Raw genomic sequence first — 58,916 nt, 5'->3', positions numbered from 1 at the left:
CTTCCAGACACTCACATCCAACAGCCACTGCAGTCTTGCTTGGGAGGCCTAATCTGTTTCTCTTGCCACAGTGAATGTTCTGAAAGGTTGTAATAGATGATTTTTCCCATATGAACTTACAATGTACTCAATGTACTCAGAAGAAAATTACAATTTAAACAGTTTTGTTTCATTTTAGCTTATTTTTATTTTGTGTGTAGATGTACATGTGTGTCATGGCACTAAAGTAGAGGCCAGAGGACACCTGGCAGGAGTGAGGTCTCTCCTTCCCCTGTGTGTCTTAAGGATTGAACTTAGGTCATCAGGCTTGGTCATGATGACTGAGCCTCATGGCTGGCCTGAAAATTTTGGAATTTATTAGAATCACACCTCTGGAAGCCCCTCCTTGATCTTCTAGGTTCTAATGATTTTTTTTTTTCCTGGTTTTTTTGAGACAGGGTTTTTCTGTGTAGCCTTGGCTGTCCTGGAACTTGCTCTGTAGATCAGGCTGGCCTCGAACTCAGAGACCCGCCTGCCTCTGCCTCCCAGAACGCTGGGACTTAAGTCCTGTACTGCCACTGCCCATTCTAATGATTGTGCTTTCTTTTGTTATTCAGCCTTTACCTCAATATCCCCTTTAGTTTAAATTAATTCCTTTACGGTAAAACCTCTCTTGAGAATCCTAGTATAGTTTCTGTTTCCCTACTAAGGTCTGTTCACACTATTATACGAATGATGAAAAACTACTAAGAAAAAGAAACAAAATATATGAGGTGGCTACAAGCTAGAAGGCATTTTATTATTGTTTTATTTTATGTGCATTGGTGTTTTGCTTTCATGTATGTGAGGTTGTCGGATCCTCTGGAACTGGAGTTCCAGGCGGTTATGAGCTGCTGTGTGGATGCTGGGAATTGAACCCAGGTCCTCTGGAAGAGCAGCCCAAGCTCTTAACCATTGAGCCATCTCTCCAGACCCTAAAAGGCATTTTATAAAGTGTCAATAACACAAAGCTAACAGTGGAGCTGGGCAGATGGCTCAGTGGTAAGAGCACTGGGTTGGATGGAGTTTGGCTCCCTCCCAGCAGTTAGGCCAGGGGCTCACAGCTGCCTGGGACGCCAGCTCAGGGGCTCAGATGCCCTCTTCTGGCCTCCGTGCACACTGCAGCACACTCACGCTCACACACGAGATAAACCCTCACGACTATCACAGAACTGGACAAAGATTTCAGCTCAACCAAACAAGCTGGCGGAGCCTACACAGACACAGACACAGATGTGAGAGGCAGCACTGTGAAGGGAGTCATGGCTGCACCTAGAATAATTCTGTAAACAGAACTAGACCCCACTTCACACCTCACACAACACCAAGACCCAAGATCATCTCATAAGGTCTAGGGAGGGCCTCCTGCTGCATTTCACCCAAATGTGAGAAAAGTAAATCTAAAACAAAACAAAACAAAAAAACCCAACTTTTTAAATGTAAACATTACAGTAAATAATAGACCCAAAAAGATTCGTTAAAGAAACAGAATAAAGGGGGAAAGTTAACACAACATTTTATTCTGAATTAACTTCCTGCAGGTGTAAATCCCAGCTTTGAAGATCAAGACCATACTGCCAGGCTTAGCCGCATGCGCTTAGATATAGAAGCTGTTTGAGGCCAGTCTGGTCTACACAGTGAGTTCTGGAATAGCCAGATTTACACAGTGAGACCATGTCTAAAACAAAACAAAACAAAACAAAACAAACAAACAAACAAAAAAACAACCCAGCATCACCAACAAAAACAAAACTCTTGAGTTCCAGGTCAGGAAACATGGAAAACTAAACAAAAAGAAAAAAAAAAACACTATGAATAAAGGCACATTAAGCAAAATAGAATGAAATACCATATTCTTAAAGAAGGATTAACCAATAAAGGATTAGTGTGCAGAGTGCAAAGTATACATATATGCACACAGACCACACATATACATGTCTTAAAGCTCAATAGGAAAATAGATACACTATGATTTGAATACCTTTGTTCCTTCCAAAATTCAGTTGCTATCAGTTTGTCAGTATTAAGAAATGTTTTGATTTGTTTTCTTTAGGTAGAATCAGGCCCAGGCTGGCCTCAAAGCTGCCATCCTCCTGCCTGAATGTCGAGATTCTGGGTGTGTGCCATGATGTCCAGCTCTAGAGTCTTTGAAGGAACTGCACAGCACTGGCTAGCTTGCCTTCCATGCTCTCCTGCGTGAGGATGCAGTAGAGGCCTCCACTAGACCTCAGGAGATTATCTTGGCTGCTAGAGCTAAGAGAACTACATTTCTGTTCTTTATAAGTTAGTTTACGGTATCGTTATTAGCAGTACAAATGGATTAGGGATGGGAAGAAGAGCTGGGCATGGTGGCGCACGCCTTTGATCCCAGCACTCAGGAAGCAGAGGCAGGTGGATCTCTGTGAGTTTGAGGCCAGCCTGGTCTACAAAGTGAGTTTCAGGACAACCAGAGCTGTTACACAGAAAAACTCTTGTCTAGAAAAACCAACCCAAACAACCAACAAAACCACCACCTCCACCACCACCTCCACCACCACCACCCCCTTTACAAAGAATGGGACGAAGAAACAAAGGTGACCAAGAAACATGTAACTTTTAACCTCCCTAAGTAAGCCATACAAATATAAATGATGACATCTCATTCTCTCTGGACTAATGAAAGTTGTAGTTTGTCAGGACCTGTAGCAGTCATTTACAAACAGTGATCCTAGGGGTAGGACTGGGAACTCTGTGAACTTAAGGCTGATAGTGGCATGTCTGGCTCCATTATGCGTGAAGGCGCACCATTTCTTACACAGGAATGTCACTGGGTCTTCCCCTGCCTCATAGTCAATGTCAGATGCAGCCTCCAGCCTCGTCCTGTCGGGCTATGATGAGTGGCACTCTTTGGATCAAGGAGCTGAGGTTTTGTGCCTATTACTGCAACAGGACTGGCCTGACTAACCACTGGTGGCTGAGCAGAACAAGGGCTCTCAAGTGCTGCAGGGGCCTATGTTGGAACAATTCTGGAGGGAAACCTGACACACTGATGACACACATGTCCATCAACCAACATATGCACAGAAAGAACGCTCAGAGGTTCTTACTGGAATGTTAAGGGAAAAAGACTGAAGCCGAGCATCAGCAATCCCAGCACTCCAGAGGCTGAGCCTGAAGATCATAAGGGAGAAGGCAATCTGGGTTGTGCAGCAAGCTTGAGGCCAGCCTGGCCACATAACGCCTTAAAATAATAAAACCAAAACAAGAGGCTGAAACATAATGCCAACATATCCTGACAAGAAACACATGAATGCACTTTAGGAGATTCATAAACTAGAATACTGTTGAGTATCTGTAAATAAGTTTCAGGTACCTGATCAAAATATATTTCTCTAAAAGGTATACTTTAGGATTATCTAAAACCTACATAAGGATGTCTACAATCTCAGGTCATTACATGAAGTTTGCACACTACATTGTGTTGTGGGTGCAAAATGCAGAGATACATAATGACATGCATTGGCACAGTAAGATAGAATTTAATGAAATATTCACTTCTGGGAAAGGAAGAGGTAAAAGATGGTCAGCGATACAAAGGGTGTGTGCAGAACATTTTATTTTTAGTAAAATGTATAATTTTGTTCTGTTGGGTACCAGGTGGCAGGTACTAGATGCTGTACTCTCCTATGCAATATCCTGTCTGTCCCACCTCTGAAACAGCAGCTATCGACACACTGCTTAAATCTGCCTTTGTGTGCCACTCACCTGGGTAGGAAGAATGAGGACAGCAGGTCAGAAAAGCACACAGGTCAGTGTGCAGAGTTTAGCAAGCTAGGTAATCTGCAATTTTTGTGTTTTGCTAAGTTAATACAAATATTTGCTGAAAGTAGAAATACTTAGTTTTTTAAGTGTTCCACTGATCTGTCTGCTCTGACTTATTTTAAGCATTTTTATCCTTTATGTTTTCAGAACAGTTAGAGACTAAATGCTTACAGAAGCTGCAGAATAAACACATGTACAAACTCAAAGATCTCATAATGGATAATCCCGCCTTCTAAAATGCCTAACATTTAAAATTCATCTTCCTTGTTCCATTTCTCTTTTCCTTCTAGACTTCTCTGTGTTTTAGCAATTTTTCTCTCATCAGCTCTCTTTCCACGGTTTTGATTCCTTCTACAGGCAGTTCACATGTGCAGTTATACAAAGCTAACACTGAACACTGAATGCATCCGTAACTTAACCCACGGTGCCTTATGAAGCTCCGGCTCAGAGTCCATGATTTCCTGACTCTTATGCTCCTCAGCACGTTTGTGGTGGAGAGCAAGTGTTGGCCATTTAGAGTGCATCATGCCGAATACCAGTGCACTTTTAACCCCCACACAGGAGCCACTTGGTGACCTTTAAAATACAGCACTGCCACCCTGGCTCCAGAGCCACTGTAAGATTTCTCTTACCTATTTACTCCTGATATAAAATAATTCTGGCAGGCAACTACACTTCTTACTGAAGAGTTAATTTTGATAATTGAGAAGATGTATTAATCATAGGTAAGAGCAGAGTTTCAAACAACTTCACTCAAAATTAACATGCAAAGTGCCGTGTTTCACGTTCCTTACACATACAGATCAGTTCCAGCAAAGCTGCACACTGCTGGCCTGTATGAATGTCCTGGGGACAGAACAACTCAGACAACAAGAGATATAGGCAGACTGGGGAGGTCAAAGTCATGCTGTCTAACTGGGCGAACAGCAGGGCCAAATCTTCCTGTGGACTGTTTTTCTGAGTGCTTAGTATGTGTCAGGAAGTATATCCAAGCATGCAACATGTAGGTACCGACGGTCACTGTCCCCGAATATGCTGGCAAAATCCTTTTGTGTGTGCCACTGCCTTTAGACAAGCTGCCATCTGTGAATCCACTTATCCACACATAAGTAGCTAAGGATACTGTCCTGTGCATGATGTGGAGCATGTATGTGCTTGCTCACACACACACACACACCCATATTCATTTTGTCTACTTTGACTTTTCAAAGACAACTTAATGAATGTGTCTGTGACTGTCAGGGCCTTCTGTGAGGACTGCCCCAGCCCTCCTCTGCTTCTGAGAACTGGATCTTATTGTGAGTGATGAGTCCTCTTAAGACTTTGTCTTTCAGCACTGTTACTACAGTTATGCTTGTGAATGCATGTGAGCATTTGATGTCTTTGACCTTCCTAGATGAGCTAAGTTTTCATCTGTTTTCCCTTTGGATCTTTCCCACACGCACCTGGCAGAGATCAATGGCACCATCTCTGGTTCTGCTCATTCTTCATTTTCTCTCTGTGCTACTATTTTACCTACAAGTGGATTATGTGTTGCACAGGTGTGTGTGGCATGTGTGTGGCACCAAGGCTCCATCACCCTTGTTTTTCAAGACTAAGTCTCTCACTGGAAGACTAGATCGACTTGCTATCGAGTCCCAGGGATTTGCCTTTCTCTGCCTCCCCAGTTGCTGAGATTACAAACACAAGACATCAAACCTGTTTTTTAATATGGATTCTGGGGATTAAACTCTGGCCTTCTTGTTTGTACCCCAGACACCTACCGAGCCATCTCTAAAACCCTGTAATATTTTTATACAGAAAAAGCAGAGAAAAAAGTCAAATACAAGGATGGAAAATAACGGCACGAGACTCGCTTTGGTGGCCTAGCCAGACGGCTGAGTGGGTTATGCTTTCACTCAGCACCACAAAGACCCACCTTTATATCCGCAGCACTCAGGTAAAGGTGTGAGAATGGCTGTGTGTAACCATTATGCTTCGGCTTTCTGGCTGGCGGCCCAGCAGAGAACTGGCGAGCTCCAGGTGAGAGACACTGTCTCAAAAGAATAAGATGGGGCTGGAGAGATGGCTCATAGGTTAAGAGCACTGGCTGCTCTTCCAGAGGTCCTGAGTTCAATTCCCAGCAACCACATGGTGGCTCACAAACATCTATAATGAGATCTGGTGCCCTCTTCTTGTGTTCAGGCCTGCATGCAGGCAGAATACTGTATAAATAATAAATAAATAGATCTTAAAAAAAAAAAGAGTAAGCTGGGGAATGGCGGCCGAGCAAACTCCAAGACAAGCGCTTTGGCGAGATGGCGAGGCGCCTCCACTTTCGTTGGCCCTCCCTCCAAAGTGCTGCAGCGCCTCTTCATTGCTCAGGCACCCACGTTCCGCACGCCATCGAGAGCTCAAGTGGCCATGCCTCCAGCTTCTTTAAAACATCACTGTTTGCACTTTTAAGCTGACTAGGTTCAACAGAACGCACTTGGTGCCAATCTGTGGGGAGCTCAAATGGTCTACCCTGCTGACAGACAGATCCATCACGAGGTGACGAGAACCCAGCAGGTGCACATGACCACGCCGCTGTGCAACAGTCTGGACCTCAGAGACAAGCAGCAGGCGAACTCCAGAGGAAAACAGCTTGGGTCATCTCCTCTAAGTGCTGTGTGGTTTGGGACACTAAGGTGGTCAGGAAGACAGGCTCTGTTCTTGCAGGCCGCTCATTTTATAGTGGGAGACACTGCAAGCCAACAAGTACCCACTACTTCAGAGTGACAATGCCAGATACCTACAGAACCTACAGAAACGAAGCATGATGAGATCAAAGTGCGTTTTATATTGGCAGTGGAAAGGAATCCCACGAGGAAGTGACAGGCAATCCAAAATGTGGTTAGAAAGAGCCTTGTGGACAATGGGAAGAGCTCATGTGAAGTGAAAATGTGTTTGCTTATTGGGAGGAGCAGGTAGCTGGAACGTGGTCCCTAAGATGTTGGTGCAGTAGGAACTTGGAGAGCTAAGCTATGAGGCTGGGCTTACCCTGGGACTGACTGCGGGGTGGACCGAAGTAAAGCAGAGCGGCATTTCTGAATTAAAGTACAAATACAAAGTTACTCATATTCTGTCACTAGAGATGCTCTGTATGTAACAGATTACAGGAAGCTAGAATGTCAGCCAGGGACGTCAAAGCATTTATAAAAGATATGACGGTGGGGATGGTGACATGGAGAGAAACAGATTCAGGTGATCCTTTTAAAAATTATTTACTCATTTAAATTTTTGTGTGCATTTGGTGTTTGGCCTGCATGCATGTCTGTGTGAGGGAGTCAGACCCACCGGCCCTGGAGTTACAGACAGGTGTAAGCAGGCCCTCTGGAAGAGCAGCCGGTGCTCTGAGCCACCACGCCTTCTCTCCAGCCCAAGCACACACACTGCCAAAGAAAAACATGAACTGCACTTGCTAAAGCACAACAGGAAGACACAACTGAGGACACAGTCACAGCTGCAGGGACAAATGCGATGGAACACCGCAAAGGAGAAACTGGGCTCAACTCTGAATACGGCATGACAAGCAGGAAGCTGTAAGCCAAGAGCAGTGTGAGGTCAGTAAATGGACAGCTAAGAGCAAGTATTTGGGGAAGGATGAATCTGGCTAAAGTGATGGTGCCGGAGTCTTGCTGCAGATAAGCCAGGTGGTCGGTCAGACATCACCTGCAGAACAAGGACCCTGATCACCTGTGGATTATAACCAGATACACACACCTTAGAAACTCAAAATTATACAAAGAGGTACAATGAAGTTTCACCTTAAACAATTTGCAGCTACCTTCCAAATAAATGTGAATGCAACAATACATAATATTTACGGCTTGTTATAAGACAGAAAGTACTGTACTAATTATCTACACCTATTAATTTACTCATTCCCACTAATTCTATAGTGGGATTAGTTCCAGGATTAGTTTCCCCTACAGACCGATTTTCGGGAGATTAGGAGAGCTAACCCATTAGAACTGGACTGGCTAGGTAAACCAATGCTCTGCCCTAGGAGATGCATAATATTTGCTCAAGGGTAGCTACAGATTAGCTAAAGAATTATTGTCAAGTTTGGAGACAAAAGGCTTTTTAATGCTTATTTAAATTTACCATCAGAAAAAAAAAAGACAGTTTCAGCCTCAGCTTCTAAAAACAACAACAACAAAAAACCTCACAATTCCTGACTGAACATTCCAAAGAAAGGTAACACATATGATGACGAGATTGTGCAGCTAGCACCGTTGCGTGATCGCTTTTGCTGCGGCATTTCCACTCACTTCTGCGTTAGTGGGGATCAAAGCCAGGCTCTCGTGCATGTGAGCAAGGGTCATATTACTGAGTGACCCCCCAGATCCTCTGTGGTCTTTCAACCCTTAGATGTTTTGCTGAATGTTCTGAGACGCACCTTGTGGGGAAGCTGGAAGGACAGCCGGGGAAGTCAAAGCATTCAGAGCGCTTCTGTGACAGACGTGAAGGGTGGGGGCATGGCCGTCTGGTAGAGCTTTCTGGAGTGATGAGGTGGGCCACTGCACAACAATCTGAAAACCTAAGACCTTCTCCTTGTAACACAGCTGATTTTCCAGGGAAACATAGAGCTCTCCAGACTTCTCACACAGAATGAGTCAGATCACGGCACTTTCTCACAGTTTTTGTCATTGTCATTTATTTCAATTAAAGAAGTATGAACTCAGAATTAATGTAAGAAAAACCTTCAAGTACTTGGCGGAAGAAATCCTGTCCATGTATCACAGATAGATAGAAAATAAAAAAAGCACATTCTGTATAGAATCAGATTGTAATAAAGTCTGGTTAACATCAATCAGCTCCCTCAGGGGAGAAGCAATGCACACTTTATCATCTGTAAAAATCAAAACAGCATATTCCCTTCTAATTACAGTGATCACAGCCTGCTTATACATACAAACACAAATCCTTTTACCCAGCAATCCTGGAGCCAACTATACAGCCGGCAACTAATGGGACTCACATCACGTACTAACAAACACTTTCTTGAAAATAAATATAGGATAAGTTATTTCCACAGTATCAGACAACTGAAAAGCAGATATACACTAGACTAAAATTTCCAAATAAATATTAAAACATAATTATTAAATAATTATGAGCTTCATATAGCAACTAAAAGATACACTAAAAATTGTAATTTCTTTTTGTGTGAACTATTTGAATTTTTCTTTTCAAACTGATGTTCTGTTATATATTATCAAGACCTCTGAATAATTTGAAGATGTGAATCACAAAGCATCAGCTGCTGGGCATGGTGACACACACCTGTAATTCCAGCACTCAGGGAGACAGAAGCAGGCAGATCTCTGTGAGTTAGAGGCCAGCCTGGTCTACAAAGTGAGTCCAGAACAGCCAAGGCTCCACAGAGAAATCCTGTCTCAAAAAAACAAACAAACAAAAAATAGTGTGCATATTATGGTCTTCAGAGACCTATAAGTAATTTTCAAACACATGATTTAGTACATGCTTACAGTCTAGAACAAAATTTCCCTGAGTATGCTGTCTACCTGGTTAGAAAAATTAAAACATGGTCTATAAAATAGTTTTGTTTCTTGAATGTATGAAATTTCCAGCCATCTGATCTATCTGGGAATCTTAATACATCTCTAATTAACTAGCAATCATAAATTCTGAGAGACTGTTGAATAGATTCAGTGAATGGATTGATCTGAGAACCATGCAAATGACTGTGTCATAGAACTGAAATGATTCACTCCCTAAAACCATCACCGGCTGTACTAGGAAATGCAGAATGCCACTGCCTTCATAGAGGAGAGAGGCAATGACCAGTAATGCAGGCTCAGATGGCTTACAGACCAGCACGTATAACTGAAAGAAACAGAAGCTGGATTACCATTGTACTTTCCATATGACAAGACTGAAAAGATTAATCCTTCTGGCCCAACGTGATATTACAATAACCTCACCTTGAAACTCTATTAATTCAGCTTCAAGATACGTCACTCCTTAATGTTTATACAAACTAAATTTAGCATCACTGGACAGTTTATCCTATGAAATTCATTTCTCAATGTTATGCAAAAGACTTAACAGTCCCCAAACATCCAATGATCAGTGTACATGCACAGTACCACTACCGATCGTGCATCCTTAATCTCTTTAAGGCGTCCTCCCTTCCAAATAAACAAAAGGTAACAACTGTCAGGACTCATAACTAGGTAAAGTTTGCAATTATTTTCTACATAGCCTAGACATAAGATATTTATGTGAGAAAGTTTATATTTACAATTGGATTTTAACAACACCTAACTGTCTATCTGTCTCAGCATGATTTATGTGGTTTGCAGGGATAACTAGTAAGACCCTAGAAGCCATTGCTTTGAAGATCTTCAGGAAAGAGGAATTTCGGATGTGCAGGAGCGTGCCTTCTCTGTTTATATTTAGGGTGCTCTATGCAGGACGCCCTTGACCAAAGCGACTTTTAGACCTAGGTTTTTTAAACAGAAAACAAAGTCAGACTTGCTTCTAGAACGGGTTCCTGCTGCTACCTCACACTGTCTGCCTGACAGCATCTACACAGAGTGAAACTTTGTGTTGCTTTCATGGATCTTTTATGGATCTTCTAAAACCCCAGAGTGAGGTGCAGTTTGGAATTCACATTAAGAAAAAAATTTTTTGAGAGAGAACGTAGTATGTATACTGCATAGTACAGCTCAGGACCAGTCCATAATGAAACACATTAACGTTTCTTCAGGGAAACAACGAACATTCAGAGAGGAGACTAAAGACTACAGCTATAATCACAGCAGTTCAAGATGGACTTACCATATGTGTTTGACAAGGCTTCTGACTTCTGAGCTTTTATAGATTTCAGAATTACAGACTGAGCATATTAGCATCGCTAATACTAGTGTTTACATCTTAGGAACTTAAGTTCTAACAGAAAATCTGTGTGGAAATGGCTCCAGACTTAATTTTATTAAGACAAGTACATGCTATTATACTCGGGAGGCTTTCGGGTAAAGAGTAAGGCCTTCCTTCGCCTTCTTGTAAAAAGGCTGAACTAGGGAGTCTGTCAACTACTTGGGCAGATTGAGGGCTTAGGAGAGAAGACTCTCTGGAAACGATGCAGAGCTGAAAATGCAGATGAACAGCGCTCCGTCTGGGCCCGCCCCCGCCTGACTGTACACCCTCTATCTGCAGCACAGCCTGCCCTATTTCCACAGTGAAAGACAGAGCAGACAGGGGAGACGGGGCGGCGAAGAGAGAGACGGAGCAAACAAGCAACAGGGAAGACTCGGGAGTTTCCATAATACGAACACACGACCTACAGAGCTTGGTCATTTTGCACGGTACCTATCAGTACTAGCACATTATTATTTGTAGTAGTAGTAGCATTTGGTGTTAGAGACCAAATATACGGCCTTGCGTGCGCTAGGAAAGGTTCTTACCTCTAGGCTGCATAGAGCAACCCCTGCTGTATTCATTTTTATCAGTGGACTCAAATGCAGTTGGCCAAATAAACAGAAAACTTAAAAAAATACTAAATTTTTTATGTTCATGAAAGTTTGTGTTCATGACCGTTTAAAAATATTTTCAAGTTAAGATCAATTTTGACATCAATTTTGATGAAATAAAAACTGAACTCATGCTGCATGCTTTTAGGGTTCACATGATTTACTCTGAAAAGCTAGAGGCATCTTGCTTGCTTCTTGCTCATTTACCTCACGGTTTTGTCTGAGCTGTTTTGCCGGGCACTGACAGGCACTGAGGCTTTGATCTGTGCTTCAATCCTAGAATAAATACCACCTGCAAACTGTAAAATAAGGAAGCAAAATTAAATTACCTTCAAAGAAATAAAGTCTGACCCATAACACAACATATTTCCAGTTTTCGAAAGTAATTTTATTTTTGATCTGAAAAGCTCTGGCTCCATTTTAGTACAGAGTTCCGGGTACAGCCATTGTAAGAGCCTTCAACAATGAAGACACAGACCAGTCTGGTCACCCCTACAGAGACGCCCTGAAGCCCACTTGAAGCCAGTCCATCTACCACCTCCACCCACCACTGACCTGCTGCCCTGTCGGTACAGTTAGTTCAGCATTTCCACAACAGAACGCAAGCGGAGCCGTACACTATGTGGCATTTTCAATCTCTCTCTTTTCGAGACAGGGTTTCTCTGTGTAGCCTTGGCTGTCTTGGACTCATTTTGCAGACCAGGCTGGCCTCGAACTGACAGAGATTTGCCTGCCTCTGCCTCCCCGAGTACTGGGATGACAAGCCTGCACCACCACACTTTTCTTAACTTAGTATAATGGACAACTTATCCATGCAGAGATTTGTATGTACACATGAGGACTTATTCTGTGTGTGTTTGTGCTCCCGTGGAGAATAGAGGAAGGTATTAGTACTGTCTCTACCATTTTCTGCCTTGTTCCTCTGAGGCAGGGTGTCTCACTGAGCCTGGAACTCAAGTTTATTTCAGCTAGGATGCAGCCAGCAAGCCATTTAGTCTCCTCTCCCCTAGGTGCTAGGTTCCAGGTATGCACAGGAGCACAGCTGGGGCTAGAATCTGAGCTCCGATTCTCATGCTGCTCTTAGCCACTGTATAATTTCTCTGGCCTCTATTCTTTATTTTAAATATTTGTAGTTTATTGTGAACCCCCCAAAGCTTGTCCAACCTCACCCTCCTGAGCACTGAGACTAGAGTGTGGACCATACACCTTGTTTTGAGTTAAGCATCCTCTGTCTTAACTCTAGCCCTTTTAAACTGAGGTAATCTCAGAATTTTCCTTGTCATATTTACCAGGAAAAGGACATCATTTTGGAGTCTTTAGTTTTTCACAATTATGAATAATGTAACTATTTATGTATGGCATTTATGAAAACTGCCAAGCAATTTCCATTCCTTTGGCACTGCTACAAGCTGTCTAGAAGAATTCCATTTGTTTCACACCCTCACAAGCACTTAAACAAACATTTCCCAACTTTCAGAAGCAGAACCTCACTGGGATGTTAGTTTGCGTTTCTCCAGGGACTGATGGCGCTTTATTCTGTTCATGTTTACTTGCTACCTGCTTCCCTTCTTCAAGATGTTTGGCTAGGCCTTCGCCTGGTTTATTTACTCGTTATTATTTTAAATTATTTTATTATTTTGTGTGTATACGTGCTTTGCCTGCATACCTGTGGATCAGATCCCCTGGGGATGGAGTAGTTACAGAGGGTCATGAGCAGCCATGTGGGTGCTGGGAACTGAACATGGGTCCTTTGCAAGAGCAGCCAGTGCTTGTAAATGCTATGGCATCTCTCCAGCTTCTGCTATTTTACTCCGAGACATGGTTTTACATGTCACCCTGACTGGCTTGGATCTTACTATGTAGGTCAGGGGCCCTGGAACTCTCAGAGATCTGCCTGCCTCTGCCTGCTGAATGCTGGGATTAAAGGCGTGCACCACCATGCCTGGCTTAGCTATTTATTTTTATTGAATTATTTTATTATTGAGTTATTGAGCTTTTTAAAGATAATTTAATTACAACATTCTCCCTTCCTTTTCCGGAAATTCTTTATCAAACAAATGTTTGAGACATGGTATATTGCTTTATATGAATTGTGTTTTAATCCTCTCTTTTTCTTTTTTGAGACAGGGTGTCACTATATAGCTCTGGCTAATCCATCACCTAGTGGTTTTAAAGAAGAACTTTAAGTTTTGGTGAATTCTGATTAATTTTTCTTTTGTGGATTATGCTTTAGTGTTAAAGCTAAGAAAATACAAATCTTAAACAATTAATTTAGTGGTGTGCGTGTGTATGTGTGCATATATGTCCAAAAGTTTACAGGCTTTTCAGATAAGAAAGTTTTATCTAACTGAGGATCAGTTTGTTTTTCTTTGTAAAGTTTATAGGTAGTAAATTTTTTTAAGCTTTGTTTATTATGTATACAATGTTCTGCCTGCATGTACACCTGCATGCCAGAAGAGGGCACCAGATCTCATCATAGGTGGTTGTGAGCCACCATGGTTGCTGGGAATTGAACTCAGGACCTCTGGAAGAGCAGACGGCGCTCTTAACTCTGAGCTATCTCTCTAGCCCCATAAATTTTTCTCTTGTGTTGTCCCACGCACTTCATTCCACTTTTGATGTTGGGGATTGAATCCAGGGCCCTGGGCCTTCTAGGCATGCACTCCATCAATGAGCTACATTCCAAAGAAAAGGTGAAAATATTCAGACCAGGGATAGGGCAGGAGTTACAGTGCACTTACGACTCTCCTAACAGATAGCGCTGTCACTGACCCTACGCCTTCCAGGGGTACAGGTACGTACAGCCTGACCCCCAGAGGTCAGCATTCTGTCTTAGAGTAACATCTAGGTAATACACACAGAGGCGACCATATCCAGCCAGCACTTTCTCCACCTGGCTAATAGTGCACAGCTAACCTACTCCTGGTGTGACATTCTGTTTTAAAGATAATATGCTTTATCACATGCGATACAGAGAACATATGGACCATAGATAATGGGAGATGACAGAAAATTTGTATGTGACATTTGGTTAACCGGCACTGAATATAAAAATATCTAAGACACTCCTTTAGCATCATTTTAAAAACATTTAAAAGGGGCTGGAGAGAAGGCTCAGAGGTTAAGAGCACTGGTTGCTCTTCCAAAGGTCCTGAGTTGAATTCCCAGCAACCACATGGTGGCTCACAACCATCCCTAGTGAGATCTGGGGCTCTTTTCTGGAATGTAGGCACACATCCAGGCAGAGTACTGTATAAGTAATAAATAAAATATATCTTTAAAAAAAAAAAATATTTTTCATGCTAACAATAAAACAAGGAGGGAACACTTTACAAAAATATGGTATAATAGTTGTGGTAGTTTGAATGAAAGAGCCTCCAACAGGCTCACAGGGAGAGGCACTATTAGGAGGCTGGCTTTGTTGGAGGAAGTGCATTATTGGGAGTGGGCTTTGAGTTTTCAGATGCTCAAGCCAGGCCCAGTGCCATTCCTCCTGCTGCCTGCTGATCCAGATGTAGAACTCTCAGCTCCTTCCCTAGCACCACGTTTGCCTGATGGCACCATACTTCCCACCATTATGATAATGAACTAAACCTCTAAACTGCCAGCTCCAATTAAATGTTTTTCTTTATAAGATCTGCCATGGTCATGGTATCTCTACACAACTATAGAAACCCTACCCAAGACAATAGTTAATTATTTTTCATGATGAAATAAAAGTAGGAAGAAATTTTTATATAAATATAGCACACTTGTAAATAATTCTTACTTCCTTTGATTCCTTTGACTTGACTCGGTCCAGATCACCCAATCTCATTTTAATTAGATGCCCTGTAATTTCAGTCATCCGTCGCTGATCTGAAGATAAAAAACAGAACATTACTTTTCATGAGAATAACACAGTTTTCATTTTTTAAGAAAGACTGTAATCAACAAAGGTTTCTAAGAATACCACTTGCTGTTTTTCCCAGGTCCACACTCTCATACATCTGTGAAGAATTTAAGGTAGCATGTAGCAAATGGCTAACATATGGACAACTGTTCTGCCTCTCAGATTGCTGGGTGTGGTGTGAGTATGTCTCCCAAAGAACCACGTGCTGTAAGTCTGATCCCTACTATGGTAATATTGAGTGTGCTAGAACCTCAGAGCTGGGGCCTGGTGAAAAGTGGCTAGCTCACTAGAGCCACCAGTCCTAGAAGAGACCAACGTAGTTATGGTGTGACCCTGCTTAATTCCTGTAAGGTCAGGTTGTTACAAAAAGAACCTCTTTTGTTTCCCTTTTTGCCATGTGACTGTTTCCTCCTATAGTGCTCCTGATGATGCCATCCGCCACGTGAGGATTGCAGGTTTTCACCAGGGCTGAAACAATTACTGGTACTGAAAAAGTGTAAGCTAAATAGATTTCTTTCTTTATAAAATACTCATCTTTGAGTATTTTGTTGTAAGAGCACAAGTTAAGACACAACCTAAAACATACGTAGTAATTTTTACAGTATGTACATACATAAGAACAAGTCTAAGCTTAAAGTCACAGATGCGTGAACAACATAACCCACTGGATGGCCATTACTAAATGAAATTCTGACTGGTGCCAAAGAGAATGTGCACATGTGGGGCCTTATTTTGGAACCTTCAAAACTATTCAACATGGGACTGGAAAGATGGCTCAGAGGTTAAGAGCACTGGCTGCTCTTAAGGAGGTCCTGAGTTCAATTTCCAGCAACCACATGGCGCCTCACAACCATCTATAATGAGATCTGGTGCCCTCTTTTCTGTCATGCAGATGTACATGCAAATAGAGCACTCATATGTAAAATAAAGAAATAAATCTTTAAAAAAACTATTCAACATACTTTATAAAAAAATAATTCATGGGGCTGGAGAGATGGTTTAGTGGTTAAGAGCACAAACTCTTTTCGAAGAGGGCCCAAGTTTGGTTCCCAGCACCCATACATATCAAGCAGCTTAGAGCTGCCTGTACCTCCAGCCCCAGGATATCTGACAGTCTCTTCTGACTTCCAATGGCACCTGCGCATAACACCCACAAATACACATAATAATAAAATCATTGTTATTTATACCTAACGTGTATGTTACTCAGATAATAAAATTTACCATCTTCTCTTTGTGCATCTTGGTTGAATCTCAAGGATCTTGTGGCATCCCACTTATTCTTCTGCATACTCACACTATTGGATAAATTGAACAAAAACAAGCATTGATGCTTCTTTAAGAGCGGACTTCCAATACAGACCCTGTGTCAAAACCAAAAAACCAAGCAAACAAAAACAAAGAATGGATTTTCAATTGGACAAGGAACAAATACTCACACAAAAGGAGAAACATCTCTAGAAGTTGACTGAAAAAAAGAGAAGATAACATTAATATCTAATTAGAGCATATTTATTGAGTAGTGTTCTAATTAATCATAAAACAATTTACATTTGTTGGAGTTCAAGACACTATACCAAGAACATCTAAAACTGTTATTTCATTTAAATCTTGCAGCAACAGCTAGGAGTGGTGGTGCCTGCTCTAATCTCAGCAGAGGCAGGCAGGGCTCCAAGAGTTGAAGGCCAGCTGGGTCAATATAGTGAGTTTTAGGCCAACCAGGGTGATATAGTAAGTCCCTGTTTAAATAAATAGACAAACAAACAAATAAATAAATAAACCCTTGCAGCAAAAGGTCTATACTAATGAAATAAACATATTATGACCTTCATAGTAACACAGAGAAGAAACTTCATTAAAGAGAAAAAAATACTTTGCATGTCTATCTGTTGAACTCATGCTACGCTTAAAATGCAATCTTGAAAAACACATTCATACATCTGTAGTAATCCAATGTAACTGGATCATATCTTTTTAAAAAATTTTATGTGCACTGGTGTTTTGCTTGCATGTATGTCTGAGTGAGGGTGTTAGATCCTCTGGAACTGGAGTTATAGACAATTGTGAACTGCCATGTAGATCTTATCTTAGAAGTGGCCTTTCACACACTTTTGGAACTCAGGGACTCTCTTCAGTCACTACAGCTACTACTGTTCTGTCAATCTTGGCACTTTATCTCTTCTATGGCACAGAAAAATAAAAGTGGATTTTATAGGTTAGAAAATAGAATTTACTTCAATTTCAAAAGTGTATTTACGTTTTACAAATGTGTACTACTGGTTAGCACATATAATAAGAAGTGTCTCTAGGAGTCCTTCTGCATCAAGTTCCCTTCCTCAGGAGCAGTTAATCTTACCAATTGCTTGTGCATCTCTACAAGGAAGGTTTATGCACATGGAAGGGAATCCATGCACCTTTCCCATCTCTTTACACAAAGGATGGTGTGTTGTGCCTATGCATTCCTTTCCCAATGCTCCTGTGCCTTCTAAGCCTCGTTCACTTACATTGCTAGCATCCCACTCTACTGTTTCATTACTCTATTTGAATTTATCTTGGCTATACTTGCTAGTTTACCTCTTATATGAACTTTAGAACTGTATTAGATCTTCCAGTTACCTTCTCCAATGCCTTTTCTTTCTTTTGAGAACAGGGTGAAGAAAGCTGCTTTTTTGGTTGCTTAGAAAACTTCTTTGGCTTCTCCCTTTTCCCTGATAAACAAAGGACAATACTGGGAACATGGGCCGCACACACTGCCAATGTTACTGCTACTTCTAAATAACACTTAGCCAACAATGCTATTTTTTCAGAAGAAAAGAGAGCAATAATGTCTAGGAAGTCAGACAGAAGCTGCTTTATAGGGTTCATTGTAATCATTCTTCTTTGTACCTGGTAAAACTCTTTGGGGAAAAAATGAGGGCATAATGAAACCTGCTGCTTTGTATGCTCACTTAAAATGCCAGGGAAGACTACATACTTATTTTTCCCATTCTAATTTTACAGTGGAATCTTTCTTTCTTTTTTCTTTTTTAAGATTTATTTATTATGTACACAGTATTCTGCCTGCCTATGTGCCTGCAGGCCAGAAGAGGGCACCAGATCTCATTATAGATGGTTGTGAGCCACCATGTGGTTGCTGGGAATTGAACTCAGGACCTTTGGAAGAACAGCCAGTGCTCTTAACCTCTGAGCCATCTCTCCAGTCCCAGAATAATTTCCTAACTGTGGCACTTTTACACAATGGAATACTACTCAACAATTAAAAACAAGGAAATCAAGGAGCATGGGAGGAAATGAGGGAGAGAGGGTAAGATTGGGAGGGGATGAGGGAGTGGGCTACAGCTGAGATACAAAATGAATAAACTATAATTAATATAAAAAATAAATATTTAATTTAAAAACAACAACAAGGAAATCATGAAATTTGCAGGCAAATAGTGGGAACTAGAAAAGGTCATCCTGAGTAAGCTATCCCAAAAAGACACACATGGTATATACTCACTTATAAGTAGACATTAGACATAATATGGGATAATCATACTAAAATCTGTACACCTAAAGAAGCTAAGCATGAAGGAGGACCCTGGGTAAGATGTTCAATCTTCATTCAGAAAGGCAAATGGGATAGACATCGGAAAAAGGTGAAAACAAGGAACAAGACAGGAGCCTACCGCAGAGGGCCTCTGAAAGACTCTACCCAGCTGGGTATCAAAGCTGATGCTGAGACTCATAGCCAAACTTTGGGCACTGTTCAGGGAATCTTTTGAAAGAAGGGGAAGATAGAAAGACCTGGAACAGTCAGGAGTTCCACAAAAAGAACAACAGAACCAAAAAAATCTGGGCCTAGGGGGTCTTTCCTGAGACTGACACTCCAACCAAGGACCATTCATGGAGATAACCTAGAACCCCTGCACAGATGTAGCCCATGGCAGCTCAGTGTCCAAATGGGTTCCCTAATAAGGGGAGCAGGGGCTCTCTCTGACCTGAACTAAGTGGCTGGCTCTTTGATCACCTCCTGCTAAGAGGGGAGCAGCCTGACCAGGCCACAGAGGAACACTATGAAAGACAGTCCTGATGGGATCTGATAGGCTAGGGTCAGATGGAAGGGGAGGAGGACCTCCACGATCAGTGGACTGGGGAAGGGGCATGGGAGGAAATGAGGGAGGGAGGGAAGGCGGGATTGGGAGGGAATGAAGGTGGGGCTACAGCTGGGATACAAAGTGAATAGACTGTAATAAATAAAAAATTATATTAAAAAATAAAAAAGGATTTGATAAACTACAATATTCATTCACTACAAAAACCTAGCAATACAGAAATAGAAATTATCTTTTCAACTGAGAAAAGCATTCACAGTTACCACTAATTAGTGTTAAAATTAAGTGGCTAAAGACAGAAGGTTATAAGCCACCTGATGTGGGAACTGGGAATCAAACTCCGGGCTTCGGCAAGAGCAGCAAGCTTTCTTAACTGCTCAAGCGCCTCTCCCTCCTCTGAGAGAAGACAATGTATACAGAGCACCAGGGTTTACTTACTCTCTCTGCGTTGGTGTGAACATGTGTGCCCCCTGGCACACAGGCACATGTGGAGGCCAGAGGGACAGCTTGTGGAGTTAGCTCTCTCTATCATGTGGGCCCCAGGTACTGGCTTGGCAGCAAGCACTTTTGCCTGATAAACTATCAAGCCAGCCTGGGTTAGGAATTAATGGAGCTTTCTCTTTCTTTTTCTCAGTGTAACCTTACATGTAGACATAGAAAGCCAATCACCCATGCTTGCATTAAACTATTCAGAATATAATTCTCCGCAAATAGTGAAGGTTGATTTCAATTAGGAGCCATTACTTTGTTTCTTGGACACTTCCTCTTCATCACCGACTTCATCTTCAGTGACTTCAGACCCAGTGGTGTACTCTTCCTCTTCTGAGAACAGTGACTGCTGCTTCTAAGTGTGGAGGAAGACTCATCTATTATAAATTCCACATAACCGCCATAACCGCCTTCCCAAGGACACATTTACCTAGTTAATTTCGAGTGAATCAAGTAAGAACTAATAAAATGGGGCTAGAAAGATGGCTCAGCAGTAATGAGCGTTAACTACTCTCCTGAAGCTGGATTTCAGCACCCACATCAGGTGCCTCACAAACGTTGAGCGTCACAGTATCCAATAACTCTGGCCTCTGTGGGGCACTCACATGTATGTGTATGCACACAGAAACACACATAGAATTTAAAATAAATATTTTTTTTAAATGGGCTAATGAAATACTAGCTATAGTGATGTCAGCACTTGGGAGCCCAAAGCAGGAGTATGGTAAGTTTGAACCTAGCCTGTTCTATACATGGGGACCATGTCTCAGAAAAACAAAATGAACAAACATACACAATCATACATGCTAGTGATCCCAGAACTTAGAAGGTAGAGGCAGGAGGATCAGGAGCTCAGAGTCACCCTCAGTTACACACAGAATTTCAGGCCAGCCTGGGCAACATGAAATTATCTGAGAAGCCAAAACACAAAAAAAAATGCCTAACAAAAAAAAAAAAAAAAAAAGACTTACTAGACTTCATAGTATCATAAATGTGACCTAGTCACACTTTTTATTTTTTATTGGTGTGTGGACACATGTGCAGAGGTGAGAAGAAAAACTGCAGGGGTTGGTTATGTCCTTCCACCTCATGGTCCGGGGGATTAACTCAGGTCATCGGGTGTGGTGGCAGGCATCCTTAACTATGTTCATCTCACAAGCCCAAATGTGTTTTAAAGGTGACTTTAAAAAGTCTCTAAACTGGGCATGGTGGCCATGCCTTTAATCCCAGCACTCAAGGAAGCAGGTCAACAGCTTCGAGTTCCAGGCAGCTGGGCCCACATTGTGAGCCGAGGACAGTCCAGGACAGAGAAACCCTGCTTGGAAAGAAATCAAACAGGAACAACAAAAACAAACAAACGAAGTCTTTAAAGCAGGGCCTGGAGGGTGGCTCAGTGGTTAAGAACATTTACTGCTCTTGCAAAGGACTATAGTTTCTGTTTCCCAGACTTGGGCCAGGTGGCTCATAATCTCTGACTCCAGGGGTTCTGATACCTACCTCTAGTCTCCAAGGGCACTCTGACATTGGCAGCAAACACATATCTTGTAAAAAAGCTTTTTAACCAGAATCTTGCCTCAGCCTCCCAAATGGTGGGACTACAGGCCTGAGTCACCACAGAAGGGTATATATTTTTCTTAAATAATCTATGGCATTTTTTAATAAGTGTTAAAACTGCAAAGGCTGACAAGAAAACAAACATTTAAACAAAGTTTATAAGATAAGATAGTAAGATTTCATTATCGAACTTCAATACAGAAGCAGGAAGTCAAAGAAATTGAATCCAGTGGCTCACTTACCAACTGCAGAGTCCAGTTTTTCAGGGACAAGAACTACAAGGCAGAGGAACAGTACGTTAACAGCCCTCCATGGCGGCTCCCTGTTTTCACATGCTTACAAGGACGGTTCATTTTCAGGTTTAGATAATTCAAAACTTGAGCTGAAAATGTTATCTTGGTCTAATGATATGTCTATCTTTAAAGCCCCTTGCCTAGAATGGCTAGCATCAAGAAAACAAAGGACAACAAACAGCAGTGAGAAAGAATATAGGGAAAGAAGCCCTTAATTTACTGCTAGCAGATTTTTTTTTTTCCAGCAACGATGGAAGTCAGTACAGAGGTTTCTCAACAAACCGAACCTAGAACTGCCACATGACCCAGCAACAACTGTACACACACCCAACCAGCTCCAACTCAGCACATTCCAGAGATATTCTCATATGCATGTTAATTGCCGTACTGCTCACAAGAGCCAGGAAACAGACCCAGGCTAGGTCTCTACCAGCACAGGAATGGATAAATAAAACATAGTGTGTGTCACACACACACACTCGATTTTATGTAGCTATAAGAAAAATGAAAAAATAGATGCAACTGAAAATCACTATATTAAGTGAAATAAATAAAATGTAGAAAGACCTGTTTTATTGTATATGTAGACCCTAGGTTTCATATTTATACAGATATATGTCTGTATAAATATGTATAAGAATAAGAATTCACATGGGTGTTTGTAGGTCAAAAGCTGGAAATGGCAGCATTTATGTTGAAGGCTAAGAATGTGTCCTCCTGAGAGGTATCTGCTTTTTCTGCCCCTCTAACTGGGACCTGATAATGTAATTACCGTATGAAATGAAGGACCTGACTTTCTCTTATCTCTTCCCTTTCTCTCTGTCCCTTGCCTTTTCAACTGTCTCTCAGTCCTCTTTAATTGCTGCTGTCTTCTCTTTGCTCTTCCATGGTCTCCTCTCTGACTCTCATCTTTCACCTATCTGTCGCTCTCTTCTGTTTTGCCTCTCTATTTCTTTCCTCTCTCAACCACCTCTTTTTCCACCCCTCCCCCTTTTATCTCTCCTGTCTTTCACTCCTTCTCCTGGTTGAGGGTTAAAAATGTGCTTCCTAAGAAATGTCATGCTTTTTCCTCTGCCTGGGACCTGTTTCTTAGTGAGTTGCCTTCTTGTCTACTGCTCCCCATTTTGTCTCTTCTCTGTCCTCCCCCTTCAACTGCCTCTTTCTCTTTCTCCTTGCCTTTTCTCCCTTCTTTATGCTCTCTCAATGTCTCCTGTCTCTTCATTTTCTGATGTTTTAATGCTATCTCTCCTATCTTTCTCTGCTGTCTTCTGTCTCATCTTTCATCTTTCTGTTTCCTCTGTCTCTCTGCTTTTATCTCTTGTCTGATCTTTCTCTACCCTCTCACACCTTTTCTACCACGCTTTCCTGCTATCTCTCTACTCTGTTCCTCTTTCTCTCCTGTCTCTCTTCCCTTACTCTCTGCTCTCTCTCCTCTCATTCTGTCTCTCTCCTACCTTTTTCACACTCCCCATGTCCTCTCATACTCTCCCCACTTCTCCCTTTCTCCTCCTGCCCTGGGACCTCTGAGAAGGTACCTCCCCTGAGAACAGAACTGCTTTTCCTGCTCCTCGACTGGGTGCAAGGTTTTGTATAGTTGTGCATAAAATGGAGGGATTGCTTCTCTCCTTCTAGATGTCCACCCCAGTGTCTCTCCTCACTCCCTTACCTTCCTATCTCTGCTCTCTTCTCTCTCGTTTGTTTACCCTCTTCTCTTTTTGCTCTCTCCTCTGCCTCTGTCACTTTTTACCTACTCTTTCTCATCTATTTCTATAACACCTTCATGTTTTTATTTACTGTAAATTTAGGAACCATATAATTATACAGCTTATATGTAATTCTCACATAAATATTCATCATCTAGTTTTTGTATAGCTTTCTGGAGTTTTCCATTTTCTCAAATTCTACCTCAACCATCAAAGGTAGTGTGCTAACAGATTTCCCTAGGTCTTTGTAACAAAAATAACCGAATCAAAGCTATTCTGGTCACCTTTAAAATTTTTCAGTTTTGAAGCTTTTGAAAAATGGAACACATTCCTGAATTAAAAAAAAAATTGTCCCAAAATATTACAGAACACTCACATTTTCTTCATTTCTCAATTCGTTATCCATAATAGAAAGCCTAAAGGTTTTTTTTTTCTAAAATTTTGTCAGTCTTCCGTTCTTTGAAGCCAAATAATATATTACTTATCACTCTTTACAGTTGCAGTCACTCAGAGTGTTGTAACTGGATAATCTGCTCAATTTCAATGTGAACAGACTAGGCTCCTGTCAGGGAAGAGATGTCAGCAACAGTCCCACACACACTAACAGAGAAGTCACTCACAGCATTGAGCTCCCCGGCCTTGGAGCCCCACGGTGTATTCGGCTCCAGCAAGACGTCGTACTCCAGGACCTTCTCCTCGCTGGAGGCCACCCCAGGCTCACTTAAATGAAAAGACATCTTACAGAGAAACACTCAATGTCTTAACAATTTACAGGAGGCTGGAGAGGGCCCAGCAGCTGCTCCTCTTGTGGAGAAACCTGTTGGTTCCCAACACTCACACTGTGCCTCACGGCTACCTGCCACTCCGGCTCCAAGGGAGGTGTCACCTTTCCTGGCTTCCCAAGGCCAGGTAGTCTCATACACACGCAAACTACCTTCTTCTTGTAAATGTTGCTTATAGCTTAAAAATTACAGGTCATTGCGTGGCTCCAGGTTTGACCCTTAGCACCACAGAAAACAGAATTGTAGTTCTTCACTATAAGGATGACACTTACTTGCTTTTTTTTGTTTTTGTTTTTGTTTTGAGACAGGGTTTCTCTGTGCAACACCCTGGCTCTTCTGAAACTCACTCCGTAGACCAGGCTGGCCTCAAACTCAGAGATGGTCATTTGCCTCTGCCTACCAAGTGCTGGGATTCAAGGTGAACACCGCTAGGCCTGGCAATTTTACATTTTAACTATGTTTAGCAATTACTTACTCTGGCAGTTCATCTTATAAGAGGCACAGTGTTACTCTAGAAAAACCCTATCTGTCAGGTGGTAGGTGGTAAAAAGGGTGCTGTGCTGGTCTTCTCTCTGAGAAGCCTCTTTAGAGTCCTCTAGCCCAACTGACAGCCTGCTGCAATTACAAAACAACAGAAGTGATTGCCAAAAGAATGACTGAACTTAAGAGTTCAAAGTTACGGAAGGATAATCTTGACTGCCAACTTCATCCCTATTGGTGCCAATCAAGTATTTAAGAAGTTCTTAGCATGGGTACAGCTCAGCCATGGAAGGCTTGTTCAGCGTGCTTGAGGTCTGATCCCCAGGATGATGGTGTGAGACCAGGTTGGGGGTTGGGTTAAGAAATGTGGGAGAAGAACTCAAAATTTTCAAAAATTACATTTCAGATCTCAATATTTTTAGTTACCAAGTTCTTTTTGTTAGCTTTTCCTCCCCTTAGACTTCCTATTTATTTGACCTATTTTATTGGTCAAATAAATCTGTTCTTGGTGTAAAGCATCATAATTTCAGTGAAGCAGTCTTTCCCTCCTACCCTCACCCTTATGCTGGCTGATCCCTGGACTCCCTGAGCCTATAAGAAGGCAGGCTGAGCAAATCACCAAAAGCAAGCCAGTAAGCAGCACTCCTTCATGGCTTCTCTATCAGCTCTTGCCTCCAGTTTCCTGCCCTGCTTGCGTTGCTGTCCCGGCTTCCTTCGGTTATGGACTACAGTGTGGAGGTGTGAGCCAAATATAAACCCTTTCCTCCCCAACTTGCTTTTGGCCCTGGTGTTTCATCAAACAATAAAAACTCTAACACTGGGATCAAACCAGGTCCTTGTATAGGATAAATAGTGGTTGTAGCACCAAACTGTACCCCCAGCCCCGCACTTCAGCATTCTAAAATCCTAGCTCTCTGAAGCCTGACAATATTGATATGGAAAAGCCCTCCAGGACATTGAATCATGACATGGCAACCATGGAATAAAGCTGAGAAAAGTGTTCTTTCTCCTTACCTGGCTGTATCTTTAAAAAAAGGGACAACAATGACATCTTTGTGCTTGTGCAGATCATCCAGTATTCTAGTAGTCGGACAAGAAAGCAAATCTTCATTTTCTTCCTGATCATGAAGAATAACCACGTGGTCCCTCACTTTACAGCCCTGTCAGACATAAGAGACACTGTTGCAAGGTAGGTTCATTATAAAAACAATCTTTTAAGAGATGTATTGGTAGCCATAAACAGGACACCTATATTAATATGCCACATATACACCACCAAAGCTCAGGGAACATTGTAGAAAAGGAGGGAAACGGTAAGACAGGGAGAAGTGCTGTGAGATGCTGTCTTCTGGGCATGGAATAAACACTGCATCCAGGAACTCACAGCCAAAGTGGTCACCTGTGTGTGGTGGCTGAATAAGAAAAGCCTTCTCATCGGCTCATAGATTTGAATGCTTAGTCAGGGAATGGCATTACTTGGGAGGGATTAGGTGTGGCCTTGTTGGAATGGGTATGATCTTGTTGGAAGAAGTGTGTCACTGGATGTCAAAAGCCCAAACCAAAGGTTCAGTGTGTCTCTCTTCAGGCTGCCTACAGATCCAGATGTACAACTCTCAGCTCCTTCTCCAGCACTACTTCTGCCTGTTTGCTGCCTGCCATGACAATGGACTAAACCTCTGACAGTGTAAGCCAGCCAATTCAATGTTTTCCTTTTAAGAGTTGCCTTGGCCATGGTGTCTCTTCACAGCAACAGAACACTAATTCAGACACTATGTAAGAGCTGACCTAAACTGTGGCACATCCAGGGCTCCACACCTTACTGAAGGCAGCTGATGATTACTGGAGGAGGGACAGCATTCATCTTGGGGAATATGTGGCCACTGGTAGAGTCCCACACTTCACTGGATGACTGTATGCCCATGCATGACAATACAGGTAGCACTAACTGAACTTAGAGGTTTATTATAAAAAAGAGAAAGAAAAAAAAAAAAAAAAACACTGCATGAACTTAGTAGGGAGAAATGAAGGTTGATATGGTCACATGTTTTATACCTATATTAAAATCTCAGGAATAAAGGTATTTCAAGATCATAATTATCTCTTTTCAGTCAAGTCATCACATTTTACACTTTTTCCCTAAGGAGAAAAACGCAGAGAAGAAACTGAAATATAAATGCACATCTGACAGATACCTGAGATGGTCACATCAACATTAAGAACCAGTGGGGGCTGGGTGGCAGAGGCATGGACGGCTCTTGCGGAGGAACGGAGCAGGCAGCTCACAAACTCCAGCTGCAGGCGAGCCGACACCTCTGGCCTCTGTGGCACATGCACTCACATGTACAGACCAGACTCAGACATATAATTTCTTTTAAAGAAACAACACTGGGGTGAAGAGACTGCTGAAGCCACTGCCTCATGACCTGAGCCTGGCCCCCGGGAACACATGGTAGAAGAGGAGAACCCACCTCTGCAAGCTGTCCTCTGACCTCCACACACTCTGTGACACGTGTGTCCTAACAGAACACTTCAGTAACTCTTCCCATCCATCTTACCTAACTGTCTCCTTCCTCTCAAGAGATAAGCCTTTGTCCTATACTTCAATTCTGAGAGTTACTTCTTTCTTTTCCTCATTCTTTGGCCCCTTGCAGGTATATGCCTGGATATATAATTTAGTTTTGCCTTGTTTTCTTTAACTTTGTTTTTATAACTAAAACATGCTACTACATGTAACTTAATATTTGCTTTAATCTATAGTATTTCAATATATGAGTCTCCTCCTGCTCCCTCTCTTTCCCCCCACCCCCTTTGTTTTTGAGACAGGGTCTCTCTATACAGACCTGGCAGTCCTGGAACTCACTATGTAGATCCAATTGTACTTTAAAGGAGATACTTAGCAAAGAGAAAGATTTTCCTAGATTTACAGATAAAAATAGCTAGAAACAAACAATTCAGATAAAATAGATGGTCTTCAAAAACCCTCAGAGATCTACAGAATATGGCATTTTAAATTTTTATTAGTGTAAGGCCTTTTTTCCATGAGTCAGGTCTGCTCCTGACAGCACCCCATTCTACTTCAGAGAGCATCAAAAGCTTCAGATGTGGCAGGCTGGCCACGGGCTGAGAAAAAGCTTTTGTGTCAGTTACAGACAGAATACTGTCCCAACCAGACAAACTGGATATGGGAAACTCGCTTTGCAAGGACAAGGTAGGCAAGTCATTTGTAATCCCTGCTTCTAAAAAAGTCTGTCAAGGGCTGGAGAGATGGCTGGGAGGTTAAGAGCACTGACTGCTCTTCCAAAGGTCCTGAGTTCAATTCCTAGCAACTCCATGATGGCTCATAACCATTTATAATAAGATCTAGTGCCCTCTTCTGGTGTGCAGGTGTACAGGCATAATAATATATAATAATGTATAATAATAAGTCTGTCAAATATTCTAAGCCAGAAGGTGATGCTCCAATGTCATAGAGAAAATTTGGGGGCCTAGCCAGGTAGCCATATATCTCTCTCATTTATAATTTTGGAAGGTGCCTACCTGTACTTTCTACATATTTAGGTAATATTTATTCCTTCTTAAATTTCTGATGGGAATGAAGACTAGACAGTTATAATCTCACAGTTACATTTAAATTGTTTAGGATGATAGAAATTGATAGTAGAATTCTTTATCCAAGGGTGCCAAAAATACAAATGTAAATCTTACCTAATAATTTTCAGGATTGTTATTATTACATATAGTTTGTTAGTGCAAGAGAAAAAACCTTTTATTAGACTAAAATCTAATGCTTACTTATTTATTTTCTGTACCCTCCATATCTGGCTGCAATCCTCATTCTGAGAATCACCTATCTCAATGTTATGTAAACACTGCTCCCCAACTGTCCCCTGGCATGCTAATAAAGCAGCTTACAGCAAATTACTGAGCAGGGGAGAGAATAGGGCTGGACTTCCTGCCAGCCAGGGGAGGAGTTAGAAATGGATGTAGGAGATTCAGCCATGGGCATAGGTACATGAGATATGAGGAGAGAGCTCAGAGTTGAAGCAGGAAAGCCACAAAATGCAAATATCTATGGGATATATGGTGGATGAAAGCCAGATTAACCAAGAGGATTAAGAACAGAGTAATAGGGTCAGATGAAGGGGAGGAGGTCCTCCCCTATCAGTGGAGTTGGGGCAGGGAGGAGATGGGGCAGGGAGGGTGGGATTGGGAAGAAATGAGGGAGTGGGATACAGCTGGGATACAGAGTTAATAAAATGTAACTAATAATAAAAAAAGAACAGAGTAGTAATTGCTCAGTTATTGTGCTGTGAAGTTTGTTAAAATAATACAATGGAGTCTCAATTATTTGGTTGATAGCCAGGTAAAGAGAGAAACTAAGAAACAAACACAATTTTATAAAAATAACTTTAACAACTAGGAGAATGATTAAATACATTATGATGAACGCCAAATAAAATGACACAGAAAGATAACTTAAGTAAGCTGTTGCATGAAAAAGGGAAATTAGAAAATAATGTAAGGTGTGAGAATACTGTTTAGTAGCAGAGTACTTTCCTAGCATGTGTGAGGCTCTAAATTCAAGTTTTAGTACTTTAAAACAAAACAAAACAAAACAAAACAGCCTTTGTGTACTGGGGATGTAGTTCAGTTGATAGACTGCTTGTCCAGCATCCACAGAAACCCTGGGTTCCGCCCCCAGGGCTATTGTGCAAACCAAGGGTGGTGGCACAGGCCTGTAATCCCAGCACTCAAGAGGCAGACATGCAAGACCATTCTTGGCTACTTAGTAAGTTTAAGGCCGCCCGGAATACATGAGAACCTATGTTTAAAAACATGGGCTGGAAAGATGGCTCAGCTGTTAAGAGCTCTTATTTCTCTTAAGGATCTAGGTTCAGTTCCCAGAATCCAAATGATTGCTTACAGCATCCAAAACTCAGTTTCCAGAGATCCAGTGCCCTTTTCTGATCTTCTTGGGCACCAGAACACATGCATACATGCAAACAAAACATATGTGCACATACATGCGAGCACGAGCATGTGTGTGCGTACACACACACACACACACACACACACGAATCTTAAAAGAGTAATGTGGAGTATAACATATCCACTATTAAAAACAAACAAATAAACAAACAGACACAGAGACAAACAAAAAAACACCCTACCAATAATTTGTCCTTAAAATGTATTTGTTTCTTAAGGTCCTATTTGTAGCCCAAGCTTTCTGGTATTTACCAAGTAGTTCAAATTCTTTGTTAATCTTCCCACTTTAGCCTCCTGAGTGCTAGGATTACAAGTGCAAGCCAACACGCTTGGCTCACACAATTCTTTAAAAAAGAAAAGGAAAAGAAAAAAGATCTGGAATACACGGTGGCGGAGAACACGGAAATAGGCAGCGTGCTGGGCTCAGGACTCTATGGCTGTTGGCTCTGACCAACAAACGCTTCCTGTGTCCTCTTTGGAACATACCGAGGCTAAGGTAGATTCACAGCTGGTCAAGATACAAAGAACATGGGACTGTTGAGTGACCGCCCTGAATTGGGAGAGTCATATGTCAGAACAAGGTCCAAGAATGGAGCCATGAGAGGGAAATTCTGAGTACTTGTGAGAAAACTCTGAAAGCAAGGCAAAAGTCCTGTGACATCAGTTTCTTCAAACACATGGAATTGTTCTTGGGATGTGCTGTAGTGGCCCTCCAGGTGTAGCAGACAGGAGTGATTTTACTTTTGTTACTCATTACAAGTGGCTACTGTTATTTGTTTATATGCCTACGTTTTTATTATTAGCTTACATGCCTCTATGTTTTTGCCACGGGCAGCTTGTCCTTGTGATTACGTACAGCTTGAACTTGTGAGAATTTACTCAGGTAACATTTCTTTTTCTTTTTTTCAGCCTGTAAATCTGATTTTTTTTTTTTATGAATTACAGTTTACTCACTTTGTATCCCAGCTGTAGTGCTGTCCCTCATCCCCTCCCAATTCCACCCTCCCTCCCTCATCTCCTCCCATGCCCGTTCCCAAGTCCATTCACCTCCCCGAGTGGGGGGTAGCTTTGCCAGGCCACAGAGAAAGACAATGCAACCAGTCCTGATGAGACCTGACAGGCTAGGGTCATGTAACATTTCTTAACTCTCTCAGTATAAATTGTCTGAAGCTTTGAATAAATTTGGCTATTGCTTGAGACTAATCTGCCTCATTTTTATGCTCCCTTCTCCCAGGTATGACCACCTCAAGGGTGTTAAACATATTCTATCTTCTAAGGCTCTGGGAGCATCAAGGAAGAAGGAAACAGAAAGTGTTAAGAACTGGATGGTACTGAGGGAAGACCATGAAATCCTGTCTTAGGTGTCTGACATGAACTCACAACAGCTGTGCTTGCCTGATAGGGCTAGCAGAAGACTCAACTTGCAGCAAATATTCAGTCACAGATAGGGAGACACTAAAGGGTCTGACCCTACCCAGAGGAGCTAATGGCAGTGGAGGGCTGTTGGAGGAAAGGGCGTCATTGTCTTTAGTGATGCAGTCATGAGTTATCCATATTTTAGTAGACAGTTTCAAAATAAAGCCTATGTGAGTGAGCCTGGTTATATCTAGCACGCCACAAACAAAAATAATACACAAAAGACAGGAAAGTGGGATGGGGCCTTCCTGGTAGGAGGGGTGGGGGATAGTAGAGATAGTAGAAGGGTAAGAGAATAGGGGGGAGGAATGAGTGTGTCCAGATATATTAGACACATGTGAAATTGTCAAAGTAATAAAAGATAAAAAAGATCTGAAAGAAGTGTTAAGCTTTGTTACTTCTAAGAAACTAGGGAGTGGTGGGAAGAGAGATTTCTGTGTCTTTCTTTACTTCTGTATGTATCCTTTGAAGTTTGTTTGTTTTATGTTTTATATTTGTTTTACACTTAAAAGGAAAAAGATTTTACATAAAAATGTTAGAGACTTGGGGGCTGGAGATGGCTCAGTGGTTAAGAGCACTGACTGTGCTTCCAAAGGACCTAGGTTCAAATCCCAGCACCCACATGGCAGCTCACAACTGTCTATAACTCCAAGATCAGACACCCTCATACAGATATACATGTAAGCAAAACATTAATGCATATAAAAAAAAACCCACAAAAAAATGTTAGAGGCTGCTGACCTATAAAAGGAAATAGTGAAAACTTACCTTTAGTTCCTCTGGCAGAAATAAGTTCAGAAGGTTATTAATAACAATAAAAGCATGAAGGTGGGAAGGAGCTGGGATGGGGTACTAGGGGAGCTGGAGGGAGAGACCACGGTGGATGGGCATGACCAATATACACTGTACACATATGTGAAACTTTCAAAAAACCAAAGACTGAAACAAACAAACAAACAATCTCACCTTTATGAGCTGAGTGGGATCAAATCGAAGAACCTTCTGGTTACAGCAGGGATAAACTCCAGTGCCCACAGAGCTCAGTGAACTTGCTGTGGTAGAATAAACTACCACTTCTGAGTGATACTGACAATGTGAGAATTCAATACAGAGAAAAGCCTGTGTGAAAGAAATATATTATCCCCATGATGAAAGAAGGCTCGAAAACCTTTTCTGAAGACCATCTACTGCATGTCTCACTTATATGAAGTGTGCAGGACAAGCCAATGGATAGCGGCTCAAAGTAGGTGAGACCGGCCAGGATTTGGGGCAAGAACCCTGAGTGAAGCAGATGGGCATGAGGCTCTTCCTGAGGCGACGGGAAAGTACTCAGACTGGGTGACGTGCAGTGGGTGCTGCCAACTGTGGGACTCGCCAAAAATTAGTGAATTATGCAGTAAATGAGTGTAATTATACCCTAGAGAGAAGTTTCCAAAGAACAAAACCAAGGCTGCTTTACTAAAAATCCAGAGAAGTAAAACTGATTGTTAAAACTTAAATTTTAAAACTGAGCAATAATTTTTAAGAATTCTGGTGAAATATAGTTTCCTGTCACTTGTTTATTCCTTGACTTGATGGTAAATACTTAGAGTCAGTACTAATGAAAACTGTGGCCTGGCTTTCTGTCATCAGAAAGTGTGACTTGCTGTGCTGTAGCTCTGGAGCGGGTCTCAAATACATATTAAGCTCATAAAACACTTAAAGGCAGAACAACATTAACAGTTTAACAACAAAGACAAATATTGAAGCATGTTAGCAAAATATCAAACAATTACAATGCTCATACACAGTTAAAGGAATACAAAAGAATTCCTTTTGGAATACCATTTGGAAAATGGTAACTTAGATTATTACACTGCAGTTGTAATTCTAGGTAATCACTCAAGAGATCTAAAAGCCTATGTTTATATAAATTATATATGTTTATATAAAGTATAGAAATACTTATAGCAGTGTCTTCACATGACTCCAAACTAAAATCACTATCAATGTCTGTCAGCTGGGGAATGGCTTAACATACTGGGTAATTCATATGACAGAGGGTTACTTAAGCAATATAAGGAAACAAATTGATACATGTAACAAGATGTTTAAATTTCAAATTCATCCTATTAAATCAAAGAATCTCCACTCAAGTAGTTGAATACTATATGACTCTATCTATATGACTTTCTGGAAAAGAAGGAAGTATAGGCAGCCATGTTTAGCATTAAGAAGGGGAGATTTAAAAAAGAGCACAGGGTGGGGCAGGAGAGGTGCATGCCTTAAATTCAAATACTCAGGAGGCAGAGACAGGCAGATCTTTATGCCAGCCTGGCATACAAAGAAGGCCCAGGACATCCAGTGCTACACAGAAAAGCCCTGTTTAAAAAAAAAAAAAAGAGCACGGGTAACAATAGTAGAAACGTTCTATGCTCTGATGGCAGTAACATCATGTACTACATGGCATGTATCAACAAAATGGATGAACAGTACTCTCCATAAGGCATACTTCAATAACCCAGTGTTTACTGAACACAGGGAGCCCACTAAGTAGGACTTGCATACAGTCCGGCATACCAAACTCGGATGGTTTTGATAAACTCTTCTTCTCTCTCTCTACTGAAAATCAACTGAGAGGAAAAGCCTAAAGGAAAGGCATGCATTTGAATTTTATGTAGAAAACTTTTGATTTATGTAGAAAACTTTGGATTTACCTAAGGATAATTAGGAATGACTGTGACTCTGCAAAAAGTTGTTCAAGAACCTTCTTCTTAGCACCTTCAAGAACTAACCTACCTGTGCTTTTGCTATAAATTTAAATTATTGAAACCATGAACAAGGATGGGAATACAGCTCAGTGGTATGGCTTGAGGTCCAACTTTGGAGCCCAGTCAGGGAGAGAACATATTTTGGGAAATGCAATTACCACTCAGAAGAAGCCAGGTGTGGTGAAGCACACCTGTGATAGCAACTCTAGGGAGCCTGACACAAGATCATAAGCTCAAGGCCAGCAGAGGCTACATGCTAACACCCTGTCTCCAAAGTTATAACACTTCTGATCCAAAGGTGACTCAGAATTTCTAAGGAAATTTATGGCCTACTGAAGAAATAGTTTGGATGAAAATATAAGAGCAATAAAGATAATATATTTTTTTTTACATTGAAAAACTGGATTAGATAACAAAGAATCTGTTGTTTCTCTCAAAGTCTGACAAGAATTGTTTCCGCAATGAACATCAGAAAAAAGAAGAAAGGGGAAAATGGCGAAAGAAATGAAAGCGGATGCAAACACACGTAGCCACGCCCTTCTCGCCACCCTTCCCTTCCACCTCACCTGGCAACACCTGGAGCAGGTCAGCCAGTTGATGGTTCCCCACAAGCGCCAGTAAACGTCTCTCCAAGATTTTAACTCTTCGAAAAGGCTATTCAAATACTCATGGATGTCCCAGGTCTTATCTCTGCAGAGAGAGCCTCAGTCATTGTAAGTGAGAAATACGATTTGTTTTAACCAATGTTCCGGCATTCGTGCCTGGTTTCTAAGAGTACTCTGCAAATGACGGGTGTGGTATGATTACACTGAAAAGTAGGCCCAATTTCATTTGGACATTTGTTCTGAGGACAGCAGAAGAATGTATGAAAAGGCCGAATACAAACTTATTTTGTTGAAAATTATTAAATGTTATTAATTAAACAATTTGAACAGGCCAGTTGTTAAGAATCATTCAATGTTTGTTAAACAGGACCTTTACTTTATTCACTTTTACTTTTTAAAATTTATTGTGTATGTATGTGAGTGTTATGTGCCACAGTGTGTGTGTAGGTCATAGGACAATCTGTGGAAGTCAGTTTGCTCCTTCACATGGAGGTTCTAGGGGTCAAATTTAGGTCACTAGGCTTGGTGACAGGCACCTCTGCCCATCAGCCATCTCAAGAGCTCTGAGACCTTTATTTTAACTGTACTTGTTGCAAGGTGTGCTGTTTTAATTATTAGTGTGTCTAAATGCTCCAATAATGTGATGGCTTAGTATGTTATTTTAAACAACATTTTCTAGTACTTGAGCAATAGAGTGTTATAATCCAGGTCTTCATTGTAGACATTTTAACATCCAGCAAAGGCATAAATAATATTTACTGTGGACATACGTAACTGCGGTGTTAGTTTGTTTGTTTGAGTGAGAGTCTTACTAGATAGCCCAGGCTGGCCTGCAACTTGCTACATAGCTCAGTGGGCCCTCACAATTTAACACCTTGCTGTCAAAGCCTCTGGAATGCTGGGGTCATAGGGTGGGCTACTTATATCAGCTTCTTTCTAACACTCCTTTTAAAACTTTTAAACTTTTGCTTTTTTTGTGCTTAGCTCAGCAAATAACAACCTGAAAAATGTTATTACAAATCACACAGGCACATCTTTCTTACAAATTATTTAAAGACAATTATTTGTTCTGTATCATATGAAGTGTGAAGTCAAGGTTCATTTTTTTCAAATACATTTGTAGTTGATGGAGCATCATATATTTAACCAGTGGTACATGCCTGTAATCCCAGCATTCACGGGGCTGAAGCAATGGAATTATCCTGAGTTTTAGGCTTGTCTCAGCTACATAATAAAATCTAAGCCATCCTGGACTACATAGTTAGACCCTGTCACAAAGCCAGAAACAAAAAATGAGCAGAATGATCAGTGAAGAAAAAAAAATGAAAGGCCATCCTTTCCCCCAGCAAACTGCAGTGTCACCACATCATGAAATCACATCAGGTGACTGGTTGAGATCCGTCTGTGTCCATTTCATTCATAACAGAACGTTGACTCATTCTTCCGTCAGTAGCACTGACTCTAAAGACTTACTTTTTATTATATTTAATTGTGTGTCTTCCTCTGATGGGGAGTGCACATGAGTGCATGTGCCAGGGAATTGAACGTGAGTCCTCTGAAAGAGTAGTCAGTTCTGTTAACTGATGAGCCCCTAGACACAGTTTTTAAAATGTCTGTATCAACTGTTACCTTGTAGAAGAGTAAGTAAAACACCAAACATGGATGTTGAAGTTAATGCCAATTAACTTTTCCACATACCACCACTAATAGTTATTGCTGTCCGAATTGAATTTTCAAAAGGCAAATAAAATCTAAAGTCAAAAAAATATGTAAGATTCTATGTGCCTATAAGCAGTTATAATTCCCCAATTATTTATTGAGAGAAAAAAAAGTTGACTGTGCTATTAATATTAACATAATTTAGTGCTGTCTTATATTTCTGTTTTTTAATTAAATCTTATATTTTTAATAAATTATTTTCATTTTTTATGTGCACTGGCGTTTTGCCTGCATATATGTCTGGGTGAGGGTGTCAGATCCCCTAGAAGTGGAGTTACAGGCAGTTGTGAGTTGCCATGTGCTAGGAATTGAACCCTGCTTCTCTGGAAAAGCAGCCAGTGCTCTTACCTGCTGAGCTATCTCTCCAGCCCCAACCAAGAGTTTTTTGAAACTCTGAACATGTAGCTCAAGCTGGTCTCAAACCTGTTATATAGCTCAGGCTAACCCAAACTCTCCCCTGGCTGCCTCCTGAGCCTTGGGATTACAGGTCTACATCTCCATCCCCAGCCTGAAACATTATCCTGGAGGGTACACTAAGGATAATACACATAAACTTAGAAGTGACTTGAGAGGCTGGGCTTATGGCTTAGAGGTTAGGAGCTGAACTGTTCTTGATCCCTGGCACTCATGCTAACAATCACGTAGCATGCCAGAGCAGGGGGTCTGATGCCTCTGGCCGCTGAGGGCACCCACACTCAAATGCACACATGCCTCCCCATTCAGATAATTAAAATGTATTTTTAAAAAGAATAGATTTGCTCTGTTTTATATAGCTATACTACTACATGGCTGCATTTTGGCTTGTTCTGTCATTTGGATTTCTTAGAAGGAGGGAAGCTGGTTCATATACTTAAGATAGCAATGAATGGTCTTGTCAAAAGTTTCACAGACTCAACAATACCTCTTTGTAAAAATTCCTAGCAATAGGATGTTGCCAAAGAACACGTGGATCTTGAAAGTTTCTGTTCTAGTGAGACATTTCACCAACTCAGAATGAAATCTTGTGTTAAAAATAAGCATGATATGTATTACATGCTAATGAAGTATGACAAATAAACGATAGATTATAGAAATTCCAACTCTGTAACTCCAATTTTTCAGGCATAAAAAAAAAACAACTAAAAGTAAATGTAGTTCTTTTGTAAAATTCAATGTAATATATAGATAACAAAAATATTTTAGTGATAGATCACTTTAAAGGCACTGACCAAAGTCTTTTAAGATGAATATATAATAATTTGTAAATTTTTCAAGTTTTAGGACATTTATAAAACATTAGCTTTTCCCTAACTTTGTCTTGAAAGCAGCATTTTTTAGTCCAATAAACCATAAAAATTAAGTTATGTCTCTATAAGTGCTCTTACAGACAAAAACTGTATTTTAGCTTCACTGCACCTTATGTGGACGTAGATAATATTTCCATGTCGATCCACATTGATTTTTCCAGGGATGCAAGAAATTCTTCTTTCTGTTTCTCTGGTTAAAAGTTTCTTACATAAACAGCATCTATAACAAAGAGGAAATGCCAAAAACATTCAAGAAAAGAATTTAGTGCAGTAAATATTGTAGCTATATTACACAGCATAATGGGAAAAACATGTTACCTATATAATGTTGCAGCATTGTTTCGAGAATCTGGATTGAAGTATTCAGGATCAAACAGTCTTTCAATCTTCTTACAAAACAGTTTACTATTAAAAACAAATGACCAATACGTTAGATGTCTATGGTTAGCATCTTAAAGTTAGTGTCTGTCTTCCTCCCTCTCTTCTTCCTTTCTGTTATGAGTATGTCTGTACAGGATATGTGCGCAGCGGTGCAGGTGCCGACAGGGCATCCAAGCCCCTGGACCTGCAGCTCCAGGCAGCTGGCGCTGCTGCACACTGCTGCAGGAAACTGAACGCAGGTACTCTGCAAAAGCAGTAAGTGTTCTTTGTGTTCTTAAACACCGAACTCTCTTTCTCTCTGGCCCTTCTACCTTAAGAGACAGACTCTCTAACTGAACTTGGAGGTTGTCAGTTTGGTCAGACTGAGCCCTTGGGATCCTTCTGTCTACCCCTTTAGTGCTAGGTTTACAGACACATGCTGCTAAGCCTGATTTTCCTTTGAGTGCTGGGTTTTTCATGCTTCCACAGCAGGCACTTCATATATTGGGCATCTCCTAGTCTTAAAGTAATTTTACAGTGACAAAAATAAGGATTGTCCTTATACATATATGTCTAGAACAAGGTCTCCAGGGAGGTTCTCTTCCAAGTAAATAAACATATTGCTTGATCAAGATTCTTTTTTTTTAGTGTGTGCGTGTGTGCGCACGCGCACACTCATGTGCCATGACAGGTGTATGGACATCAGGGAACAGTTTGGAAGTTGGTTCTTTCCTCCTACCATGTGTGTCCTGAGGACTGAGTTCAAGTCTTTAGTCTTGGCAGTACGTGCACTTAACCACTTAGCAGTCTTGCCAGCTTTTCAAAGCCACAAACTTCAACCACAAACTTACTATGTCCCTGAGGCTGATCTTCAGCTCCTATTCCACTTACCTCCTCTGCCTCAAATGCTATTATTGGCTCATACACCATGATACCTATTTTTGCTCACATTCTGTGCTTTGTTTTTTTAAAACAGGGTTTCACTATGTAGTTGAGGCCCGCCCGCCCCAGACTTGGAATGAGCTTCCTGACTCGAGTGCTAGAGCTAAAAGAGTATGCTACTATTCACGTCAAGGATATATTTCAGAAAAGAGGCAGATAGGCACCTGCCTTTCCTTCAGTCCTTTGTTAGTGGAATAGTCAAGATTAAAATCTTGAGATTTAACAACCTAACGAGGCAAGATTTTTAGCAACCTGCTGTTTTGAAACTTTGTTTTCTCATCTCTACCACGGCTAATGGGGCCAGCAGGTGGCTGAGAAGATAAAAGCAAAAGAAGAAAATAACCGCTTCCCAAAGTTTATTCCCTGACTTTAATCAGTATATAGTGCCAGGTGCCCCTAGCCACTCTAATGGTAAATCAAACAAAAATCAAATAAAAATATAATAAAATATGGCTAATAATTACAAGCTCATAAGGTTTATGAGGACTGAATTATATATTTTCAAATAATGCCATGTACAGTGTTAAGAAATAAATGGTAAGTACTTATTAAGCGTAATATAACTGAGCTTGAACTTTCCCATGTATGTCCTTCCTACCAATATCTTCCTTAATAAAATACTGGTTGGTTTTAAAGGCCACATATGAATTTGGATTCCATTCCCATTTTCAGATATGTTCTTAGGTAATTTCATTCCTCTTAAGGGCTGAATTCTTGGATAATCCTCTTCATTAACAATTTCTCTTTTAATGGACCATGCTGGCTAACACATTAAAAAACAAAACAAAACAAAACAAAACAAAAAAACTATTGTCACCTTAAAAGAAATCATCTCTTAAGCCCACTAACAAACTGCTACTCTTTTTCTTTTTCTAAGCAATCATTCAGAACAAATATCTGGAAAACTTTCTACATTAAGGGAACCTCATTTCTGTCTTCATCTATGCAGGAGCAGTGGTCATTCACTTACCCCTTTCAAAATTTCCTTTGAATTTACCTTCTTTTTTACTCTATTGGCCTGCTACTCCCTGACTGCTACTTCTCTTCAAACCTTTAAGTATTGGGTAGCCTTTGTTAATATTCTCCTACTAAAGGAAAGAAATTAGAATAGTATGTATAACAGCAGTGAGAAATTAAATACCTCAGATTAAGTATGTAGGAAGTCATACTGTGCTCGATAACCAGGAGATCTGGTATTCTCAGGACTCTAAACTCACGGATGGAGAGATGGTGCATACTGCTCCTGTGCAGGCCTGCAGTCAGACACACTATCCTCATTGGGTGGCGCATAAACTCCTCTGACCCCAGGTAGTCTGATGCCATCTTGTAGGCATTGGCACTCGACAAGTGCATGCATTCATCACACACAGACACATACACACTTTTTAAAAAAAGATCCTAAAACCACCCAAATTGATCTACAGGTTCAGGATTAATTTCCAGTTCCAAGTGGTTTGATATGTGTGAAAAACAAAAACAAAAATGGAAAAGCCAATTATAAAATCTGTGGGGCAATGCGAGGAACCCAAAATGACCTGGTGGCAACCTTGATGGCAAAGCTGGAGAGTTTAGGTTACTAAATACAAAACTTATTACCATACTGCCTTAATTTAGATTGAGTGCTCCCTGAGCTGGAGGTGGCTCAGCAGTTAAGAGTGCATACCGTTCTTACAAAGGACCTGAGTTCGGTTCCTAGCACACATGGTGGGCAGCTTACAACAGTCTGTGTCAGCAGTTCTAGGAGGATCCGATACCCCTGGTTTTCACAAGCACATGCACTCATGTGCATTCCTGCATGCAGAGGAAGACACACAATTAAATATAATAAAGTCTTTTAGAGTCAGTGCTACTGACGGAAGAATGAGTCAACGTTCTGTTATGAATGAAATGGACACAGACGGATCTCATCCAGTCACCTGATGTGATTTCATGATGTGGTGACACTGCCATTTGCTGGGAGAAAGGAAGGCCTTTCTTTTTTTTTTTTTTCTTCACTGATCATTCTGTTCATTTTTTGTTTCTGTCCTTGTGGCAGGATCTATGTATTCCAGGATGGCCTAGATTTACTATGTAGCTTAGGCAAGCCTAAAACTCAGGATAATTCCATTGCTTCAGCCCCCTGAATGCTGGGATTACAGGCATGTACCTCTACTTGTTCAGTAAAGGTCTTTTAAATATATGATGCTCCATCAACTGCAAATGTATGTGAAAAAATGAACCTCGACCTCCCACTTGCTATTCTACGAAACAATGAATTCAGAGCGAAGAACAGACAGCTGAGACGCCTGCCTTTCCTTAGGTAGCAAAGATTGCTTGAACACGACACCAAAAGCACTAACTGGACTTCTGCTAGTGCGGACCTAGAGCTACTGTTCAAGTGTTCAAGTGTTGGCTGCTTGGCCCCAGCAACCTTGGTATCCTATGGAAAGATTCTCATGTATTCAGGCTGGTGCTGTGTGACCCTTGCCTCCGAACTTGTCCCTGATTGGAAAATAAAAGTTGCTGACAACCTAGAATTGGGCAGAGAGAGAAGGGAAGGCAGGACTTCCCGGGAGGGAGAAAGGAACTCTTGGAAGAAGGAAAAGGAAGGGCCCTTTCTCTAGGAGACAGGAGAAGGGATGGACATGACGATGGGCCCGGAAATACGACTGGATGGGGCTAAGCAGTGGGATTAACTTATATGAGCTAATTGAGAGTCTGTCCAGCTGAGACCTAAGTTTTGAAATATTAAAAGGTTTTGGTATCTTTATTTTTAACAGACTAAAGGGCCACAGGTCATACAGCAGTCTTCTGCTGGAAACCCCATCCAGGCTCTATTTCAGACCTCGCCTATTGTCAAATCTCTATGTTAATAAACCTGACCTCTGACTTCTAGGTGAGCATTCCCAATTGGTCACCTGCCATTCCACCCACATATTCGAGAAGTACACTAATTCTCTGGTTTACCTCACTCTATCCTCCTCCTCCTCCCAATCTTTCCTTTCTGCATTAATGGGACATCCATCCATTTAGCGTTGAGGTTGAAAACTTAGCAATTATCCCGTGTCTTCTCTTTTCCCACATCACCCCTTTCACAAATGTGTCCAATCTTGTAGATCACACCACTGTACTCAGCCGCAGCTTCACCTCACACACCCAATGCAAACCCACTAGTTTCCAATGAGCTACCACAGCCTCAACACATCTCTTTGCTTCTTATGCCTTCATGTTCTCCACACAGCAACCCAAATCTCTTAAAAACACAACCTAAAAAAACTCTGCTGCAATCCAATCCTAGAATAAGATATGATCTCTTGCTCTGACCTCAAGGGCCCTTGCAGAACATGAGCACTGCTGGTCCCCTATCAAACCGCTCTGTCCCCTTACAATGAAGCCTTAATCTTCACGGAGTTCCTCACCACCAGATGTTCATTACCCAAGAGAGCTAGCGAGATGGCTTAGCAGATAAACGCATGTGCACCAACCCCGATTACTTGATTTTGACCTCAGAATCCATACTGCGGAAGGAGAAAACTGCTTCTGGTAAGAGGTCCCCTGACCTTGACATGTGCTTTGGTGTGTGCACATGTGTACACATACAACTACACACACACTTGCCCACACACATGCATGCATGCATACATACATACACCACACACACACACACCACAGACACACACTAACATCAAATGTAATGAAAAATTTTCAATCATTAAGATTTATCATATGCTACTGGCTTTTTATTTAAAAGTAAAATAGGAATATATTTTATGTAGATTTTAAAATGGAAATTTTACTAAAATTAAAAAGAAATATATTTAACAAAATCCATTAGGTTTAAAATAAAAGTTTAAAGAATTACCTCCTAAACTTATCTTTTTTGTCTTTTAAGTCATCAATTTCATTGTGTGTGAACAGATCAGCTATGCGTGTAAGAAGGTTCGCATTGATACAGTTCATGTTGCATGGAGCAGCTACTATGGCGTTCATATTTTTGTGGCAATACTGAATACATTGTTCAACCTGAAAACACAGAATAGAAAATATTTAAAATAGTAATACAAATGATATTGTCAGAGTAATACCTTTCAAGCCAAAATTCAAGAAAAGTCTGACATATACACAGCCAGTAACTGGGTTTTGCCAATTGTGTTGAACTACACTGTTAAATAGGTAAAAATTACAAACACACATAACCAAATTACCTCCAATTCCTTTTATTTAGAACAATAATGAACTTTAAATGGCTGTAGCAGGTATAAATCTTAATCTATATACTAAAGTACATATTCAAATAATTTCTTATAAATTTCATTCTTCTAGATAAGAGCAACAATATTTCAGCCACTTTTTTTCTCAGTCCCGTTTTATCTGCTCTCACACTTCCTTCTCTTTCTAACCTGAGGTGGATTTATAAAGAGTAATAGTAAAGAAAGGGTCATCTTGATTTTTTTCCAAATACTGTGCTAATGGTCTTAATGTAATCTTTAGGATTTAAGTTTCCAACCTAAGCTTAAGGTCTCTGATGTTTTTCTGTAGTCCTTGCTTGAAGCCAGTAAAACCAATTGGCTGAGGAGTACAAGGAACACAGTATAGTAAACTCCAAACAATAAGCTCATCTGCCAACACAGCAAAGCAAGGTTCTGCTCTCTATGTTTTTATCAGGAGCAATCCCCAAATATTTATTTAAATAATAACTATAAAATGTCAACCATGAAAAAATATGAAACCATTTGAATTATAGATTTTTTGTTTTTTGTTTTGTGAGATTGTCTATGTATCCTAGGCTTGCCCAGATATTTATTTAATAAATAAATAAGAAAAATAAACATTTAATATTACAGCTTGAAATAATTGTGTGTGTGTGTATATATATATATATTATAGTTTTATATTTGACCAGCCATTCAAATTATACAATGGTTCTTCCAATTACAGACATAATATACAAGTGATACCCAGTAGTCTTAACGCCTTCTCAAGAGAACAATGTATTGTTACAAATTATGCTCTTAAACTAACAACTATTTTGCTTTCTATACATTCAGAAGAGAAAAAGCTTTAGGTCAATACAGAAATCTATCTATCTATCTATCTATCTATCTATTCATTCATTTATGTTTTTTTTGGACAGGGTTTCTCCGTAGAGCTCTGGATGTCCTGGACTCACTCTGTAGACCAGGTTGGCCTTGAACTCGCAGAGACCAGCCTGCCTCTGTCTCCTAAGTGCTGGGATTATAGGTGTGCATCGCCACGACTGGATGAGGCTAGATTTTTAAATGAATACTTACTAATGAATCCATCTTCAAGAATTCTGAAGAAATAAGGATTGAAATCACATTTCCTGGCTCTAATAAGAAAGAAAAAAACTGTGAAATTTTCTTTTGACTTTTAACTCAATCTTTTCTTTTCATCTTAAAAAAGCATGTTACTTTAATAAAAAAAAAAAAGCCCTGATATATCCTGACTTATATAATTTAGCTTGTATATACAAAAGAAGATGTAGTGTTAAATCACAGGGGAGAAACATAATCAACTGTCCTTGAATTAGATTTATGTTAAAGTACAAAGAGTCTAGCTAAAAACAGTAACATGCAAACCTCACAATGAAACGAGTAAAACAATGATTAATGAGAGCATTATTAATTAAGGAAGTTATTTCAAAAAGGCATCCAGTGCTGGCAATTACATATTTAAATTTAAGACTCTGAAATGTAGTAAAAATTTACTGACAAAATGCTGAAATTACACATTAGTGCCACACGAAGAGGGTCTCCAGGCACACAGACAGGGTAAGGAGATAAATCTATCAACTCTCTAAAATATCCTTAACAAGAAAAAGCCCAGCCATTCCCCACCACTCTGGCACTGCTAATCATTTAAAACCCTTTGTAGTAGAACAATGAGTAAGTAACTCCAACCTTTTCTAAATATCAACTCTAGTTAAAGGTTCTCAACCTGGTGGAAAAGCTTATTGGAAAACTGTACCTGAGGATACACCATCTAATTAAGAGCTAGTAGCTTAATTATAGGAGGATTAATTAAGCATCCTTATACTTTTTTTGGTTAGGATAAAGGTTCTGAAAAAAACTTTATATTTATAGCAGAGACTTAATCTAAAGATAAGCAGTTTCTCTTCTCTTTCTTTCACTCTTATGCACATGGATATGCTACAGTAAACAATTTCCATATACATGTATACACACACACCCACACCCACACACACATATATCTATATTAATGTCTCAATTTTCTTACAATAGGCTACTACTCACCACAAAAGCGTTGTATACATCTATACACACACCTACAAATATATATATGTATACATATATTCATAACAAGATAATCCGAAATCTGGTCTTTGGCTTCAATTTTTTAAAAGACATTACAAAATATAAAGACATTTATTATATGGGTGTTTTGCCTGCACATATGCCTGCACCATGTGCACGCAGTTCCTGAGGAGGACATAAAAGAACACAGTATTGGGGTACAGAGGCCGTCTCTGACATGAACTCAGTGGCTGGCTCTTTGACCACCTCCCTGTGAAGGGGGAGCAGCCTAGCCAGGCCACAGAGGAAGATGATGCAGCCAGTCTTGATGAGACCTGATAGGCTAGGGTCAGATGGAAGGGGAGGAGGACCTCCCCTATCAGGGAACTAGGGAAAGGGCATAGGGGGAGAAGGGGGAGGGTGGCTGGGACTGGGAAGAGACAAGGGAGGAGAGGAGGGAGGGGGCTGCATTGGGAATACAAAGCGAATAAACTATAATAAATAAACATATAAATAAAATTAAATTTAAAGAAAGAACGCAGTATCTTATCAAACTGGAGCTATAGATGATGATGAGGCGCTACACTGGGATTCCAACCTGTGCTCCCTGGAGGAGCCAACAATTGCTCTTCATCATGGAGTCCTCTCTCTAGTGGGCTAAAAATTTGACTTAACAATCTTAAAATTTGAATTTTCATTTAAAGTATTTTTATTTAGAAATCTTTCTCATTAGTTTGGTCAGGATAGTATCATAAACTGTAAACTTTGTAAATCTTTTAAATCTGTAAGCATAGTATAGTAGTTTTGTGTTCGCAGTGCTGACAACTGAACCCTCACCCTCATACACGCTATGTGAGCATTCTTCCGCTGAGTCATACTCCCAACCTCCATTATGTGTGTAAAAATCTTCTGATATTGCTATTCTAGTACAAAGATTTTATTATTTCTTACATAAGTCTAAGCCTACTGAAAGATACTTATCAGTTATCCCTTTCTCAATTACAATCTCACCTGGTAAGATAATGGGTTTCGCTGTGGCATTTTCATACTTGCATGCTCCTTAACATTAACATGCTCCTTATCATTAAGAACACTGGTTCTCAAATTTTAGTCTCAGGACTCCTTTCCAATCTTAAAAGCTGAGACTCTTAAACAGCTCTTGTTCATGTGGGTCATATTTGCCAGTATTTACCACATTGAAAATTATGTAAGCAGATAAATTTTTAAGTCAGTTTTAAAATACAATAATCCTATTACATATGAACATTTTTTTGTGAAAAACAGCTTCAAAATGAAAAAAAAAAGATAGTGTCACTTACTGACAGTTTCTGAAAATCTCTTTAATGTTTAACTGACTGCAGAATTCTCATTATCTGTTTCTCACTCTGTAGCCCAGGCTGGTCTTGAACTCATGGCAGTACTCTTGTCTCAGCATCCCAAGTGCTGGAATTATAAGCCTGAACTACCACGCCTGGCTTCCTGTCAGCTTGTTCTGCATTCAGTTGGTGCATAGACTGCTTTTGGTTGTTAAGCTAAAACTTGACAAGCAGTATTTTCCTGAAGGTTGAATGGAACAGAATCTGCAATGGCATCAATAAACGTCTATTCTGCTCAATGACTCATCTTTCACTCTGAGTGCATCATTAGCCCACTGTAGAATTTATTTTTTAGACATTGCACAATTTGCATTTGGAAAAGGCTGGTCCACTGAGTTATGCATGTTCTCTATTCAGACCCTTTATTGTAAGGAGTCAAATTTGTAAATAAGACCAATAGTATTTCAACAGAAAACATTTTGTGTATGGAGAAACTGTCAGTCACACTGGAACAGGCAAATTTTCCAAAACTCTAATTCTCACTTGAGATCTATTTTTTTAAAATCACTAATAACATATACTATCAACTATTTTCTTTTACATGACTAGCTCATAGTTTTTAAAAATGTGTCAAGCATTTGTCTGAATAATTATGCTTTCCAAAGTAAACATTGTTTCTTTATGTTTAAAAGCCAGCAGGCTTAGCTCATAAATGTACAAATGCTTCCCCTCAAGACACTATCACTGGTATTCGTCAGAAGTGCTGAGGACCATAGAAGAGTCCAAAAAGAATGCATACCTGAGGGTTGAGATTTAATAGTCATTTCTACCACTTCATCAGTAAGTGAACCTTCAGTTTTCCCTCTCCTTTTTTTTTTTGTCTTTTTTTTTTCCAGAGCTGAGGACCGAACCCAGGGCCTTGGGCTATGCTAGGCAAGTGCTCTACCACTGAGCTAAATCCCCAAACCACCCCCCGCTTTTTTAACTATGAGTGCACGGTGTTGGAGAAAACAATGATACAGTTTGCTGTTCCTGCTCTTACTTGGGCTATGAAGCTCAACAGTCTTGCATACCATTGCCTTGCCTTTTCATGTTCTGATCAAACCTCTAAACCTTGTTTACAGGTTTGTTAACATTGCAGACATTTTAAAGAGTCTCTTGGACCCTTTCTAGAATATATGAAACATCAGTTTCTGTAATATGAGCATAAATACCAACATTCAAATGAGCTTCTACATCTCAGTTTAGACCTGAAACAGCTACTGGATGACACACAAATTTCACCACAATATAAGCAACAGATTATTTCTTACCTAAAGTGGGAATCTCACAATCTCTATTCTCCTTAGTGTTCCTTTTAACATACTGTATCAACCAGTTGAAAATGTGAACATCACAATGAACTGAAATGTCCACTTCCTCCCAGCGCTGGGCATCCATAGATAAATATTCAGCAAAGTACTTCATTTCTGATATCAAAAGATCTCGTGGACAAATAAAATCTTCTTTCAAGTTTTTTGCTTCATCACATACATGGATCACCATGTTTGGCCTTCATAAGAGAATGTTACACAGAAATGAGATGGTTAGAATGGAAGGGGAGGCAAGAATACTGACATTTAGTGGATGTCAGAGAACAAGTGGTTCTGAAGAGTTGGACCACAAAAATATGTTTTACACTCAGAATTTCTCATTTCTTGTCTGATTATACCTCAGATTATGATTAATTTTAATAAGCTACCCACTTAATAAAAATTTATAAATATTGTTTTAAAGGAATAATACTTTACACAGGTTCAATTTTATTGTTCAAGTTTCAACTCCCAAAGAACAATAATAGACTCTAATTCTTGTGTAATGACTAACATCTTTACACCTTTGAAAAAGAAAAAAATATCTAAAATGGTTCCTTGAAGAATCAAAATAAAAACCAGTATCACTTACTCATCTATTTTTAGCATCAACACAATTTGGACCCAGACATTTATGAAATATATATTGATGAGTACAGTTACAAAAATTCTTAAGACTATGTGCTTATTTACATACTTAAAATAATTTAGTAGGTTTAAAAAATGCATCTGAAAAGCTTGCTCCAAAAATTACACACTCCTTGAATTTACCTTCTTTGAAAGTGATACATTTTGCTAGGTTTGGCAGTTCCTGTGTCCTGTAATCCTAGGGCCCAGGAACCTGGAGTGGTAGTAATGCCATGAGCCGAAGGCCAGTCTGTACTATACAGTGAGTACCAGGCCATCCTGGGCTACACAGTGAGATCCTGTGTCAAAAATGCAAAAGTCAACTAAAATGAAAAAGTAGGGGTAGGGTACAGCTCAGTCCATGGAGCTGAATTCCCAGAACCCACTTGAGAAAACACAATATGCTGACATGCCTTGTAACTGCAGAGCTGGGAGGATTAGGACTTGGCCACATCTAGCCTAGCCAAGGACTCAGAAGCCATCTCAACAAACAAACAAACAAACAAACAAACAAACAAACGGGATGACACCAAGGCTGTCTTCTGGTGTTCACACATGCACCTTCACACAGACAGACAGAATACACAGACACAAACAAAACAGTGTAATGCACTTCATGCCTTTACATAAGGGCAGAAATAATGTACACAAATGTGAATTGCTTTGTGCTTAATTCAATTTTACAAATTCCAAATATAATAAAGTTAAAATATGAGAAAAAGTATTCTAATCAATGTTCTACCAAAATCAAAAGAGGGCCATCAAGATGGCTCAGCGGAAAGAGTGCTCGTTGCCAAGCCTGAAACGGATTCCTACCAATTAACATTTGGTCACTACAGTTGCTTCTGTGGCACGTTCACCATGGCACACTCTTGACTGTGGAGAGGGAAAGCACAAGTTCAAGGCTAGCTTGGGAATGCTCTCAAGGCTAGCCTGGGAATGCTGACTGGACTCTGACTCACAGTAAACTGACAGGGGCTGCAGAGAGCAGCTCCGAGGCTGAGTGCTTCCCCAGCATGTGCTGTGCCCGGTTAGTCCTCCACACCAGGAAGAAAGGGAGGGACCCTGGTACATGAATTTTGTGGTAGGCGAACTATATTAATAAAGCTGTTATCTACCAAAACTAGATGGGCGGGAATGAAATTTTAGAGATGTCAAAAATATTTTGTATACTCATTGGGTGATAGTTATATGGTATACTATTTGTCAAAACAAGTAAACATTTATTATGCATGCAATTTACTGTATAAGAAATATACAGAATAATACAAAGTATCAACTTGAAGCATACTGAAATACATTCTGATTTTTAAGTATTTATATAGCAATTATATTCAAATAGTTCTAAAATACACATCTAATCTTATTAATAAAGTTCAAGAACTACTTACTTAGATATTTTTCTTTGAGCATTGAAATTTACTTTAAAATGTTAACAGATATTATTTCTAATTTTTAAGAATATGTCAATTAATTTTTAAGAATAGAAAAATCCTCCAAAACTTACAAACAACACAACTGTTAGGTACTAAGTTGTTTTTGTTGTTTGTGTACAGATGAATCTGAACCCACAGTTTACACAACTATGTAATTTAAACCCTTAACGAACGGCAACTGACGTACATAACGACCAAGCACGTGCTTTCACAGTCAGGTAATGTCAGTATTAAATCTCATCTAGCAAACAACCAGCCTCCTACCCTTCAGATTCTCCAGTCTCTTCTCCAGCATTACGAGCAGTACAATTTTCACTTTCCGAAGAGCAATTCCTTGTGGAAGCTATACTATGTCTTCCTTCAATACAAAAACAGACATATAAAAAAGAAGGGGTAGTTAGCATTTCCAGCTGAGAACCGGTCTACTTATGGAATGGCAACACGGTAAACACATGGTTTCCAAGGCAGTGAAGCTGGTATTCGTCAGGTGGCATTCCTCTTTAATATTAATATTGTAAAGCATATAAAGTAACAGTAGGAAATGAGCTGTAACTGCTAATGTTGCAGTGAACATTTTCAAAAGACTGTAATTAGTATTACAAACTAAGTCAAGGACGCAAAAGCTCAGCACAGTCTCTTCTTCCCGAAGTGAATTTCTACTTCAATATGTTGACTGCTGCTGAAATCAAAGTAACTCATTCTCGGGCCTCTAGAGCCTGTGCTTTCTTTTTAAAAATTGTTTATTTGTTTGTTTATTGTATATACAGTATTCTACATACATGCCCGAAGAGGGCACCAGATCTCATTATAGACAATTGTGAGTCTTCATGTGGGTGCTGGGAATTGAGCTCAGGACCTCTGCAAGAGCAACCAGCGCTCTTAACCTCTGAGCCATCTAGAAAACAGCTCTTCAACCTTGTCGCTGTGTCACTTGTATATCTGTTAACTGCAGTAAAGATTATCCATAAAAAAAAAAAAAGATGATGTAAGAGATGAGCAAATTTCTCTAAATGTTTTCCTTTTTAAAATCCCAGCAGTTGGGGAGGCAGTGGTAAGTGGATCTCTGTGACTTCTAGAGCAGTCTGGTTTACACAGTAAGTTCCAGGACAGCTACGGCTATATAAGAGAGATCCTATCTCAAAACAAATAGACAGACAAATAAATAAAATAAAAATTAAAAGTGGCCAAGCATGGTGGTGCATGCCTTTATCCTAGCACTAAAGAAGATCAGGGGGTCAAGGTTATCCTCAGCTACATAACAAGTTTGAGGCCAGCCAGGCTGCATAAAAAAACAAACAAACAAAAAAACCCAAACACCTAAAAAGTAAATACAGCTCGACTCACAACTTGACTTTTAGTTGTGGAAGAAGAAAAATCTATTACACTTTAAGTGTAATACACAAAGAAGAAGAGAGAAAAATGACATAGAAATTTGCTACCAAAATGTCTGCCAAGTCCATTTAAAACACATAAATGAAGACTAGGAATGCAGTCCTGTTGGTAGAAGGCTTATCAAGTATGTCGACATACCCCAGCACTGCATAAGCTGGGTGTCATTTGGCAAGCACGTGGGAGATGGGGAGCAGCTCATTCTCAACTACATAGTGAATTCACATCCAGTCTGGGTGACACGACACCCTTTATCCAAAACACACAAAAAATTATAAACAGTATGTTTACATTGTCATATATAATATATAATATAAAATAATATAATAATATATTATATATTATTATAAGTAAACACCAATCACAATATTATATTTATATTATTATAAGTAAACAATATGTGAAAAACCGGGTTGACACACAGGAGTAGATAAAGTATAGTTAACATTGTGTTATGAAATGTTACTCAGCCTATATTCACAGTTAAGATTTTTGAGGAACAACAAAGACAAGGAGAATTTTTAACACTGACAAAGATGAAAATACTAGCAGAGTTTTACACAAGTGTTTGAATTAGCCTTTAAACAAATAAAGGAAGGATGACTAGATGTACAAAATGTAGTTTTTTTCACAAGGACAAGAAGTGCATTTCATTTTACCACCTTACCTGCTTTGGAAACTGTGTCTTGATCAACTGGTGTCTCTTGAATATCTCCTTGAGTGTCCAGAAGTGAAGATTTAATGTAGGTGGCTAACGTCTCAACAGGACCCTCTCCAGCAGCCATTAAAGGGTTATACTGATTGTCAACAGGAGAGCTGCCGCTGCTCTTCAGTTCATCAAACCTTTTCACACACTGCAATGACATAAAATGGCAAAAATGGAGGTTAAAACAAACAAACCAGAAACCCAAACAAACAAAACTACTTTGTACAAAATGCCAGAATGGTACTTCCTGTGCTCATCAAAAACAAAAAACAAAACAACAACAACGACAAAAAACCACCAAAAAACTCCAAAGCACAGTTCTCTAGAGGCTGAAGCAGGGTGTGCTTCAGAGTTCTAGGCCAGCCTGGGCTACACAGTGAGTTCCAGATATGGTGGCACACTCTTATAATCCCAACATTTTAGAGGTTAAGACAGAGATAATGCAGCATGAGTTATGTTGTAAAATTTCATATAAAACACACACACACAAACACAAAAGAAAAGTTAAGGTCTGTGATTCTCAAACTAGTGTTCAGGCACCAATCACAAAGCTCTATGTTTTCCCTATAAAATTCTTTTTTTTTTAAAGATTTATTTATTATTTATACAACATTTTGCCTGCACAGCAGACCTTACTATAGATGGTTGCTAGCCACCATGTGGTTGCTGGGAATTGAACTCAGGACCTTTGGAAGAACAGCAAGTGTCCTTAACCTCTGAGCCATCTCTCCAGCCCCCTATAAAATTCTTAAACTTAAGTTTGATTCTGAGTTTAAAATTAATAGTCGGTGCTGGAGAGATGGCTCAGGTTTTAGAACACTGGCTGCTCTTAAAGAGGTCCTGAGTTCAATTCCCAGCAACCACATGGTGGCTCGCAACCACCTACAATGAGATCTGGTGCCCTCTTCTGGTGTGCAGGTGTATATGCAGGCAGAATACTGTATAAATAATAAATAAAATAAAAAGAAAATTAATAAAGTCAACAATGTTATCAAGATGAGTAAACTTATCAGTATTTTGGAGCCCATCTGCTTTTCTCCTTATAATTTAACTTATACCAAGAAATACTTTAAATGTTCATCCCAGCAGGATGGTGACAGTACATGCCTTTAATCCCAGCACTTGGGAGGCAGAGGTAGGTAGACCTGAGTTTGAAGCCAGCCTGTGTTCTTACATTATTTGCCTTCTCTTAGCACTAATTCATTTTTTCCTCCACTAAGTTCCTTCTCTACTTTTGTCTTTTTTTTTCCTGAGTGATGGGTATTTAAAAAAAAAAACAATTATTTATTTATTGAAACAGGGTTTCTCTGTGTAGCCCTGGCTGTCCTGGAACTTGCTCTACTGACTGGCCTCAAACTCACAGTTTGCCTCTGCCTCCCAAGTGCTGGATTAAACTAAGGTTCCAGAGGATGTGATGCCCTCTTCTGGTCTCCTTAAGCACTGCATGAATGAGGTGCACAGAAACACATGAAGACAAAAGCATTCATATACACATAAATTAAATATAGAAAAAAACCCTGCATGTTATTTCACCAGATGTTTAAATCCCACATGGGGGGGGGGGAGATCCTGAGTTAAAGTGTTGGTGCTGTTATTTTGTGTTTTAGGAGATATCTGCGGCATTGTTACCTACCTCTTTAGGTGTTAATCCAGGCACAAGCCTTGCCACAGTTTCCCAGTTGATGGTCTGGGGGATTCCAATCAATGGATAAAGGATCATATCCAATACCATTTGGTTATTATTATTCAGAAAATTATTGTTTTCTTGATATCCACGACTCATCTTTTAGAGCTAGAAATAGAGAAAAGTCTTATTTACATCTGAAATTCAGAACTCACCAGAATATTGTAATTGTAGACTAGTTATAGTCCATTCCTAAAAAATTACCTGTTACTATATAAAGAAAAAAAATAAAAACTGACCAAAAACAAACACAGAATATCCATCCGAAATCTCTTCAAACATAAAAGCTTTGAGATTATGACATGAAAGATGGGTACATATAAGGACAGATGGATTAAATATGCAATACAAGTGCAGAATTGCTTTTTTGCTTGTCGTTTGATTGTTTTGAGAAAGGGTTTCTCTATGTAGCCCTGGCTGTCCTGGAACTCACTTTTAGAGCACTCTGGCCTCAAACTCTCAGCGATCTACCTGCCTCTGTCTCCTAAGAGCTGGGTTTAAAGGCATGCCCCACCACTGCCAGCTTGGCGAACTCCAGGTGACAGGCATTTGGGTGTTTATCACAATGTTTTTTTTTTTTTGGTCTTTGCTCTATGTTAACTTTTTTCCAAATAAAATGTTCAGGAAAAGTTGAATATACTTTCTTTCCCTAGAAATGCACTAAGCCTTCCTGGTTCATAGATAATGTAATCAAACAGTGAATCAAAACCTGCAGCTTGCTAAAAGAATTATAATTCCATTTTGTTCCTAAATCATTCCCTCCTGTTTTTCCCTGAGTTCATGGTACAAACAATGTACCATGGGTGAGCATAGGGAACTTGCACAGACATAATGAAATGAAGCAGCCTGGCAACTTAGCATAGCAGCTAATGTGTCTGTGGCTACTGTAACATTACCATTAACTATAAAGAAGTGTTGTTTCTCTATGTTTGATACAACTGCTCTTTCAAAGTTCTTTTTCAGCACTTATCTTCTAATGTGAAATTGACCTGATGATACCCTGGCAGAAAAACCAACAGCCAAAATGTAGCCACACCACGGAGGCAGAGGAGCCTGTGCTTGCTATGAAAGAGGAGCGTGTCCCAATTTACAACATGAGGAAACACGTTTGGAGGAGTTAAGTAATTTACTCAGTGCCATAGATCTAATAAGATACAGAGCAAAGCTTCAAACTTCAATCCAAATCCATGCTTTTTCCATTCTATGTAACAGAGAGGTAGTGAGTTGGAAATGATGGTTTAGGATGGGAAAGGACAGACTCTTTTTTAAATTTTTTTTTTTTTATTTTGGCCTTTCAAGCTGGCATCTTTATTAACCAAATGTGGAAGCAGTTCTTGGCCAGCACCGGGCTGTGGCTCGTCTCAGTGACTGAAAGCGTTGTGTTTTTTTTGTTTGTTTTTGTTTTTGTTTTTTAAGGACAGACTCTTAATAGATTGTAAAACCAGTTATGTATTTCAATGAAACAACTGTGAAAGCTTTGGCTCCTGATAAGAGCTGATAAAAAAGAAAAGGAAACTAACAGAAAACAAAAGAAAGAAAAGAAAAAGAAACTACCTATCCCAAGGTAAAATATTTTAGGCAGCTCTTTATGTCAGTGGAGTTGAGGCACACTATTTTATTTAAGCATTTATGAATACTCCATTCCGTGTCAGGCGTTATAGCTGACGTTGGAACAAAAAAACTGTAGAACATGCTGATGAAGGTTTATGGCTAGTCATGTTCATAGTTTAACTGTCGTTAGTTTCTAGGTTAGGAATACCACTTGAAAAAATAAGCTGCTTTATTGTAAACTATGGCATAATGTAGGGCAAAGATCACTGACCCCTAGCAAAGAGAAAAAGCAAGAGCAGTGTGCCCAGAGCCTGAAGGTCTCTCTGTTTGAGTTTTAGCATCACATGCAGACTAAAAGCCTTATGACTGACAGTGCAGAGAGAATGAGAGGGATCGCTTTGTGAAGGTGCTCTGAAGATACTATAATAATATAATGAGAGCTGACACGTAAAGACAAAAGATTGTGACTTTAGAACACCACACTGCAGTGGAAATGCAGAGCCAGCCAGGAGCACCAGGGAGTCGTTTAAATGAAGCCCTGCCATAGGACATCAAACAGCAGCCAACACAGCATACTTCTATGTGTCTGCACAAAAACTGAGAAGCGACAGCTCAGAGTAGTCCTTGCTACTGAGCAAGACCTGGGTTTGGTGCCCAGCACCCAAGTGGTTTCTTACAACTGTCCATAAATGACTCCAGTCACAGGGCTATAATGACCTTGCCCACCCTTCACGGGCACTAGACATGTATATGGTGCACACAGATACATGCAAACAAGCAAACACACACATAAAATAAAAATTAAGAAATCTAAAACGCAAAAGAAACACAAAAAACATTAAGCGTTCTAAAATCACAGCTTCCAGCGATGTACCTTATTTCAGGACCAGTACAGTGTAGTAATTACAAGTATAGAATCTGAGGTCAAACTGTCCAACTCTGCATCCTCATTCTAACATTCAGATATTATCTAGTTCAAATAATCTGTGTCTCAATGTCCTCATCTGCAAAACAAAGGCAAAAGAGTCGGTAGCTTCCGTATTTCCAGGATGGGCATTACTCTAGATGGGAAGTGGCACCCGACAGGGTGAGGACTGGAGTTTATGGCGGTCACGGTAGCATTCCTGAGATTCAAAAAGGTAACAAACCATAAAGTGAAGTCTGCTGCCAATAAAAGGGATAACGTGGCCTCAGACTACTTACACAGCTTTACCATCTCTAGCAGTGTAACCAGGGGCTCCGACTGTTTCAGCTATAAGGAAAAGAATAACTGCTTTTAAGATAATTTAATATGGCAATTATTTTTTTCTTATCTTACTTTGGCCAATAATTGACAGAAGTTTTTTCAAGAATTAGTCGAATCACTTAGAAAGTATTGCCTAGCATAGAACTTCGTTTTACCACCTGGGGTAGGGTCTTGTTTTGTAGCCTAGGCTGGCTTCTAACTCATGATCCTCCTGCCTCGGGGTTAGGGATTCCAGGTGTATACTGACACACTCAGCTTAGGCTGGGCCTTTTATCTTTAATTCATCAGAAGAATGACCAGCAAAGCAGATAGTTCCAAAAAATGTTTGCTGACTTAATAAAGTCACAAAGCCTTAAAGTTTCAACTTTAAATGTATCTTGTGGAACCCATTCCAAGTTGAAGATTCATAACTTATGTGAATATGTAAGTATCCACACTGTACAAAAAGAAATATGGAAACTTAATCTGGGAATGTAGATGAGTGGTGGGTGCCATCCTTGCCTAATGTGTAAGGCCCCGGGTTGACCCCTAGCAAAGAGAAAAAGCAAGAAAACAGTCTACGGGAGAATTCAAGACAAAGACCCCTTGTATGCTGCTTTTTTGTTTTAACTTCCAGAAAAAAAATTAATTAAAAATCCTTTTCTTTGGCAGGGGTGGGGGTAGGGATGAGGGGGTAGTAAGGGGGGGTGGTGTTGAAGTGTACTTTACCACTGAGCTAAATCTCCAGCTCTGAAAATTTCAAGAACGTTGTCTCCATCAAATTCTTAAAAACTCTTTTCAAGGACTGGAGAGGTGGCTCAGAGGCTAAGAGCACCGGCTGTTCTTCAAAGGTCCTCAGTTCAATTCCCAGCACCCACATGGTGGCTCACAACCATCTATAGTGAGATCTGGTGCTTTCTTCTGGCCTGCAGGCACACATGCAGGCAGGATATTGTATAAATGGTAAATAAATAAATCTTTAAAAAAAAAAGCCTTTTTTTCAATATGATATCCATTTCTTCATGTGTATGGATGATTTAAGTAATTTAGGTGTAATTTTTTTTCTGTTGATACAACTGAATTTTTCCAATCAAGGGAAAAAGTATTGTATAAAATTAATTATGAGAACATTAAATTAATGTTAAATTAATCTATGAGAACATATGCTTTAGGGCCTGACTACAGGTATGAAAGGGAAAGCACTGACAAGTAATCTTTAGTAAAACATACAGTCTCTCAGGACAGCTGGTGCATGCATGTCATTCTGGAAAACATATTTAAAAAACTATCATCAAAAGAAAATATCTGAAGCTCAAAATTATCTGCTCATGCACGATAAAATACCATACTTTCAAAGCGTTTAAGGCCTGACAGTATCTACCAAAATCTGAAAATTCCATTGTTTAACATACTACACTTTTAAAGAACCTAACTTATTTTCATATTTTCGCTTATTCGCATGCATGGGTATCTGCCTTTTCATTCTTCACTGAAAAAGCGGCTCCTGATTTTTTCCCTGGGCAGAGGCAGGAGTGGAAGGAGGGGGACACCGGGCAGGTGGAGGGCCTGTGGCACAGGAGGGGGAGCTGTCACCGCCGACCCATCCCGAGCGGGGCAGCCTTCCTGACCCTGGACCACGACCTGAAGTAGGCGGTTGGCTCCGGTTCCGAAGGACGTAACATCGCCGCCCGTCCGAGCCCGGGGCTCCTGCGCGGCGCGACCTCGGGGACCGGCTTCCGCGGCGTGGACGCCGACTGCGGGCGCGGGCTGGACGGGGCAGACAAAGGGTCCGGACGGAGGCTGGCGGGGGCGGCGAGGGCGGGAGCCGGGCGGCCGAGGCTGAGCTCCGGCCGCAGCGCGAGGGCGGGAGCGGCTGCGGGCGGCGGCGGGACCGGGCGGCGGGCTGCGCCCGGGCGTCCGCGGGCTTCCGGGCCCGCGCGGCCCGCCCGGCGGGATGGGGCGGCGGCGCTCCCGGCCTGGCCCGCCTCCGCCTCCCGGGCGGGTGCTCGGCGTCCCTCACCCCCTCAGGGCCGCGACGGCCCTCACCGCACCCGCGTCTCCCGCAGCGGCCGGCACCGCCCGCGCCCCACCCGCCCGGCGCGCGAGCCCGGCTGAGGCGGCCGCACCCGCCCGCGCCCGCGAGCTGGCCGCCCCGCGCGCGTGCCGGGGGGCGGAGCGACGGCCGGTGCGGCGGGCCAATCGTCGGCCAGCGCCGCCGCGGACGGCCCAATGACCGAGGAGCTCCTGCGGGTGGGCGGGTGCCGCCGCCCCGGAGCACCGCCCACCGCCTCGCCTGCGCCTGCCCCTGCCCCTGCCCCTGCCCCTGCCCCCTCCGGCCTCTGGTCCCGGGCCTGTCGCAGTGCAGCGTCCCCACCTTCTCAGCGTCCTGTCTCTTAGCAACTGGATCCTGCGTGCTTGATCTCAGATGACCGACGGGAGAGGGTGCACAAGAGGGATAGGTGGGAGAGAAAGGGAGCTCGAATTAAAAGAATGGAGACACTCTTTCCTTGCCCGTCATTTCGGCATAAGCTGCTTACGTAGAACAGAAAGTGTATGTACGAGCTAGGATAGGGCGTTGGCTGGCTGTTAAAACATACCGTAAACTGGAAAGCTCGTGACTGCTCAGATAGTGTGGAAAATGACATTCGTGTTAAACTTGGAAGGCTGATTGTCAATCTCA

The 58,916-nt window shown here is 40.7% G+C and overlaps 1 protein-coding gene across 3 annotated transcripts; it reads right to left on the bottom strand.

Moving 5' to 3' along the window:
* Positions 1-8,473: 8,473 nt before the first annotated feature.
* Positions 8,474-57,978, bottom strand: Sanbr (SANT and BTB domain regulator of CSR). 3 transcript variants are annotated; one of them, XM_060365147.1, is made up of 21 exons: positions 57,878-57,978; positions 53,410-53,568; positions 51,738-51,924; positions 49,946-50,039; positions 47,580-47,818; positions 43,967-44,025; positions 42,538-42,698; positions 37,713-37,799; positions 37,504-37,614; positions 34,351-34,474; positions 32,001-32,153; positions 25,644-25,789; positions 23,988-24,087; positions 21,614-21,646; positions 20,073-20,172; positions 17,851-17,942; positions 16,674-16,702; positions 16,459-16,532; positions 15,112-15,200; positions 11,550-11,641; positions 8,474-10,312 (listed from the first exon to the last, which is right to left on the bottom strand). In XM_060365147.1, the coding sequence occupies exons 2-21, from the start codon at positions 53,557-53,559 to the stop codon at positions 10,276-10,278; spliced, it is 2,157 nt and encodes a 718-aa protein (XP_060221130.1). In that variant the 5' UTR covers positions 53,560-53,568; positions 57,878-57,978; the 3' UTR covers positions 8,474-10,275. The 3 variants fall into 3 exon arrangements, with proteins under 3 accessions (XP_060221130.1, XP_060221131.1, XP_021482296.1); XM_060365148.1 differs by lacking the exon at positions 57,878-57,978 and adding an exon at positions 55,886-56,015; XM_021626621.2 differs by lacking the exons at positions 8,474-10,312; positions 11,550-11,641; positions 57,878-57,978 and adding exons at positions 11,709-14,017; positions 55,886-56,015.
* Positions 57,979-58,916: the final 938 nt, after the last annotated feature.

This window comes from Meriones unguiculatus, chromosome 12, assembly GCF_030254825.1.
Source record: "Meriones unguiculatus strain TT.TT164.6M chromosome 12, Bangor_MerUng_6.1, whole genome shotgun sequence".
NCBI lineage: Eukaryota > Metazoa > Chordata > Mammalia > Rodentia > Muridae > Meriones > Meriones unguiculatus.
Note: the sequence above shows the minus strand (reverse complement) of the source record. Positions and strands in the feature narration are given on the sequence as shown.

Excerpts from the sequence above, each read along its gene's own strand:
- Sanbr (XM_060365147.1), bottom strand. The coding sequence starts at position 53,559 with ATGAGTCGTGGATATCAAGAAAACAATAATTTTCTGAATAATAATAAC. Across the intron at positions 37,800-42,537 it reads AAAAAAGATAAGTTTAGGAG|TAAACTGTTTTGTAAGAAGA; the intron begins GTAATTCTTTAA and ends TGTTTTTAATAG. Across the intron at positions 37,615-37,712 it reads AATGCTGCAACATTATATAG|ATGCTGTTTATGTAAGAAAC; the intron begins GTAACATGTTTT and ends TCTTTGTTATAG.